This window comes from Symphalangus syndactylus, chromosome X (genome assembly GCF_028878055.3).
Source record: "Symphalangus syndactylus isolate Jambi chromosome X, NHGRI_mSymSyn1-v2.1_pri, whole genome shotgun sequence".
Lineage (NCBI taxonomy): Eukaryota > Metazoa > Chordata > Mammalia > Primates > Hylobatidae > Symphalangus > Symphalangus syndactylus.
Window position 1 is genome coordinate 152497588 of NC_072447.2, and position 71353 is coordinate 152568940.

At 43.1% G+C, this 71353-nt stretch overlaps 1 protein-coding gene and 1 long non-coding RNA gene across 11 annotated transcripts in view; both read left to right on the forward strand.

The window, feature by feature from the left end:
* Positions 1 to 2319: 2319 nt before the first annotated feature.
* On the forward strand, positions 2320 to 58897 carry LOC129475109 (uncharacterized). Of its 10 annotated transcripts, XR_010119582.1 has the most exons (9): positions 8467 to 9490; positions 9876 to 9936; positions 10223 to 10322; positions 10454 to 10542; positions 12899 to 12951; positions 15123 to 15885; positions 16245 to 16353; positions 23904 to 24087; positions 25719 to 27466. XR_010119582.1 is itself a non-coding variant. In XM_063634488.1 (8 exons), exons 2-6 carry the CDS (start codon positions 3204 to 3206, stop codon positions 8454 to 8456), a joined length of 828 nt encoding a protein of 275 aa, XP_063490558.1. In that variant the 5' UTR covers positions 2320 to 2965; positions 3140 to 3203; the 3' UTR covers positions 8457 to 10322; positions 10454 to 10542; positions 12899 to 12951. The 10 variants fall into 10 exon arrangements, 6 of the variants coding, with proteins under 6 accessions (XP_063490558.1, XP_063490557.1, XP_063490556.1 ...); XM_063634488.1 differs by lacking the exons at positions 15123 to 15885; positions 16245 to 16353; positions 23904 to 24087; positions 25719 to 27466 and adding exons at positions 2320 to 2965; positions 3140 to 3322; positions 3878 to 3935; positions 5715 to 5826; positions 6082 to 6163 and having other exon boundaries at positions 8000 to 10322; XM_063634487.1 differs by lacking the exons at positions 15123 to 15885; positions 16245 to 16353; positions 23904 to 24087; positions 25719 to 27466 and adding exons at positions 2321 to 3322; positions 3878 to 3935; positions 5715 to 5826; positions 6082 to 6163 and having other exon boundaries at positions 8000 to 9936.
* An 11730-nt stretch (positions 58898 to 70627) lies between these two features.
* Positions 70628 to 71353, forward strand: part of LOC134736073 (uncharacterized) — a 10931-nt gene continuing 10205 nt past the window's right edge. Inside the window, exon 1 of the long non-coding RNA XR_010119770.1 lies at positions 70628 to 71353. This exon is cut by the window's right edge and continues 262 nt beyond it. This is a non-coding gene — a long non-coding RNA (uncharacterized lncRNA).

Below are 71353 nucleotides of genomic sequence, written 5' to 3' on the forward strand. Positions count from 1 at the left end.
CATGCGCTTAGGAGGAGAAGGGCCGAGACCCTGGCGAGAGCAGCGGACACGAAAGGGCGCTTCGGGCGCGCCCCAAACCCAGGGGAAAGAAACCCCAGCCCTCAGGTACCGTCCGCAAGAGGGCCGAGCCGGCATCAGGGGCCCTGCTACCTTTCAGCCGCCGCTGGTCTCACGGCTTCCGGACCCTGAGAGTCGTGGCCGTTCAGGGCCGACTCTGGCTTTTGGCCTCAGGGAAGAACAGTCCTCCGCCTCCTCGCGACCCAGCGAGGCCACCGGAGCCAGCGAGGAGACGTGGGCCGCGGTGAGAAAAGAGAGCGCCCGGCTCGTGTCAGGGCTGAAAGGTAGCTTCCGCTAACTCCGGGAAACCGGTGGCCATTGACAGGTGCTAGCGGTCCATAACTCTTCCGCTTTCATGCAGCTCCCGTCGTCCCTTTCATGAAGAACGTACGTGGGCGCGTAGTCACGCACGTACGTACAACACGCACGTACGCAGGAGGCAGGTACGCAGCCGTGCCTATACACCGCCAAATCGCTAGGAAGCCACGTATTCCCGAAGCCACGCAGTAACGTCATCACGCACGTACGCACGCACTGGCCGCGAGGAGACGCTGTTCAGCTTACCGGATCTTGTCGCGCGCCAGCCAACCAGGACAAGGCCAGAGGAGTTCGAGACCGGCGGCCTGGACCAAGAACCGGAAGGAGGAAAAGGAACCGGAGGGAGGAAGAGGAAGAGGAGGGGCGGGACGAGGCCCCCAGGCAGGATTTTTAAGCCCAGAGCTGCGAGACCAGCAGGAAGGAGCTGGGAGAAACCACTGGGGAGGGGCTGGGGGCGGGGCTGAGAGGAGGAGGGCGGAGCAGGGGGGGAGGGGAAGGGCGGAAGTGAGAAAAACCCCTGGGGCGGGGTTGAGAGCGGGGCGGGGACTTGAGGAGGTGGGGCGGGGCTAAGATAACCCATTGGGGCGGGGCTATGGGCGATCTGGGCGAGGAGAGGCTGCAGGAGGAGCTCGCGGACCCCTGAGAACCAGCGCGGGGAGGGAGGGGGGCTGGTGTGAGGAGGAAGGTGGGGCTGAAAGAAACCAGTGGGGAGGGGTTGGGGGCGGGGCTTTGGAAGCTGGTGCTGGAGAAGCAGGGAGGGGCTCGGGGAGGGGTGGGGCGGAGCTGAGGGAACCGCTGGGGAGGGGCTGGGGGGGCGGGGCTTTGGAAACAGCCATTGGAGAAGCGGGGCTGGGGGCGGGGCAGGGCCTAGGGGAACCTCTAGGGTGGGGCTGGGGGTGGGGTTTGGACGCAGCCACAGGAGGAGCAGGGCGGGGCTCAGAATGGTGGGACGGAGCTGAGAGAAACCGCTGAAGGGGGGTGCTGGGGGCGGGGCTTTGGAAGTACCTGCAAGAGAAGCAGGGAGGAGATGGGGAGAGGCGGGGCTCGGCGCGGGGCGGGGTTGAGAGAAACCGCTGGGGTGGGGCTGGGGGCGGGGCTTCGGAGGCATCCGCGGGAGAAGCAGGGCGGGGTTCGGGGCAGGGCGGGTCTTAGCGAAACCACTGGGGAGGGGCTGGGGGCGGGGCCTTTTAACCGGCCGCTGGAGGAGCAGGGCGGGGCTGGGGAGGGGCGGTGCTGAGAAACGTCTGGGAGGGGCTGGGGGCGGGGCCTTGAAAGCAGCCACGGGATGAGCAGGGCGGGTTGGGGGAGCGGTTGTGGGCTGGGCTTTGGAAGCAGCCACAGGAGAAGCAGGGGGGGCCTGTGGCGGGGCGGAGCTGAGAGAAACCGCTGAGGAGGGGCTGGGGGCGGGGCCTTGGAAGCAGCCGCGGGAGGGGCGGGGTGGGGTGGAGCGGGGTGAGAGAAACCACAGGGGAGGGTCTGGGGTCGGGGCTTTGGAATAAGTGGCATGAGGAGCAGGGCGGGACAGTGAGAGAACTGAGCGAGGAGCAGCAGCGACAGGACTCCGCGGACTTCTGAGAACCAGCTTGGGGGAGCGGCGGCTTGGGGAGGTGTAGGGTGGAATCACGAGAAAGCTCTGGGAGGGCCTGGTGCACAGCTCAGCTGCAGGGTGGAGCTGAGGGAAAGCCGGGCGTTTATGGATGACGAGCAGGGCGGGGCTGTGGCAAAGCGCTGTGGGAGCAGATGGGGCGGGGCTGCGGGAAAGAGCTGGAGGAGGAGGAGTCAAGCTGCAGCAAGGCTGGCGGCTGAGAATGGTGGGGGAGGAGCTAGTGCAGAGCTGGAAGAAAAAGCTGAAAGGTTGTCGGGGTGGGCAGAGGGGTAGGAGAAGCGGGACGGGGCTAGAGGAGGCGGAGCTGGGAGCGGTGATGAAGGGGGAACAGGACGGGGCAGTGGGAAAGAGCTGTGGGAGGAAGAGCTGGGGGTAAGAAGCTGGGGCTGGGGCTGCAGCGGGGAGTGGGTCAGAGCTTTTGGAGGAGCCACGTGCAAGAGGAGGGCGTAGTTGTGGAAAAGAGCTGTGGGCAAGTGCTGGGTGGAGCGGGGGCTGGGGGCGGAACTGTGGGAGGAACAGCTGGGGCGGAGTTGCCGGAGGAGGAGCTGGGGGCGGAACTGTGGGAGGAACAGCTGGGGCGGAGTTGAGGGAGGAGGAGCAAGGGGGTAGAACAGCTGGGGTGGAGCTGTCGGCGGAGCAGTTTGGGCGAAGCTGCAAGAAGAGAAGTTGGTGAGGGACTTGCAGGAGGAAAAGCTAGGGGTGGAGATGCTGGTGGAGCTGAGCCGAACTGGGGGTGAAGCTGAGGCCCTTCTGTGATGCACCCTTAGGCAAGAGTCCAAACTTGCCCGCAGCGACCTAACTGCACCTCCAGTGTCTACCCCCAGAGAGCACGGAAGCGGCAAGAAGGGCCGGAACACTTGCCTGGGGTCCATGCAGCTCTAGGCTGAGTCTTGCAGGGCTGAGCCCCCCAGGCCTGCTCTCCTGTGTCCTAGCCGCTCTGTCAGTGCTTGCCAGTGGGGTCCAGAGGGACCGTCTCTTTTGCAGGTGATGAGAAACATCCCCACTCTTAATGTCTTGCCTCCTCCGACCTAAGTCACCCAGCACACAGCCTAACTTCCCTGGCAAACTTGCTTTTCAAACTGTCTTCTCCATCTCGGTCACGGGCTCAGGTTCTGTAGTGCTGCCATGCTTTACCTCTCTGTCCTTCCCCTTATCTAGTCTCCCGCAATGACTTCATAACCAAGTTCTGGGTCCCTGCCTCTGGAGTGCCTGATGAGACAAAATGGCTCCTCGTCCTGCATCCCCGCTGCTACTTCCAGAATTCAGGCCTCCTGGTCTGGAGCCTGCACTGTTCCATGAGCCTCCTGACCAACCTGGAGGCCTCTGTCTTTCCTCCCTCAGGTCTGTCTTCCACATTCCATGGGCTCAGTTTCTAAGTCACAAATGAGTCCCCAGCAATCCTCTAGTGAAAACGCCGCCCGGCCTTCTCAGGTTAAAGTCCTAACAGTTCAGGAAGTGGGCTCAGCTCTCCCCACCCTTAAGCCGAACACTCTTTGGGTTCATGCTGTGCTGTTTAGTCACTGGTCCCCACCAGCCTGCTGTTCCAGGTCTCCTTGCTTTGCACCGGCAGGTTCTCATGGCCTCGTCCTGGTGCACTCCTGGCCTCCTTCAAGGCAGAACTTTAACGTCACCTTCACAGCCCCACCGCAAGTATTAGGGACTTTCGTCTCCAGCTCTGATAGCATTTTGTACCTCCCCCGTCCCCACCCCACGTTAGGCTCTTGCAACCCAGGGTGGTAATTGCTCTGTAAGAGTCTGTGGCTGCGGCAGGGTCTCTTGAGTTCCTTGAAGGCAAGGCTGGTGTTTTACTCATTTCCGAAACTGGGTGCCCAGGGCACAGTATCTGCTTAGTAAGTGTTGAATCAGCAAAGAGCTGCTTTCTTGTTTTTTTTCTAGTGAGATGCGCCTACTTCTCCTTGGAGAAGCTCGAGGAAGCAGGAATGCTGGAGATGAGGTGAGGAGGAGAGGGTCCCTCTTTATGGGATGTAGGCCGTAGGGGACCTTCAGATCATCAGTTCCAATTCCTATGCATGCTAGCATCCCCTCTTGGGTTCCTTCCCCCCAAGAATGGTTGCCAGCTTCTGCCGAACACTCCAGAATCTGCTGGGAGTGGTTTCAAATCATGAGTGAGGATCCCCGGGATGGTGGGTTGCCGTTGCTCCTCCCGTGGCCTCTTGTATGAAGAGCTAGAACTCGCATAATGAGCTGGATAGTCACCATGTGGCTGCTAGCAGGGAAGCCAGTGGTGGCTACATAAGGGCTCCCTCTTCCAACTCTCCCAGCTGCTCCTCACTCTCACTCCTGGGTGTGCTGGGCAGTGGGGTGCAATGCGTACGTAGGTGCACACTCTCCCTGGGCGGCAGCGAGCAGCAGAGGTCTGATCTGTGGTCGGATGAGGAGAGGAAGTCCAAGTAAAGCAGCTGCAGTGGTGAGTGAGCCTAGGAAGAATGGCGTCACCAGGCCAGGTAGGGATGCGGGTGGTGTTCAGCTACCCCTGAGAAAGGGACCAGAATGCACCTGAGTCTTGATTTTCATTCCCAATAGCAGGTCAGCACCAGACCCGAAAACGCTCTGATTTCTGCCTTCCACGCCACACTCTCTTCACCTGCTGCCTCCTCACTCCTCCCATTAACAATGTCCTGGCAGGAACGAGACTTTCCCCTCCGTCTCTTCTCGTCTCTTAGCAGGTCAGGTCGGCCTTCACCTCCCAGACCCGTCCTGCTCTTCCCTTCCCCTGTGGGGCCCTCCGTGGATGCTCTGGAGCCCCGGGCAATAGTCAGCCAACTGCAGGCATGCGGGGCCTTCTCGGGTTCCTTGCTGTGCTCGCATGAAACCACTGTGCCTGGCTGCACCCCACTAGTACACACTCAACTGACCCCCACTCCTGGGGCCAGCGGTGTGTCTCCTCAAGTTCTGCTTGCTTCTTCAGGCCTTACTTGCATGCCTATCGTGCGACACATCGTATCTCTTTTAGGAAGTCCTTGCCTTTTCCAAAGATCCTGCTTTGCAGCTGACTGTACCCTCTGCCTGCCTCCCCCAGGATACTGCCTCCTTCCTGAAACCACAGACCCCCCTCAGGTCTTCCTTCCTCATCAGCAGGGAGCCCCCTGCAGAGCTCCTTGTCCATCCCGGTGGCCTTCTGAGCCTCACCTCCCCTTCCTTCCCCTCCCCTCCCGTCCTGTCCCTTCCCCTCTCCCCGCTTCCCTTCCCTACCCTACCCTGTTCCCCCCATCCCCCACCCCCGACCCTGCCTTCTCCTGCTCTGTCCTCTCCCTCCGTGGCAGGCTAGCCTCCCTGGCTAGAGCTGTCCCTTGCGAATTTGCCGTCACCTTCCCTCTCTGTGCTCAGCATCACTGGCTGCACAGTCCCTCTCTTCCGCCCACATGCTCCCCGTGGGAAGCATTCTTTTTGCTCAGCATGATTTCTGTGTGACTCCTCCTGTTTTCTGAGCCTGTCACCCCCTTCCTCTTCCCTTGCCTCCCCACTGACACTTTCCAGAGTGCAGCCACCTCCCCTCACTGTGCTTCTTTGTCTCTGAGGCCCAGGAGGAAGTTGCCCTCCTCTGGAGAGGGTTCACGTTTGATTCTGCCTAGTGTTCTGGGGCACGGCCAGTCTGGGACCGCTTTGACCCTGATTCATGGTTTCCCTTCAGATACTTTTTGGTCAGCCTGCTTTCCTCATTTAGGCAATGGCTTTTGCCCATTTTTCTTTTTCTTTCGTTATTTTTTTTTAGACGGAGTTTCGCTCTTGTTGCCCAGGCTGGCGCAATCTCGGCTCACCACAACCTCCGCTTTCTGGGCTCAAGCGATTCTCCTTCCTCAGCCTCCTGAGTGCTGGGATTACAGGTATGCGCCACCACGCCTGGCTAAGTTTGTATTTTTAGTAGAGATGGGATTTCTCCTTGTTGGTCGGACTGGTCTCGTACTTCGACCTCAGGTGATCCACACGCCTCGGCCTCCCAAAGTGCTGAGATTACAGGCGTAAGCCACCGTGCCTGGCTTGCCCATTTTTCTATTGAGTCACTTGCCTTGTTGGTATGGAGTTGTAGGAGCTCTTTCTGAATTCTGCCTCTAACCCCATGTTGGCTTTTTGTATTTCAGAGACCTCGTCTGCTCAGGGGCTTGTTCTTACGTCTTTTGCAGGGCTGTTTTGGACTCAGTATTCACCTAAGCGCTCCAAATTGTAAGTAACCCCAGAGGTCATAGAGTGTGCCACTGCCCCTCCATCTGGAGGCTGTGACCCCTCCCACAAGGAGAAGGTGCTCGCATGTGTCCAGTGCCCTGCCCATTAGATTAGAGAGGGCTCCCTTCTTTGCTCTCTTGCACTCATTTGTCCGCCTTTTAGCTTTCCTTTTCTGCCCTGGACTCACACAGGGTCGTGTGAACGTGTGGTGTAGCAGGAGGAGAGAGGTAAAGTGGAGGAATAGGAGCTGGAGGGGAGGAGGAGGGAAGAAAAAAGGAAGGGGAGGGGGAGGAGAGGGAGAGGGTTGGAGGAGGGAAGGAGGAGGAGAGGGAGAGGAGGAGGAGGTGAGACCAAGGAGAAGAGGTGAAGGAAGAGAGGAAGACACAGAAAAGAGAAGAAAGAGGAGGGGAGGAGACGGAGAAGAGGAGGAGGAGCAGCAAAGGAGGAAGAGGAGGAAGAGGACTAGAAGAGCAAGTAAGGAGGAGGAGGGGGGAGTAGGAGGAGTAGGAGGAGAGGAGAAGGACAGAAGGAGAAGGAGAGGCAGATGTGGAGGAGAGGAGGCGGAGGACAGGAGGGGATGAGAAAGAGGAGGAGAAAAGGAGAGGAGAGGGATGAGGGGGGAGGAGGAAGAGAAAAGAACAGGAGAAGGAGAAGAGGAGGAGTGAGAGAAAAGAGGAGAAGGAGAGGAGGGGGGAGGATGGGGAAGAAGGGAGAAGAAGAGAAAGAGCAGGAGGAGGGAGGAAAGGAGGAGAGATGCAGGAGGAAGAGGAGAGGACGAGAGGAGGAGCAGAGGAGAAGGAGAGGAAGAGGAGGAGATTTGGAGGAAGAGGAGAGGTGGAGGAAGAAAGGAGGAGGCGGAGAAGAGGAGAAAGCAGAGAGGAGGAGGCTGAAGAAAGGAGGACCAGGAGGAGAGGAGGAAGAGGAAAGGAGGAAGAGGAGGAGTAGAATAAGAGGAGCAGAGGAAAAGGAGGAGGGGGTGGGGGAGGAGTGGAGAGGAGAGGAGGAGGAACAGAGTTGGAGGAGGTGGAAGAGAGAAGAGGAGAAGGAAGAGAGGAAGAGAGAAGGAAATAAGGAGAAAAGTAGGAGGAAGAAGAGAGGAGAGAAAGAGGAGAGGATGAGGAGGAGGGGAGGAGAAGGAGAGCAGGAGGTGGGAGGAGGAGGAGAGTAAGAGGAGGAAATGAGGAGGAAGAAAGAAGGACAGGAGGTGGAGAGGAGGAAGAGAGAATTAGGAGGGGAGGAAGAGGGGAGGAGAGGAGGAGAAGGAAACGAGGAGGAGGAGGAGGCTGCAGCACCCTTATCAGGTTCCAGTTCTCGGTGCGCCCCGTTCTGCAGGACACTCTCCTGTGGTCAGCCCTGGCCTGCGGAGGATTCCCGCGCTGGATCTCTGAGGGATGCTGGTGCCTTCTCTCCAGCACATTCCTGATGCCCTTGCTGACGCATGTGTCCTCTGGGCCCTCTCCTGAAACCTGACCCTCCGGGGTGTCTTCTGGCCTCACCTCTTCTGTCCAGTTCCAGCAAGCTCACTTTGCTTAGCGTTTGAATCCCTTCCTTCACTGTCTGCCGTGACAATTCGGGCCTTTCACCGTCACTCAGGCCTGGACCATCACTGTTGCCCATCCCATGCCATCAACAGGTTTGCCCCATCCCTTCGGCTCCCTACCAGGGCATTCAGTTGTGTTGAGCAGCAGTGTCTCCAAGTCCCTTATCTAGCCTTCGTTTCCAGCCCCCACTGGTTGAGCTGCATCCGGGTCCCATCCCGCAGGGACTCCCCGGGGGATGCAGGTGCATGCTGATCCTGCAGCTCCTCAGGGGTGTCATCGCTTTCCCCTTTCCCAGACCCAGCACACCCTGCCTGCGGCGCTGTGCCTCACCTTCACTCTGGTCACGGGTCTGGCAGTCAGCTCACCAATTCCTCCTGCTTCCCTGGGACTCGCCGGCTTTTAGCACTGCAATTCACTCAGCAAACTGGGACTCTTGGTCACCCTACCTGGCAGCCAGTGATAAGGTGAGGGCCACTCCTGGGAGGGAGGACACCTGTGGGGAAAATTCTTGTGTTATTTATTTCTCCTTCGGGATAGGGTGCCTGCGGCGCTTCATGGTAGGGAGTGGGCTGATGCTGCGGGCTCAGAAGTTTCAAGGGCATCTGGGGAGACCAGATATTCCGAGACCTTCTCCTAGATGTGCCTGTTCCATGTATCGGGGACGCAGGTTTTCCCAACAGGACTTGTGTCATTGGCATGACAGACCTGCCTTGGCTGAGCGTTCAACTGTCTTTGGAGTTCAGCCACCTTAGCAAGTCCTGGGTTTGTTCTTCAGACTTTGCTGCTCGCCCATTGCCTGGATCGGGGGCTACTTTGTAAACCACCAGGAAGACTCCAGTGTTTCTGCTTAATTTTTAGATGTTTGTTAATTGCTCTTGGCCTCTCATTAATCCCCTGTGGGTCATCCAGGAAACATAGTCACCACTGTCTGTTCTCTGAGTTTTCATTTCCAGGCATCTGCCCTGCCTGGATCTCCTCACCTGCCAGGAACTTCCTCTCCACGAGCCGGCCATCCCAGCAAAAGTTCTAACACCAAAGGTCTGGCAACTAGCCTGCCATCTTGTGCCTGGAGCCGCCTGCGTGCCACCTACCCCCAAAGATGGGAACCTCGTTGCCAGTTGGGCAGATGCAGGGCAATCCTGTACCAAGCCCCCATTTTACCACCTGCTTTCTCAGACCACTCTGGAACCCACTGTCTCAGATTGGGTCCTCCAGGAAGCAGACCGTGAGAGGGAGCTGGCAGGGCCAAAGGTTTACTGGGGCTAACTAACACTCAGGAAAGGGACAGGAAGGAAGCAGGGCTGGAGAGCAGGTTGAGCCCGACCTGACAGTCTCGAGCAGCCCAACAGGGAGGTGTGGAGCAAGGGTTGCCCACTAGAGGGGCCTGCATTGGGTACGGGTGGTGGGGTCCACATGGTACCTGGCACATAGCAGGCTGTGCAATCCATATTAAGTGACTGGAAAAATTAATGCCCAGAAAAGGTGCCTTGGAGAATGGGTGCGTGCTGAACACAATAGGGAAGGGCCCAGCATCTGTCTTGGCATAGGCAGAACTGTGCTGTGCCCTGCAACATGCCACCTGAGAGCTGCTTTGATCTTGTGTGTGCATTAGACAACTGCCAGGGGCATGAAGAGGATGTGCTTCTAGGGCATTTGCTGGCAGGGCGTCTCCTGATCTCTTGGTATTGGTGTGAGCACAGCCTGGTAGGAGAGGGCAGATCTCAGTGCAAAGTATGTCAAAAAGCAGATCGAAGCCAGGCTCCCTCCTGAAAGAGGCTCCTTGAAGGTAGGTGCACACTCATGTCTTTGTTACTTGTAAGGGGGCATCTTACAGGCAAGAGGAGTTAGGTGAATGTGAAGAGGAAGGAACTGCTCACTCTGGGCAGGGGGCTGGGGGAGGCTTCGTAGAGGAGGGGGTGTTTGAGCTGGGCTTTGAAAGTCAAAAGGGTTTTGTTAGGTGGGAAATGGGGGAAGGGCAGCCCAAAAGGATTAGGTACATTCAGGGAGCCCAGAGAATGTTCGTGGCTGGAGCAGACCCATTCGTAGAGTGAAGTCATAGGAGAAGAGGCTGGGAAACTAGATTGGGTCCGACTCCTAAAGGACCACTGAAGGAGTGTGGGCTGCACGCTGGGTGCAGCAGGTGAGTTTCCTCACTTGGGTTTCACTGTCAGCATTTTTAAAAGGCAAACTGGTTTTCTTCCTGAGAAGAATTCATTGATTCACTCGTGGCCAGTAAGTCATCTGGGCCAGAGGTTGGTGGGGAGATGATAGGGGTGCAAGTGTCATCTTCAATCACAGCATAACTGCCCTTGCTTTCTTACCTCTCATTTAGATATTTCAATGCTTGCTCAGGTCCCCTGCGCCCTCCTTCCTTCTCCCTTCCCAGCCATACTACTTATGGGGTGACTTTCTCTTTGTAAAATGACCATTAGTCTTATCAAATTAATCCCAAAGTAATACCATCAATTTCCCCCTAAAATACCAACAAGACCCCTGCTTGAAACTGCTTGTACATTAGGGACAGAGAAGAGTCCATGAGAATCAACATTTTCTGAGGACTCCAACTGTGTGCCGAGAGAGAGTTCCCGTGCTGCTGCCTCCTCTGTAGTAAAGCAAAGGTAACAGTCCTACAAGGCTTTGAAGCTTACAGCGTGCTTGCCCTTAGATTCTTGTGTTGTGTTCTGGGTCAGCAGGAATGCTTCTCCAGGTCCTTTTTTCTCATCCTAATGTGACACTGAATTCTTCACAGGCTCCTAGGACCACATTATCATTCTCTTCACTCGAGAGATGAAGACACTGAAATTCAGAGAGGGGAAGTGATTTGCCTCAGCTTGTACTGTAAGTGATCAAGGCATGACTCAACCAGTCTTTTTGACCCTGACTATGGTGATTTGATCTCTACACCACAAGATGGTGGTGGAATGGTGGAATATGGTAACTAGAAGGCCCTTTCTAGCTCAGGACACATTTGATGCTGTGACTGTTTGGGAATTCAGTCCTGACCAATTTAAGAGGTTGTGTTTCTTAGCTGTCTCTGGCTCCTGGTTTGCCCAGTTTAATTCTGTGCCTGCCTAGCGAAACTTCTCTCTGTCTGTGGTCCAAGAAGCCTGACATTTCTGAACTAGTCCTCCTCCTGTCCACTCTATATCGACAGAATCTCATGGTACGTCCTTCTGGCTCAGCCATGGAATAAAGCCAGCTCTGTTGTTTTGGTCCTTGTGTTGTGCCCCAGCTTAGGAAGAATAACTCTTCAGGCTGCCTCTCCCATGCTAGGTCACATGCAGGTCACACATTCCCAGGTAAATTTTGCACTTTGTTTATCTGGAATTTGTCTAATTTCCTTGTCCTCGTTTCTGATTGTGTACTCTCTTCCCTTTTGTCTCATTATCTGGGCCTTATGTCTTTTCTCATGGTTTCTCTTCTGTAAGTCTCTAGAGCTGATGCAAGTACACAGTGAAGCGAATGAAGTTTAAGATAAAGCTTCAGTGTCTCTTGCTTGAACAGCCCTGGAAGGAGCCTTAGCATTATGGTCCTACAGTTGTATGGTTTGGAAAATCTACAAAAGATATTTAACCACAGTTGGTTCAGGGAATCTTTCTTTCCACTGTGCTGTCTCTATCCCTCTTGCCTGTGTGTTGGGTAGCAATGCAATGACCATGGTCATATTGAGAATTCAACTAAGGGGACATTAAGTTGGAATTCATTTAGTTTAGGATTTTTTTTTTTTTTTTTGAGACGGAGTCTCGCTCTGTCGCCCAGGCTGGAGTGCAGTGGCGCGATCTCTGCTGACTGCAAGCTCCGCCTCCCGGGTTCACGCCATTCTCCTGCCTCAGCCTCTCCGAGTAGCTGGGACTACAGGTGCCCGCCACCACGCCCGGCTAATTTTTTTGTATTTTTAGTAGAGACGGGGTTTCACCGTGGTCTCGATCTCCTGACTTCGTGATCTGCCCGCCTCGGCCTCCCAAAGTGCTGGGATTACAAGCGTGAGCCACCGCGCCTGGCCAGTTTAGGATATATTTTTGAGATATCTTTCAGGAGTCCACAAGCAATTCCATATATTTCCCAGTTATTGCCAGCTGTCCTTTATTGGAACAGCTTGCAGGAATACTTCTGCTTACTGTGCTGATGCATCCAGTGTTAGGACAAGAGGGATGAGGCTGGAGGGCACATTGTAGTGTCACTGTGACTTGCAGCACTTGGTATCAGGGGTATGTTGGCAGTGGAGGAGAACCAAGATTCACAATGTACAATGAAGCTAGTCTGTGGAAAAATCTTCCAGTCATCAATCAGATGTGTGAAATTGTAGGATTCCATTTTCATTGAAAAGCAAAAGTGCTCTCTTGTCAGGAATATACCCAGCGTGCAGTGCATGCAATTGTAAATACAAGATACATTTATTTGCACATTTGGAAGAGGGTTTTGTAAAATGGCATTTTTCAGAATTCCTGTGATTGTAGGACATGGACCTATAGAAGGACTAGAAGCATTGAGTAGTATGCAGAGGAGTTTTGCTGGGCAGGCACAGAATTAAACTGGGCAAACCAGGAGCCAGAGACAGCTAAGAAACACAACCTCTTAAATTGGTCAGGACTGAATTCCCAAACAGTCACAGCATCAAATGTGTCCTGAGCTAGAAAGGGCACAGTCACAGTTCCTGTGATGAATGAAGTGATGCTTGCTTTGTGATAGAGTCATATTTGAAGAAGTGCAAATGCACTTCTTAGAAAGACCTGCTTGGAAGTTACGCTCCCTGCTGGCATCTGGAAACTTGACTCTCAGAATTTCCGTAGTCAACAGTTAACTGATAAGATGGCTTACTGTGCCTGACTGTTGATACAAACAACGTAGTTTATGCTGAATACCTGCTTTCCTTCTGGGAGTGTGGAATTTTGGTGCATGCTAGGCAGAGGACGTCTCTTACCAAACCCCAGTGTAAAGTGTGGGCAATGAGTCTGGGCTTCTGTGGCCAGAAACATCACACGTGCCAGTGCATATTTGTTGCCGAGAGAAGCATGTGCTCTGTGTGGCCCCTCATGGAAGGGAGAAAGCATAAGGAAGTCTGTGCATGGGCTCCTCCAAACTGCCTGTGTCTTTTCTGCTTGTGATCTGGGTGTGTGCCCTAACTACATTGCTGTAATAAATCTTAGTTGTGATTATAACTCTATGCTGAATCCTGTGTTTCCAACTATAACAGGAAAAGCAGGAATAACATACTACAGAAGTACATGAGGCAGTTAAGTACCAAATGTAAGTAGCTATTTATGTTATTTTTTTCTAAATTTTCAGATGTTTGTAACATTTGTCAGCATTTTCAAATGTGTGTTCTTTTGTTTTTTTTTCTCATTGTAAATATTTGCTTTTGTTCCCAATTTTATATTGGTAATTTTGCATTCTTATACTTAAAGAAGGCCCCAAATGTTGCAAGCTTCAAGCCCCACAAAACCTGGATCTGTCTCTGTCTTGGATCCAAGACTTGCTCCCTCATGTCGGTTTTCCTATTGTCACTTCATATTACACAGGTGGGGAAATTAAAGCCAAGAGAGGGGAAGCTAACCTTACTTGGCAAAACTGGGACAGGATCCAGTTCTTCCAACTCCCAATTTAATGAATGCTCTTTCCCACTGTTCTGTAAGGTTTTTTGATAACTTGTCTGTAAATATCGGTCATGGTACATTGTCCACTGGGTGGCACTCAAGAGACTGAAATTCGAGTTCCTTCTCTTTGAGTAGATGGTAGTCTTGAACTAGTCCCTTTCCCTCCTGGGACAGATTTTCCCAGTTTGTAAAATAAAGGGGCTGGATTTAATGCTCTTTACAGACCTTGCTCTCAAATATTCCCTGACTTTTTCATTCTAGAAATGCTGGAATCATATATTTGTAATTGAAACTAGTAATCTTGTTCTTGAGTCTTCTTCATCTCTAAAATGGACATAAAATACATACCTCTCGTGCTTGTTGTGAAGCCCCTGGCACTGTTCATGGTAGAGCAGGTGATCAAAAGTTGCTTGCATCCTTCTGTCCAATTGGGAACAAAAGCTTTCGTGTATAATTCTCACTCCTCTCCCTTGGAATCAGACAATCTTATCAGAAAACCTAAAATCTTTTTTCAATCAATTTAGAAGTTTATTTTGCCAACGCTAAGGACACGCCTGTGACACTGCCTAAGGAGGTCCTGGTGACATGCCCAAGGTGGTCAGGCCACAGTTTGGTTTTTAGGGAGATATAAGACATCAACTGATATATGTGAGATGTACGTTGGTTTGGTGTGGAAAAGCAGGACAAATGGAAGTTGGAGGACTTCCAGGTCATAGGCAGGTTCAGAAATTTTCTGACTGGTATTAATAATTGGTTGAGTTATTGTCTAAAGACCTGGAATCATTAGAAGGGAATGTCTGGTTTACGATAAGGAGTTGTGGAGACCACAGTTTTACCATGCAGATGAAACCTCCAGGTAGCAGGCTTCAGAGAGAATAGATTGTAAATGTTTCTTATTAGACTTAAAGAGTCTATTCTATCAGTCTTAAGGTCTGTGTTCATGTTGATGGTAATGAGGCATGTCCGACTCCCCCTTCCTCATCATATCCTGAACTAGTTTTTCAGGTTAACTTTGGAATGCCCTTGGCCAAGAGGAGGGGTCCATTCAGATGGTTGGGGAGCTTAGAATTTTATTTTTGGTTTACATTGTTTCCTTCTGGCCAGGATTTGCCAGAGGCAACATCAATGGCCACACTTTTATTTTGTCCCATAGCATTGTGGAGGTGGTTTGGCTGCCTGCCCCAGGTCCATCCTGTCCCTTGGTAGGACCTCTATGGCCAAGAGAGTTACAGCCAAAAGACTTATAGACAGTTTAAATGTTCTAGGCCAGACAGGAATGGACGTGGACAGGCATTTATTACTCCTTAACAATTTTTTTTTTTTTTTTGAGACGGTGTCTCACTCTTTCACTCAGGCTGGAGTGCAGTGGTGCTATCTCGGCTCACTGCAAGCTCCGCCTCCCGGGTTCACACCATTCTCCTGCCTCAGCCTCTCCGAGTAGCTGGGACTACAGGTTCCCGCCACCACGCCGGGCTAATTTTTTGTATTTTTAGTAGAGACGGGGTTTCACCGTGGTCTCGATCTCCTGACTTTGTGATCCGCCCGCCTCGGCCTCCCAAAGCGCTGGGATTACAAGCATGAGCCACCGTGCCCAGCCTACTCCTTAACAATTTTTAAGTAATGTAAAAGCCAACAAACAGAAAGTAAAAGGCGAGGTTACAAAATTGGCTTATCTATCTTTAAATTCTATGCATTGAGCTACTGTAATCTTGGTTTTAGTTACAGACTTATAGCAATTGGCTATATAAGCAAACCTAAATTTTAAAAAGAAAAGAAAATGAAGCATACATTTAAAAGTTTTTAAACTTTTTTTTTTTGAAACAGGGTTTCACTTTGTCACTCAGGCTGGAGTGCAGTGATGTGATCATAGCTTTCTGCAGCCTTGACCTCCTGGGCTCAAGTGATCCTCCCACCTCCACCTCCTTAGTAGCTAGGACCACAGGCATGCACCAGCACACCCAGCAAATTAAAAAAAAATTTTTTTTTTTTTTTTTTTTTTGAGACGGAGTCTGGCTCTGTCGCCCAGGCTGGAGTGCAGTGGCACGATCTCGGCTCACTGCAAGCTCCACCTCCCGGATTCATGCCATTCTCCTGCCTCAGACTCCCGAGTAGCTGGGACTACAGGCGCCCGCCACCTCGCCCGGCTAATTTTTTTTTGTATTTTTAGTAGAGACGGGGTTTCACCATGTTAGCCAGGATGGTCTCGATCTCCTGACCTCGTGATCCGCCCGCCTCGGCCTCCCAAAGTGCTGGGATTACAGGCGTGAGCCACAGCGCCCGGCCTAAAAAAATTTTTTTAAAGATGAGGTCTCACTATGTTGCCCAGGCTGGTCTGAAATTCCTGGCCTCAAGCAATCCTCTTGCCTCAACCTCCCAAAGTGCTGAGATTACAGGCATGAGCTACCATGCCTGGCCTAAAACATTTTTAATGGAAGTGTAATTTGCAAACAGAAAACATGCCCAAATATTAAGTGAATGCACTGATGAACATTCACAACTTAACAAGATAGCCAGCACTTAAATCACAAAATAGAACACCGCTAGGACCTCGTTGTAATACCCTCCAAGTCACTACTTCTGCCCAAAGGTAATCGGTATTTTGCAACATTTTTTATTACTTTCTATTAATGGGATCATACACTATGTAATCTTATTACTGTCTGGATTTTTATATTAAATATTGCTTGTGAGATTCATCCATGTTGTCACGTGAGCAATACTTTATTCTCATTGCCATATACTATTCCATTTTTATCAGTATACCATGATTTATTTACCCATTCTGCTATTTGTACATACTGGAATTGTTCCCAGGTTTTTGTAATACAAACAAAGCTGCTATGAACATGCTTGGATTTACTTTCTTTGGTGAATATGTATTACTGTTATGTATATGTCTAGAGGTAAAATTGATGATTTATGGGATATGCATATGTTTAATTTTAGCAGATATTGAAAAACAGATTTCTAAAGCGGCTGTAGCGATTTACATTACCACCAGCAATGTGTGAGTTCCATTTGCTCTCCATCCTTGACAGCACATGTTGTCACTTAGGTGGGTATGCAGGGGGATCCTTTTTTGGCATGTTTACTTATTTTTTTACACAGTGCAAACTGGTGCGGTGTACCGTTTTATGGCTTTTGCCTAACGCCATCACTACAGTTAAGTTACCAAACGATTCCATCACCTCAGAAATTGCTTTGTACCGCCTCTTGGCATTCAACCCCTTCTCTGTTCTCAACCCTGGCAGCCACTGATCTAATTTCCATTCCCATAGTTTTCCAGATTATCAAAGAAACAGAATGATATGGTTGTAACCTTTTGGATGTAGCTTCTTTCAGGTAGCAAAATGTTTTTGAGATTTAACTATGTTGTTGTGTTTTCAGTAGTTCATTCCTTTCTGTGTGTGTGATAGTCTCACTCTCTTGCCCAGGCTGGAGTGCAGTGGTGCGATCTCAGCCCACTGCAACCCCTGCCTCCCACGTTCAAGGGATTTTCATGCCTCAACCTCCCAAGTAGCTGGAACTACAGGTGTGCACCACTGCGCCTGGCTAATTTTTATATTTTTAGTAGAGAGATTTCACCATGTTGACCAGGCTGGTCTCGAACTCCTGGCCTCAAGTGATCCACTTGCCTCTGCCTCCCAAAGTGCTGGGATGACAGGCGTGAGCCGCTGCACCCAGTCCAGGAGTTCATTGCTTTTTATTGCTGGGTCATATTCCATTGTATAGATGTATCACATTTTGTTAATGAGTCCTATAGTTGAGGGATATTTGGTTTGTTTCCATTTTTTCTCTATTATGGATACATTGTTACAAACATTTGTGTACAGGGTTTGTGTGAACATAGTTTTTATTTCTTTTGAGTAAATAGGAGTGGGATTGCTGGGTTACTTGGTAAATTGCTGGGTTATAGTTCTTTTTGAGAACTTCTCAAACTTTTTGCAGAGTGGCTGTACCATTTTGCATTCCCACTAGCAGGGCTTGAGAGTTCCAGTTGTTCCACATTCTTGCCAGCACCTGGTACTGCTAGTTTTTCTGTGTATGTTTTTGTTTTGTTTTGCCACTCTTAAGGTGTATAGTGGTATCTCTTTCTGGTTATAATTTGCATTTCTCTAATGATTATTAATGTTGAACATCTTTTAACATGCTTATTTGCCATCCATCTAACTTCTGTGGTAAATTTTCCGTTTATATTCTCGTCCATTCAAAATATTGGGTTGCTTGTTTTCTTATGGTTAATTTTAAAAGCTTTATTTGGAAATAATTATAGATTTAAAGGAAGTTGCAAAGAATTGTATTCCCTTCACTCACCCTTCCCCAATGTTAACATCTTGCCTAACTATGGTACAATATTAATATCAGAAAATTGACATTGGTACAATCCACAGAGGTTATTCAGATTTTACCAGTTATACATATACTTGTGTGTGTTTCTATGCAATTTTATCACATGTATAGTTTTGTGTAGCTTCCACGACAATCAACATACAGAACTGTGCCATCACCACAACGTTCCTCTCATATTACCTCTCCACAGCCTCACCCACTTCCTACTCTACATCCCTTACCCTTATCAACCACTATTTGGTTTACCATCTGTATAATATTGTTATTCCAAGGATATTATATACATGGAAGCATACTATATAGTATGTTTCCTTTTCATATTTGCTTTTTTTCCCACTCAGCATAATTCCTGGGGGTTCCTTCAAGTTGTGACATGTATCAATAGTTCATTGCTTTTTATTGCTGGATGGTATTTCATAGTATGGATGTACTATAATTTAAGCATTGTCAATTTTGGTAGTTTCCACTTTGAGCTATTCCAAATAAAGTTTCTGTGAACATTCATATACAAGTTTCTACATTAACATAAGTTTTCATTTCTCTGGGGTGAATGCCCAAGAGTGCCATTGCTGGATCATTTGGTAAATCTATTTTTTTTTTTTTTTGAGATGGAGTCTTGTTCTGTCACCAGGCTGGAGTGCTGTGGTGTGTTCTCGGCTCACTGCAACCTCCAACTCCCTGGTTCAAGCGATTCTCTTGCCTCAGCCTCCTGAGTAGCTGGGATTACACGCATGTGCCACCATGCCCAGCTAATTTTTGTATTTTTAGTAGTGACAGGCTTTCACCATGTTGGCCAGGATGGTCTTGAATTCCTGACCTAATAATCTGCCTGCCTCGGCCTCCTAAAGTGTTGGGATTACAGGCGTGAGCCACCGTGCCTGGCCAATCCATTTTTAGTGTTTAAAGAAACTGCAAACCACCATGGCACATGTATACCTATGTAACTAACCTGCACATTCTGCACATGTACCCCAGAACTTAAAGTATAATAAATAATAATACTAATAATTTTTTTAAAAAAAGAAACTGCCAAACTATTTTCCAGAGTGATTGTGCAATTTTACATTTTGACCAGCGATGTCAGTGATCCATTTGCTCCACATCTTCATTAGCATTTGGTGTTGTCACAGTGTTTTATTTTAGCCACTTTGATAGGTTTCTAGCAATATCTCATTGTGGTTTTAATTTGCATTTTCTTGAGGGCTAATGGTATTGAACATCTTTTCATGTGCTTATTTGGCATCTGTGTATCCTTTTCAGTTAAATGTCTTGCCTCTTTTCTAATTGGATTTTTTTTTTAATGTTGAGTTTTGAGAGTTCTTTATATATTCCAGATATAAGTCCTTTGTGGGATATATAATTTGCAAATTTTTCTCTCGGTCTGTAATTTGTCTTTTTTCGTGTCCTTGAAAGAGTTTTTCACAGAGCAAAGTTTTTAAATTTGATGAGGTATAATTTTCAATTTTTACTTTTATGGGTCATGCTTTTGATGCCAAGTGTAAGAACTCTTCACCTAATCTTGTGTCTGAAGATTTTCTCTTGTGTTTTTTTAAAAAGTTTTACATTTTTACATTTCACACTATGTTCCATTTTGAGTTAGTTTGAGGTTTAAGTCAAGGTTCATTTTTCTTTTTTTTTCTTTTTCCCTCTCATGTATGTCCAGTTGCTTCAACACCACTTGTTGAGAAAGCTCTGCCTCTTCCTTTGAATTGGTTTTGCACCTTTGTCAAAAATCAATTGGGCATCTTTATGTGGATCTATTTCTGTCTCTGATACTCTTTTGCTTTTCTTTTTAAGAGTCAGGGTCTCACTCCATGCCCAGGCTGGAGTGCAGTGATGCAATCATGGCTCACTCCTGGGCTTAAACAATTCTCCTGCCTCAGCCTTCTGAGTAGCTGGGACTACAGGTGTGTGCCACCATATGCAGCTTTTTTATTATTATTATTTTTTGTAGAGACAGAGTCTCACTCTGTTGCCCAGGCTAGTCTCAAACTCCTGGCCTCAAGTGATCCTTCCACCTTGGCCTCCCAAAGTATATGTTTGCTATTCTGTTCTATTGTTCTATATGTCTATACCTCTTTCAGTACCATACTGTGTGGATCATTATTACTGTTGAATTTTGAGGGTTTTTTTTTTATTCTGGATACAAGTCCTTCTTCAGATTTATGATTTCCAAATATTCTTTTCCAGTCTGTGGTTAGTCTTTTTATTCTCTTAAGAGTGCTCTTTACAAATATCTTTCTTTTATTAATTTCCAATATCTCCTGATAACATACTTTTTTTTTTTTTTTTTTTTTTTTTTTTAGACACAGTCTCACTCTGTCACCCAGGCTGGAGTGCAGTGATGCGATCTTGGCTCACTGCAACCTCTGTCTCCCAGGTTCAAGCGATTCTCATGCCTCAGCCTCCCAAGTAGCTGGAATCACAGGCATGCACCAGCATGCCCAGCTAATTTTTGTATTTTTAGTGGAGACAGGGTTTCTCCGTGTTGACCAGGCTGGTCTCGAACTCCTGGCCTCAAGCAGTCTGCCTGCCTTGGCCTTCCAAAGTGCTGGGATTACAGACGTGAGCCACCATGCCCAGCTCCTGAGAATATACTTTTAATGATTTCAATTCTTTTAAATTTGTTGAGTTTTTTTTTATGGCCCACAGTATGGTTGATCTCTATGAACATTCCATGTGCTGCTGAAAAACATGCATTGGATGTAGTTTTAAAAATACGTATCAGTTAAGTCAAGGTGAATAGTAGTGCTGTTTAAGTAATTTATGTCATCACTAATTTTCTGCCTACATTTTCTTTCAGTTACTAAGAGAGAAGTGTTAAAGTTTCCCATTATAATTGTGTATTTGTCATTTTATTTTTTCAGTAGTGTCACAGTTTGTCTAATATATTTTTAAGCTCTGTTAAGTGCATGCACATTTATAATTTTTATATCTAATTGGAGAATTGACCTGTTTATTATTGTGTAATATCTCAATTTCTGACAATATTCTTTGTTCTGAAGTTTACTTTGTCTGATATTACTATAGCTACTTCTGCACAATATTTTACTTCTAGTAATATTTTAGATCAGATAATTTATTTCTTTTTAGCACTCTTGGTTTTTTTGTGAAGATTTATGTTTCCATTTAATATATTCCTTTGGTATAAAAAAACCTCTTCAAGATTTCTTGTAGTGTAGGAATACTGGCCAGGATTTCCATCATTATTTTTGTTTTCCTGAGAAAGTCCTTATTTCTCCCTCATTTTAAAAATCAGCCTTATGGTGATAAAATTTACATACCATAAATGCACCCTTTTAAGTGTACAATTCAGTAACTTTTAGTGAATTTACAGTTATGTAACCACTAACATGATCTACTCTTAAAACATTGCCGTCACCTCTGAAGATCCTTCATGCCAATTTGTAGTTAGTCACCTTCCTATCCCCAACCCTGGCAACCACTAATTTACTTTTTGTTATTGTAGATTTCCTGTCTTTGGAATTTCCTATAAATAGAATCATACAATATCTAGTCTTTTATATCTGGCGTCTTTCACTTAGCATAATGTTTTTGAGGCTCATCAATGTTGTAGCATATGTCAGTATTTTGTTCTTTTGTTTTGCTGGCTAGTATTTCATTGTATGGATGTATCATATTTTATCTGTTTAATAGTTGATAAACATTTGGATTGTTTTCACTTTTTGGCTATTGTGAATAATTCAGTCATGAGCATACTTACAAGTCTTTGTGTGGACGTAGGTTTTCATTTTATTTATTGCCTAGGTGTTGAATTGCAGGTTCACATGATAAACTTATATTTAGCATTTGAAAGAATTAATGGCTAAACTATTTTCCAGAGTGGCTCCATCAGTTAATATTCACACCAGCAATGTCATCTTTATTTTTTATTTTATTATTATTATTATTTCAATTGTTTTTTGGGGAACAGGTGGTATTTGGTTACATGGAAAAGTTCTTTCATGGTGATTTCTGAGATTTTGGTGCACCCATCATAGGAGCAGTGTACATTGTACCCAATGTGTAGTCTTTTATCCCTCACCCCCCTCCCACCCTTACCCATGAGTCCTGAGTCCATTATATCATTCTTATGCCTTTGTGTCCTCATAGCTTAGCTCCCACTTATAAGTGAGAACATAAAATGTTTGGTTTTTCATTCCTGAGTTACTCACTTAGAATAATGGTCTCCAACTCCATGCAGGTTGCTGCAAATGCCATTATTTCATTCCTTTTTATGGCCAAATCGTATTCTATTGTATATGCGGGATATATATATATACACATATACATATATATGTATATATACGTATATATATGTGTATATATATGTATATGTATATATATGTATGTGTATATGTATATATCTCACATTTTCTTTATTCACTCGTTAGTTGATGGGCATTTAGGCTGGTTCCATATTTTTGCAATTGCAAATTGTGCTGCTATGAACATGCATGTGCAAGTGTCTTTTTCATATAATGACTTCTTTACCTCTGGGTAGATAGTCAGTAGTGGGATTGCTGGATCAAATGGTAGATCTACTTTTAGTGCTTTAAGGAGTCTCCATACTGTTTTCTGTAGTAGTTATAGTAGTTTAAATTCCCACCAGCAGTGTAAAAGTGTTCCCTTTTCACCACATCCACACCAACATCTATTATTTTTTAATTTTTAAATTATGGCCATTCTTGCAGGAATTGTGTGTGGTTTTGCCTGGCTTATGATCTGGGAAACTTGCAGCTCCTGTTAGTATGTCTAGTTAGTGGCTTGGTTTAATCTAGATCTCCTTCTCTAAACACGTAGAAATTCCTAGGGAAAATGAAGTGTTGTTCTATCACTCCAAGGTTTCTTTGGGGTCTTTTAAGGGATAGTTCCTCTTCTGAAAGCTCAAAGTCACCTGTGATTCTGGGTAAAAGCAGGAGTAGGTTAACCTAAGCAGTTGCTCAATAGGTTCATGCCTGTAATCCCAGCACTTTGGGAGGCCAAGGCTGGCTGATCACTTGAGGTCAGGAGTTCAAGACCAGCCTGGCCAACATGATGAAACCCCCATCTCTACTAAAAATATAAAAATTAGCCAGGTGTGGTGGCAGGTGCCTGTAATCCCAGCTACTCGGGAGGCTGAGGCAGGAGAATCGCTTGAACTCGGGAGGTGGAGGTTACAGTGAGCCAAGATCGAGCCACTGCACTCCAGCCTGGGCAACAGAGTGAGACTCTGTCTCAAAAAAAAAAAAAAAAAAGCACAGAGGACTGTTCAATACTTTTACATTAGCTAAGAACTAATTTATGCCAACTTCTTTTTTATATGCAAAAGATAGTCATAGGATCTTAATAAGTTGTGTAATCATGTTATTTGAGATTGTATACTATATGTAGCTTATGTCACATTAGTTATTTTCACGTAAGGATACCTTAACATTAGGCCTACAGAAAATTAATATAATACCTTTGTTCTCTGCAAAAGGCTACAACAAGTGATCTCTGGAGGTGTTTTCTGACTCTCAAATCTCTAACTCTTGGATTCTGCCTCATGCAGAAAGGTTTGGGTTACCAAAGCAAAGTACCATAAACTGGATGACTTGAAAACAACAGAAATTTATTTCTCATAGTTCTGGAGGCTGGAAGTCTTAGATCTGGGTGCTAATATGAGTTCTGGTGAGGACCTTCTTTGGGGTTGCAGATGGCCATCTTCTTACTGTGTTCTCACACAGAAGAAAGAGAGTGAGCTAGCTCTCTGGCCTCTTCTTATAAGGGTACTTATCTCATTTATGATGGTCCCACCCTCATGATCTAATCACCTTCCAAAGGACCCATTTCCTACTACCATCACCTTAGGGGTCAGGATTTAAACATATAAATTTTGCAGGGACACATTCAATCCATAACAGATTCTTTCCTGTTATTATTTTAGAATGACATGGACTCTTTCCCAGTCCATTTGGGTTAGGGTTCTTATCCAGCCTGGAGGCAGAGCAGTACCCTGTATGGCCTATCACATTCCCTTTGGCCTGGGTCTCTGGTTACTTGTAGAACTCTTATTTATAATTATTGTCTAATGCTGGGATTCTCCAGAGTGCTGCTTGGAGAAATTTAGCCTCTTAGAGACAGTTGCAATAAAAGAATTCTATCAAAAAGAATTCACTGAATTGTGATCACAAACAAAATAACTTTGTGGGGATAAAATGTACTCCAACAAGGGAGGCTTATGTTTGTTTTTCAGCCTCTCCTCCCAGTGCTGCACTTCTAATCTCTCTGCAGAAAGAAACATTTCAACAGAGAACCCAGTGGAAATTATGACATGTTATCTTCTCAGAGTCCTGAACTCCCATCCCTACCTCAGAAGAGATTCCTCTGTTCACAGAAGCTAAAGGCAGTTCCTTCCCAATGGCAACTATGTTTGGATGTTGGATCTACGCTTTCTCAAGCACTATGATCTTCAAATGTAAGTTTAGTAACATAAATAGCTTTTTGCAGCCTGAAAGAATTTTATGTCTCTGTGTTATCAGGTAATGTTACAGTATCTCATACTTTGCTGGTAACATTTAGAATGTTAATCTCATAAGGAGATTTTAGAGTTGTAGTTAAATTTCTTTATCTGGGTTAGATGGAAATCCTTTATCCTGGGGAAAGCAAAGTTCTTTCTATAAGCCTGGATTCTCATAATATACAGACTGGGAAACTTGGGAAAGAGTAGGAGCATCATTAGTTTCATTTTATAGGTGGGAATAACAAAGCATGGAGAGACAAACATATTTGCCAAAATAGTTATTCTCAACTCCTTGTTTTGGGAATTCTAGAGTGTTTCATAGGATTTCAAAGTACCTCACAAAATTGTTCTGAATTTCTCAAAGCCAAATTCATTTTAATTAACTTTAATTTTTTTTGAAAAGTTACAGCATTCTTGGGGGTAGGATAGGTACATTTTATAAAAACAATACAAACAATTGTTTTGCTTAGAAACAGTGAAATGTCAAAACTCCAAAAATGTTTGGGAAGCACTGGATTAGTCAGTAGCATAACAAGCAATAAAACAACTCAGGTCAGGTGCAGAGAGGTATAAACTCTTGTCTCATCCTCCATGGATCTGTATTTTCAAAGGCAGAGTCCTGTGTGACCGCATGTCTCAGGATATGTCTCTTCTGGACAGGGTTTTTACAGTACTTGAGAATGATCCTAACAACCTTTTGGGGTGACTCAATTTTTTTCACTGCTAGAGAGGTAAAACAAATATTGATACAGTTGAACAGTGAGAAATTGAGTTTGGCTGGAGCACAGGCTCATAATGGTAGAATTATGAGCCTGTGCTAGGCTGTGTGGGTTTGGCCAAATTGGGTCAAGTGAAAACAGAAAGATCAGTTAGAAACTCGCAACAGTTTCGATAAAAGATGTTATGGCGGTTGTCCAACTTTATTCTGAACTCTCTTATTGTATTAGTGTTTAAAAGCAGATAAGCTGTTACCTCTTGAATTCCACAGGCTGTCTAGTTATACTGGTCAGGATCTCTTCCAGCTCAATTTTTTAAAAAATCCTTTGTCTTGACTTCCAAAGGCACCTGTTAAGAGTGGACTTCTCAAGCTGTGTAAAGTGCTTTTGGCATAATCAAGTCTATGTTGTTCCATGAAGCTCTAAGTCCAGAGTAACTGTCTTTAGTTGATCATATTGAAAGCAAGAACATCATTTCAAACAAACTAAGTCTGAGATATTTAACCCATATGTGCTTTCAGACCTGGTATGTATGAGCTTTAGCAATGAAGCCTTATTCCATTTTGATGTTATAAAAAATGGAGGGATTTCCCTGCACTCAGTTTCACAGCCACTATTTGACTTATATTTGAAGGGGGAAAGATAAGGGCTGTGTTCTTTTGATCTGAATTTTTCTGTTCTTAAATTTTTTTTTTCTAAGAACACTAGTCAGTACCTGGAGACATTCCGACATATTTAAAGAATTAATTTGCTTTAATGAAAAAAGTTGTTTCTTTAAACATTTAAATAATTACTTTTTCTTCAGTGAAAAATTAGTTTGCTTTAATGAAAAAAAGGTTTTTTCATAACTTTCATTACATGAACCTTTAGCAAAGGAGATTTCTCCCATTATATACTTCTTATGATCAACAAATTCCATCATCTCCCCACTAAGAGAAAGTACTCCAAGATGATAGAATGATTTTAAAGTTATGGGACTACAACAGCATCCACAGGAACCTTGAGTAAGTACCATGAACCCTGACCCTCAGTGTTAATTTGTAAGCCTTTGGCAGTGAGATGGAATGTCTTCCTTCAGTTTGAAACAAAGGAAACCTATTGCATCACAGGTAAAATTTGTATATTGATGCTATATTGACTTTGTAGCTGCCATGCCTTCATATAGACACCTCATCCAGCCCCCACTGTTCCACTTATTGTGATGGTTTGTGTATCTTTATTTCAAAGAAGATCTGTTTGAACAATGTTTAATTTGTTCTTTGACCTGCTTTCATCACTGCCCATGCCTACTGTGGTGGCATTCTCATCCACTAGAGTACCACATCCATGCCACTAGGTGGCATTCTCATCCATGAGACTACTGCACCCGTGCACGTGTCAAGAAGTAGCCAAGCCATGGGCTGGGTTGTGCTTTTCCTGAGAGGATGAAAGGCTTCATGGATACATGCTAGTATCCATGTTCCTCTATTCCCAAGTCAGGCACCAAGATGATGTTTCATACCTGCCTGCCTTTCAAAGTCTCATAAATGTTCATTGAATATCCACTCTACGCAAGGCACTAGGGTAGTCACAGAGGCAAGCTTTGAGCTAAACTACAGGCCCTGCCCTCCAGGAGCTCCCGGTCTCATGGCAGGGTACAGAAGCCAGAATAGAGGGCCATGGCATGGGAGAGAACTCTGCCGACTGGGAGCTCTGAAGGGTTAGGGGTCCATGAGCCTGATTTATGGGGCTGTTGCCATAGGATTAGGGGCTCCCTGGCATACAGTGAATGGAGAGACTAGCATCGCTGTGTTATTTCACTGAGAAGGCACCAGTGTTCAGCCTCTTGAGACCAGGGGAGGAAAGCAGTGGCTGTGAATGTTCCCTCCCATCCCGGGGACTGACTGGGCTCCTCCCACAGTCTCAGACGCAGAGGAGGAAGTGTACTGACACTGCCCCAACACCAGTGATTGGAAATATTTATAGGTCTCTCATTTGGTTTTAATTTTTATTTTTTTATTTTTCAAAAATTAAAAAAAAAAGAAAATCACACTCACAAAATTAACCATTACCCACATTCCTAGCAACAAGAAGTAACCATTCTTAACCTTGTAATATGTTGGTTTCCGGATGTATGTTTATGCTTTAAAAAATTATGCAGACAACATATTAGTACATTGCCCCTTTTCACATTTGTTTTAATCCATGTTCTTCCCATTTATACAGGAGCAATTCTTGCATTCAGTTATGGGATACTATAAATGCCTAGTATAATGGCAGCAGAGAGGATTACTATGGTTGTATACCTTTTCTCGCTCCTTGCTCCTCAAATGCCTAGAGTTTAAAATCTATTGTGGAAAGTTTGTAAAATGCAGGACGGTGAAAATAAACACATTACCAGTGGTTCTTTGGCTTCGGGAGAACTGTAATTGATGTTCATTTTGGTATATTTCCCTCCAGTATTTTTTCCATATTGTTTTATTTTTAAAAATTATACCCTTTATATATATACATATATATACATACTAACTACTCACAAAATTAAAAATTAAAAAAATTAAAAATGTATAAAATAAAAAAATAATTAGCCTCATTTTGTATTTACTATTTTATAATCTGCCTTTTTGCTTAATTTTCTTTGTCATTATATGTTCTTCTACCTCATGACTTTTAATAGCTGCCTAGTATTCCATTGTATAGCCATAGTTATTTCATACTTCATAATTGCTATTGCTAGACATTTAGTTGGTTTCCTTTTTTTGCTTTTATAATAATGTGTGTTCCTATACATAAATCTTGTAAAAGTCTGATTTTAAAGATAAATTTCTAGCAGCGAAACTTCTTAGTTAAGAATATATACATTAAAATACACTCTTATATTTTTCTTTACCAAAGTAATATATGTTTATTATAGAACATGTACAAAATCACAGATATACAAAAAAGACAGCATATAAGTTACTTGTATTCTTCCCACTCAGAGACAGCTACTATTAACATTTTATTGTAACCATCCAGCCTTCTTTTCTCTGTATTCTACATGCTCTTTCATAAGCTTTTTTTACTGAATGTATTCAGAATACCTAAGTTCATTGTTCTTTTTTACCTTCACTGGTTACATGGCATTTCATTGAATGAACAAACCAGAATTTATTTGATGAATCTTCTAATGCTGGACATTTCAGTTACTTTCTGTTTTTCTGTACTATAAACAATGCAGAGGTAAGTAGTGTGTGACTATGCCTTTCCAAGTCCTTGATTGTTCCCTGTGAAGAAATTCCTAGACGTGCAACTGTGTTTCGCCTGTATGTTAATTTTTAAGCCTTTTCATGGTTATTGCTAAATGTTCCTATAACAGTTTTTATCTTAGAGGCAGAATATTGGTATATCCTTTTTTTTCCAAATTCTTGATATTACTATTTTGCCAATTTGACTACAAAGAATTGATTATCATATTTTAAAATTAACATTTATTTAATTACAAGTAAAACTGAACTATTTTTTTCTTTTTTGCCCAATTTTATGTTTTGGTATAGGTTTTTCCTTGTTTATTAATAGATTTAAAAAATAAATTTAAAATATTAATTTCTTGTCATTTGTTCAGGTTTTCTCCTTCAACTGATTGTTGTGATGAGTTATATGTCTAGACTTCCTAACAGTAAATTGCACTCCTGAAATAATCCCTCCTTGCTCATAATGTCTTGCCAGATTTGGCTTGCTGGCATTTCATTTAGGATTTTTGCATCTATATTCCTAAGTGACATTAGTCTTCAGTTTTTTTTCTCTGTGTATTTGTGTGGGTGTTCGTCAGGTTTTGTGATCAGGATAACTTTAATTTTATAAAATGAATGGGCTTATTCCTTCTTTTACTTTATAATGAGAACCACTTTTAGAGCATGGAAATTACCTGTTCTTTGTAAATTAAAAAGAACTTGCTCATAAAGCTGTCTGGGCACTGTAACAATCATCGGAGGAAAATTTCTAACACCCTATTTTTCCCCATGTTTTCTACTTCTTTGTGATTTCAGTTAGCTAATTTTCCTAGAAAATTGTCCTTTTTATTGAGATTTTAAAACTCGTTACCATTTTTACAGTTTTATTGAGATATGAATACAAGTCACCCACTTAAAGTGATTTTTAGTGTATTCATAGAGCTCTAGACCATCACCACAACCACCACAATAAATTTTATAACATTTTCAAAACCCTGGAAAGAAACCCCATACCTGTTAGCAGTCACCCTCTATTTCCCCTTAATTCCCCCCACTAGTCCTAGATAACCACTAATCTACTTTCTGTCTCCATAGAATTCCCCTATTCTGGACCTTTCATATAAATGGAATCACACACTGTATGGTCTTTTATGGCTGCCTTCTTTCACTTAGTGTAACGTTTTCAGGGTTCATCCATATTGTAGCATGTAGCAGCACTTTATTCTCTTTAAGTTTTCGTTTTTAATTAACAGACTACTTTTTAGAGCAGTTTTAAGTTTACAGAAAATTGAGCAGATACTACAGAGAATTCCCTTATACTGCCCTCCTCTCCACTCCTGACCATAGTTTTGCCCACAAACGTCTTGCATTGGTGTGGTACATTTGTCATAATCGATGAATTGATATTGACACATTATGATTAACTAAAGTCCGTACATTTGGGTTCATTCTTTGTGTTGTACAGTTTTATGGGTTTTGACAAATGTCTAATGTCATATATCTACCATTACAGTATCACACAGAGTAGTTTTGATGAAAAGGTAAAACACAGGGGACTTAGGGCAGTCTTTCCCTCCTCCCTGTGAACACCTACCCACCACTGATCTTTTGATTTGCCTTTCCCAGAATGTTATATAATTGGAATCATACAGCATGTAATCTTTTCAGAGAGGCTTCTATCACTAAGTAATAGGCATGTAAGCTTCTTCCCTGTCTTTCTTTGGTTTAATGGCTCATTTCTTTTTATGGCTAAATAATATTCTATTGTATGGATTTACCACAGTTTATCCATTCACCTTTTAAAGAACGTCTTGGTTACTTCCAATTTGGGGCAATTATGGATAAAGCTGCTTCAGTCATTTGTGTGCAGGTTTTTGTGGGCACATAAGTTTTCACCTGATTTAGGTAAATACCGGTGAGCATAGACTATGTTTATCTTCGTAAGAAACTGCCAAATTGGCTTCCAAAGTGGCTTTGTCATTTTGCATTCTGACCAGCAATGTATGAGTTCCTGTTGCTTTACATCCTCGCCATCATTTGGTGTTGTAAGTTGTTTGGATTTTTGTCATTCTAATAGGTTTGTACTGGTAGTTCATGGTTTTAATTTGCAATTCTCTGATAACATATGATGTTGAATATCTTTTTACATGCTTATTTGCCATCCATACATTTTCTTTGATGCGATGTCTGTTTAGATATTTTTCCCATGTTTAAATTGATTGTTTTCTTTTTGTATATGGTGGATACAAATCCTTTATCAGGTATGTGTTTTGAAAATATTTCTCACACTCTATGGATTCTGTTTTCATTGTCTTAACAGTACCTTTCACAGAGCATAAGGTTTTTGGTTTAATTTTACTAAAGTCCAATTTCTTTTTATGGCTAATATTCCATCATATGGATATACCACATTTTGTTTATTCATTTATCACTTGATGGACACTTGAGTTACTTCCTTTTGGCTATTGTAAATAATGTTGTTATGAACATTTGGTAGAAGTTTTTTTTTTTTTTGAAACGGAGTTTCACCCTTGTTGCCCAGGCTGGAGTGCAATGGTGCCATCTCATATCACCACAACCTCCGTGATTCTCCTGCCTTAGCCTCCCAAGTAGCTGGGATTACAGGCATGTGCCACCACGCCCAGCTAATTTTGTATTTTTAGTAGAGATGGGGTTTCTCCATGTTGATCAGGCTGGTCTCAAACTCCCGACCAAGGTGATCCACCTGCCTCAGCCTCCCAAAGTGCAGGGATTACAGGCGTGAGCCACCATGCCCGGCCTGGTAGAAGTTTTTGTGTGAATATATGTTGTCATTTCTCTTGAGTAGATACCCAGCAGTAGAATTGCTGAGTCATATGATAACTCAATGTTTAATTCTAAGAAACTGAACAACTTTTCCAAAGCGGCTGCACCATTTTATATTGCCATGCCTCCTACATTGCTAGTGGCTTTTACGTTGTCACTAGCAGTGTAGACAGGTTCCATTTTCTCCATATCCTCACCAATGCTTGTTGTCATCAGTATTTTTTGTTATAGCCATTGTAGTGGGTGTGAACTGGTGTCTCATTATGATTGACTTGTATTTTCGTAATGACTCATGACATTGAACATATTTTCATGTGCTTATTGACCATTTGTATATCTTCTTTTTCTCTTCACTTTTGATATTCTTTTCCATGGGAATTTCATGGATTTCACTAAAATCTTTGTGCAGATGATTTCCAATATTTACTTCCAACTTTGACCTTTCTCCTGAGATTGTCACAGTTTCCCATCTGTTTCTTAGCCATTAATGCCCTAATTGCAGAATCAGTGTGTCACAACTGAAATTCATCATCTTTCCTCCCAATTTATTCTTCCTCTGTGTTCCTTATTTCTGTTAATTGTACGACTATTCTTCTAATCATCCAGACTTTCAATTTGGCATCATATTTACATGTAAGAGAAATGAGATAGGAAAGAATGAGTTTGTTGCGAAGTTCCACATTACTTTCATAATATTTTGTAAATGTTTTCTCTTTACTTTGTATTCTCTCCTTCCTGATCTCTATCCTCTTCTGACTTTTTTGATCCCTTACTCTTCTGGTTCTCCTGTCTTTGATCGCTTTATTTCAGATTATTCTTATCTGCCCCTTAAATTACCTATCTGCATGATCTCAGCTCACTGCAACCTCCACCTCCTGCGCTAAAGTGATCCTCCCACCTCAGCCTCCTGAGTAGCCAGTACCATAGGTGCACACCACCATGCCTGGCTAAAGGGTTTCACCATGTCGCCTAGGCTTGTCTTGAGCTTCTGAACTCCTGAGCTCAAACGATCCACCTGCCTTGGCCTTCCTGAGTGCTAGGATTATAGGCATGAGCCACTGTGTCCAGCGGCCCACAATCTTTTACAAATCAATGTATACCTTCCTTCTTGGCTATTTGTATGTAATCTTAAGATATGAACTATCACTTACACACATAACTCCCAAATAAATATTTCTAGCCTTGGAATATTCTGAAAACTTCAGACACATATATCAAACTATCTGTAGGACAGATGTCCAACTGGATAGATGGACATTTGTAGAATAGATGTGCAATTGGATACATGTCCAGACTTAACTCGCCCCACCTTAGCTGCCCCCAAACTTGTTCCTCCTCTCATATTTCCAGTCAGTGGCAAGATCATCCATCTGGGTTCTCAGGACATACATCTGACCATCATTCCCCTCCTTTCTCCCTCTCCCCTAAAGCCAAATATTCACCAAGTCAGTACTATTCTAAAACTCTCTTTAATATTCTGTCTTTATCCCCATGCTGCTTCTTTGTCCAGGCTTTTATCATCTCTCATTTAGACTATTTCAATGATTTTCAATCTTGCCTTTCTGTCTAGTCTCTTACCATGCCCCCCAACCTGCTTCGTGCAGTCTACTGACACAAAGTGAATTTCTAAATTGAAAATTTAGTCATGCCATTTCACTGCAAAGAACAAATCAAAATAAGAACAAGTACAACAATATTTACAGTCTCCCTGGTGGCTACTTACTTTTCTAAAGGATATAGTTTAAGCTCTTTAGCCTGTCATATTGTACTGCTCCCTACTTACTTCTTCAGCTTTGTCTCTTGTCACTCCAGAAATATTCTTCTGTCTTTTAATGTGTTCCCTCTGCTCAGACGCTTCTTCCTGCCTTCTTTACTTAGTGAACCACCATTTGAGATTCCTTGGAGGTAGACACGATCACATGGCTGGAATCCAAAAGGGATGGTTGATAAGAACCGGCTTCAGTGAATGTGGATTTACATACTTTCTGCGAGCTCTGTATGTAAAGGAAATGCTTCCAGCCCTTCCTCGTTTGGCTCTTGGTATATAACTTCTGATAGCTCTCCTGCTTTAGTAGTCACTTTTGGAGCAATGAGAGATCAGATTCCTTTAGTGGCCTGGGAATGATGTCACATGGTGTTATTGATAGAAGCCTGCAGAGCTTGGGATTCTGAGAAGCAATCTTCAGACTAGAACTTACCCCAAGAGAATGAGCAACTCTATGGTAGAGGGTGAGAGCCTCGAACAGGCCCAATAACCTCTAGTCCAAGGACTTTGGGAAGTTTTATGGTCCCTTTTAGGCCTACAGAATACAAGCACTCAGGGATAGCAGTGTTTTTGGGTAAAGAACAGTGCAGGGCTCTGGGCTCAAATTCTTGAGGGCAAACAAATCAATTTGGCTCCCCTCAGCTCTGTGGGACTAAACTTTAAAACTGCCCCTGGGAGTGACCTCCCCAGGATAATTTCAGGGGACTCAGTACTCACCTGAGTAGACAGGCCCCAGGAAGACCTGGATGAGTCTCTGGAAGTCGGCTTTTTAGCTCAGTTTTGCTTGCTCCACCAGGATCCACACCCTTTACTATGGAAATCTAAGTACAAGTTAGGGCAGATGTCAGTGAGGAGAAGGATTGGAGCTCAGTGACCTTTCCTCAGTAGTGCTTACTTGTGAAGCCTGTGTCCTTAGGAGATTAGCGCTGCCTCTGCCAAAGTGGCTTTTTACTGTGTTATGCTTTCCCAGAGTGCACTTCCAGTCTCGTTTAGGCCAGTGTAGTTCCTGTTGAGTTAAGTGGCTGTGAAAAAAATGTTTTCTGAAAGGAATTCGGAGGAAAGATACCTTATTCCAGTGAACAATTTGCAAACTCAGGAGACACGGCCTTTTGTATAAAAGGAAGTTATGTTTCAGAGAACAAAGAGAGTGTTTGGGTTTTATAGCAAAAGTTTCTGCCTGAGTTCCCAATCAGGTTTATTTATGCAAATGAAGGATTGAAATGGGCTTAGTTCTAGTTGGTTGATGCAGCTGAGTTCTGATTGGTAAATACAGCTAAGCCCTAATTGGCTGGTATAGGTGAGCTCTGAAAGTCCCAAAGTTAAAGAGAGGTGGGATTTTTTGGGAAACTCAGAGTATGTGTGTGACCTCTAGTCAGCAAATGGCTGCCTGGCTGTATTTTAAATTTAGGCCCAGTTAGCCACTTAGGATCCATCTTGAAGGATTGACTCTTTGAGGTTCATATTTGTTCACATGGCTTTCTTCCTCTGATACCTTGGTGAGCCTAATGGAGACTAAAGCTTACTTAACTTTGGCTTTAGGGAATGAAATTATTTCTGGCTGAGACACTAAGCAGAAGCTAAAATTGCAGAAATACCTTTATAATACTATGTGAGAGTTTATAAAAACTCTCACATACATTATTCAATTTATTAAATCTTCACAGAAGCTAGTGCCTGTCCCTTAGTAATCACATGTTTAGCGTATGAATGAAGATGGAGGTTTTTGTTTTGTTTTATTTTGCTTTGTAGAGAGACAGGGTCTCACTCTTGCCCAGGCAGGAGTGCAGTGGTGCGATCACAGCTCACTGCAGCCTTGAACTTCTGGGCTCAAGTGATCCTAATGCTTCAGCCTCCCAAGTAGTTAGGACTAAAGGCATGCACCATCACTAATGCCTGGCTTTTTTTTTTTTTTTTTTTTTGTAGAGACAGGGTTGCCTGGGCATGTTTTGAACTCCTGGCCTCAAGTGGTCATCCTGCCTCAGCCTCTCAAAGTGCTGGGATTATAGGCATGAGCCACAACACCTGGCCAAACATGGGGATGTATTGTGCCTATTTTACAGTTTGGCGAACTGAGGTCTAAGCAGCTGAATTAAGTTTCCTAAAATTCAACTCTACAGTTAGCCAAATATGGAGCCTACACTTGAAATTAGATCCATTTCAGGTGAACATTTACTAAGCACCTACTAAGTGACAGGTACTTATCAGTGATGAATAAACATGTTCCTTGGTTTTGAGAGCTTATAGGCTTGTCAGACATATGATCAAATAATTTCAACACAATATTCTAAGTGTCATGACAGAGAACTTGGTGTGATGCTATGGAGTCATACAGGAGGGGCACCTAATCCAGCCTGATAATGTTGTGAAAGGCTACCTGAAGAAGTGACACCTCAGTTAAGTTTTGAAGGTTCGCTGGAGATTGGCCAAGGGTAAAGATAACATTCTAGGCTGAGAGATCAGCCCCAGTCAGGGCACAGAAGTGCAAACCAGTATGGTATGTTTTTAGGATTGCTGGAGTATTCCTTGCCAAGGGGAAAATGGCAGAAATGATGACTTAGAGAGGTAGGCAAGATTCAGATCATTGAGTACGTAGACTTTGCTTTGTACACCATTAGTTCCTACACATTGCTGAATTATTAAAATCATCTGGGGAACTTCGGCATTTTCTTAATTAGCTAGATTTGAGAGTCACATGTGGAGGCAACGAGTGACATAGACTGCCATGTTGGATCACTCTGGTGACAGTCTACATGGAGGCAGGTAGATTTGAAAGGGAAGCTACTAGATGCCTAGAGACCATTTTGAAGGTCACTGAATTCATCTAAGAGATATGGTGGACTGTGTAAGGCAGTAGCAGTGAGGACAGAGAGGAAGAGGCAGATGCAAAATGGTGAAACTCTTACAATGTTGTGGGGAGGGTTGGTGAGGGAGAGAAAAGTATCTAAGGTAATTCTCCAGGTTTCTGGCATGGCTGTCTGAGTAGATGGTGGTATTTTTGACCAAGTTCAGGAATGAACAGTGGAGATAGAATGTACAAAAAATTGGATAAATTCAGCTTGGAGCCTGCTGAATTTGAGGTACTGTGGGACTTCCAGAGGGGAGAGTAGCTATTTTGTTCTGGAACTCAGGATGTGTCTAGGCTAGAAATACAGGTCCAGGCCTCTATGTCTGGGCAGTTTAAACCCAAGTGAATAGTAAGACATCTCTCAGAGAGAATGTGTGGAGAGTGCATCTTCAATAATTCTACCCCCTTTCGACTTCAAGGGCTGTTCCCCTGGGGAAGCAGAAGCAGCGTATTTCTCTCTCTGTCTTTTTAATGTTTGAGGCAACAAGGGATACTGAAAATGCCATGAAAGGTGGAGATAGAAAACCTGAGTTCAAGCCCTGCTTCTGGCACTTCACCACTCTGCAACCCTCAGTAGTTCCTGAACCTCTCTTAGCCTCCAGGTCTTCATCTGTGAAACAAGGGTAGTAGGAATAATTGCTTCACAGGATTATTAAGATAGTCCAATGAGAACGTGTATGTGGAAAGTGCTGTGTAAAGAACCATAGAAACATCATTTTTTTTGGTTGTTGTTGTTTGTTTTGTTTTTTTCCCCTAGAAACTTGGACCAATATGTAGGAATTACGGGGAGACAGATTTGGTCCAATATAAGGAAAGACTAATACTTTGACTGTTGGATGATGGGAAGAGCTTTGGGAGATGGGAAGCTCTGAGGCTCTGGATATCCTTAAGCAAAAGCCAGGTTTCTGGGCATATGCTGAGAGTTTTGTTGCCAGGGGTTGGGTCGTCCTGCATGACCTCTGACTTACCTTTCAGGCTCAGATAGAGTTTGAGTTACTAGAACACTTACCTATTTTCTGAAATTTTCTACACTAAGTAGATTTTTTAAGTTGTAAAAGCAATACAAGCGCATGGTCTTTCCCTTTGACTCTCTTAAAGTACTGGGCATTTTGGATCCTAAGTGGAGACTTGGTTTATATACCCTGAATAATGGGGCAAACTGCCTCATGTCTTACTGCATGAGGCATTTATGGACAGACATTTTCTTAATGTTCTTTAATGAGATCTTTTTAAAATAATTTTTTCTTATTTTCAACCAGAAATGATATTATAAAAAGCTAACAAAATATTGCCAAGTAGAGGTCTTGATCGAGTATGCTCCAATGAGTAGGTAAAGGTCATTTGAAATCAGCACACTAATTATTTATATGCAAATGAATGTTAGAGAGCTTGGAAAGAGTTGTTCTCTGAACTGGGTTAAACATCCCCTAAGAGCTCATGTTTATACTCTTAATTTACTCAGAAACCTGTTGTTGCTCTTTCTTTAATTGATAGAGGAAAGGTGAAATATGCCAGCCATGATTGAGTTATCACAAATTTAGAAATGGCATGAATTGAGTTATACTTTTCTGTGTTTATTTTATTGCCAATCACTGATGTGACACACATTTGCTAAACAAGTTCTAATTTTCTGGGTAACTTTCCGTACAGAAAGCTTGTTTCGCTAAATGAAAGATCTCTACTCATGCCATTTAATGAGGAATTATCTTTATGATTGTTGAGGTGACTTCCTGGCTCTTTGAAAAACATCACAAAAACAATAGCCCCAAATAATAGTAATTTTATACCTAGAAAATATTCTACTAGGAATAAGTTGCTGTAAACCATATACAGGTGAACAATTTTGAAAAGTCAAGAATTTAGGAAAGTACATTCAGTCTTAATTATGGTAGAATAAAGTTTCATCTTCCTGATGCTTCCATAGGCCCTTCAAGATCTTTGGAAAGCCCTTGGTCAGCTTTTGATTATTTTTTCATTGTACTATATCTATGAAAAAGGTTGCCATTGGGGAAAGGATAAGTAGGTTGTGTTTTGCAGTTCCTTCCTGTGGAAGGAAATTGATAGAACCTTCTAGTTGATTTTTTGAAAAAGTAAAGATGTTTAAATACTCTTGCCTTCCCTACCTTACTCCACACTTCTGGTTCTCATCTACAAGAACTAGTGCACCAAGGGAGAGAGTACTCCAGCTGTGGTGTCCTGGACTTTGAATCCTGGGATGAGGGGGCAGGGTAGGGTAGAAGATTCAAGAACAGAGGAATTATGGAGGGGTGGAAGCTGGGAGGGAGGAAGAAAGAGTGAGAATCTAAAAATGAACCAAGGGAGGAGCCAAAGAGTGTTGGTCTTGAGCCAGATCACAGGCTGTTGGGTCAGGGTTAGAGGTAACAGTTGTAAGGAGCAAGTCTAAGCCAGCCAAACCCTGGTTGAGCCATGGTGTCCAACCTTGTGGGGGGCCCCTCAGTATTTTTCTTAATGCAACACATTGTTAAACTTTGGTCTGACCCCAGGGGGAGGCTGAGCAGCTCAGTAAGCAGGCCATTCTTTAAAAGCCTGAGTGTCTATTCACTGACAACCCTGTAGATCTTTCTTTGTACCAGTAAATTACCCTATACAACTTATGTCCAGACATTTTATAGCAGTCTCACTTTTGGTGGGGGTGATATAGTGTGCTGGGAAGAGCTCTCCATGGAGGTTGGTGGGAGAGGGGGCAAGAGGTTGGGTTTTAGCCAGTGCTCTGCCACTAACTGGACATGAAACATTAGGCAAGTCATCTAAATGTTTGGTGCCTCAGTTTCCCCATATATACAATGAGGATCAAGGAGGCACAGATGTATAGTTCATCTATCAGTTGTGAGTTCTAAAGCATAGAAAAGAATTCTGTGGCTTTGGCATTTGGCTTTTTTGACTTGAGAAAAATAAATATACCCTAAGCACTACATTTGAGTTGAACCTATGAAAATCCTGAGAGTCAAAACTAAACTATAAATAGTAAAGTCCTTTCCCCAGCTTCTTCGTTAGAGCCAGGAGTGTTGAAGACAGTCAACTTTTTAGCGTTTGTGGAAATGGCAGGAAGCAAATTGAATAGGGTTGAACAGTTGTGCTCCTTGACCTCTGAGATGCAATATCTTACATACCAGTACTAAACCAGAGGTTCACTGTGTTCCAGGGACTCTGATGGAGTTGATAGACCCCCTAGTGACGCACATACCACCAGCAAGCTGGATGACCTTCCTCCTTTGCCAAAATCACACATGGCTCATTTGCTGAGGGCTACAGTAAAATTAAGTGCTGCTTCTTGCTTCTTCTGAACTGGCCACCCTGTTGGTCCTGCCAGTGTGAGACAAAAGATGTAAGGGCTACCAGTGGACTTTAAAATGTTAATTTTAAAAATAGCCCTTAATTATTAAAAGTAGCCCTAATTATAACTTACTACAGGCAGGCCACACATTTCTGAATAGTTTAACAAATGAGGAAATAAGTGAAGAGTTGATAAGTGCTGGTAGATTCATTTGCATGCTTTCCCACACCCAAATGGTAATACTGCAACACCACAGTCTTCAGCCAAATTATGAGTACAACAAACTAACACAATTTGTTAATTTCCTTTTTAATTATACTACGAACAGGAGTATTTCTGTATTTTGGCTTTTTTTGACACAGAGACTTCATCTTAAAAGCAGAAAGACTTTAATATAGCTAAATCTGTATCTGTAACAAATAAAGCTTGTTTCATTTTCCTTACCTAGCTGGCTAAGATTTATACATTAATTATTCAACCAATGCATCTTAAACATCCTAGTTAAAATACACACTGTTGGCCAGAAATTGTTAAACCTCCAGCATAATTTTGTTTGCCTGTAAGGGATAAATACTTAGAACTGTAAATGGGTGAACTTAATCTTTCCATGTGGTGAGGTCAACAGAACTCATGGTGAACATACAAAGAATAGGGGACTAATTATTATTGAGATTCAGGTAAGTGATTTCTTAGGCATTTTAGCTGTCATGCTGTGGAATAATTGTAAACTCACCAGGAAGGAATTGCAAAACACAACCTACTTATCCTTTCCCCAGTGGCTATATAGAATTTTTTTCTGTCCTGCAGCTTGTGCCAACTCTAATCATTAAAAGGAATGTTATTTTAAGTATTGCTTCCTCAATAACAGTGTTTGACAGAAACTCTACAGAATAGTGGCTTTGCCCAGAGTGTGGCTTCAGTATGCTAGTGTGATTTAGGCAATCAGAGCTATTGGTAATGGAATGCAGATCTCTGTAGCAATTTTATTTAAAGTTTTGCCTAGTTAATATTACATCCAAGTAATGTAACCATCTGTATCCGGCCCCATCAGTGACAACATAAAACTGTTAAACACCATTTCACAGGCATTAAGTGCTTTGGCTTTAGTATAATTTTATGATCATGCCTTGTAGTACTTCATTACTTTTTTTTTTTTTTTGAGATGGAGTCTCATTCTATAGCCCAGGTTGGAGTGCAGTGGTGCGATCTCAGCTCACTGCAACCTCTGCCTCCCAGGTCCTGGTTCGAGCAATTCTCCTGCCTCAGCCTCCCGAGTAGCTGGGATTACAGACACGTGCCACCATGCCCAGCTAATTTTTGTATTTTTAGTAGAGACGGGGTTTCACCATGTTGACCAGACTGGTCTTGAACTCCTGACCTTGTGATCCACCCGCCTCAGCCTCCCAAAGTGCTGGGATTACAGGTGTGAGCCACCGCGCCCAGCCACTATCATTTAAATATCAGTAACAGCAGCAGCAAGTATTCTAGGCATAGCACAGAGACCAAGGTAATGGGTCTCCCAGCCTTGTGACTAAATTCTTCCTGCCTCTGGGTCTTCACGTAGTCTGTTCCCTTGTCCAGGAATGCCCTTCAAACCTTGGTTTAAAGGCCTTTTCAGATAAGTCTCTCTTTTTCCCCCTAGTATTCTTGATCACTGTACCCATTTGTCTTCTCCATAGTATTTATCACAATTTAAAATCATACTTGTATTTTTTTAAAAAACTTGTCTCCCCCACTAGAATGTAAGCTATACAAGGACAGAGACCATACCTATATTTTATTTTTTATTTTTTAAAATTTTTATTTTTTAATTATAAATTAACAAATTGTAGTTACATATATTTATGGGGTACAAAGTGATGTTATGATTTATGAAGACAATGTGGAATGATTAAATCAAGCTAATTAACATATCCACCACCTCAAATATTAACCCATATATCCTTTTGCCTAGCAAAGTAAGTAGGGACTGTAAATATTTTTTGGGAGGGACTTTAAGTACTTTAATGAATAAATGAGGCAATGTGGTATAATTATAAGGAGGCAGGGGCTCTATATGCTGAGGACTTCCAAGTTAATCTTGTGGTTACATTTGACCTGCCTAGGCCTGTGTGACTTTATACCAGTATAACCAAAGGCTTGCTGGACACTTCTACCCGATGACCCCAGACATCTCACAGTCAACATTCCAACCTATAATCTGTCTTCTTGCCTCTCAAATCTTTTTTCTCCTCAGTCATAACTTGGATAGTGGCACCATCATGTATGCCATCTCCCCCTCCCTCCTCTGGAACATCAATCAGCGCACAGTCCTGTCAGTTTGTTCTCCTGAATGTCTCTCGCATCTGTCTTTTTCTTTCTACCTCCATTGACGTGGCCTTGGTTCAGGTCCTCATTATCTTATCTCTATCTAGATTACTGCAAATGCTTCTTCCTCCTCCCTGCCTCCCTGATCTTATTCCCTAAAGACCACCTCCCTCCTTCCAAACAGGCAAATGCTGTTCTCTCTCTTTTTCTGGATCCAGAAGTCAGTAAGGGCTGCCAATGTGCAGAAGTAGCTGGAACCTTACTAAGATATATTCAAAGATAGCAGAGACATATGATTTCTTCAAGATTAATTTCCTTTTTGTTTTTCTGCGATGAATCCAATGGAATAAGTTATTAAAATGCTTCAAGCTTCTGAAGGAAAGCACGGAACCATGCCAGCAGGAACAACATAAAGGTTTCCTTTATTTTCCTCTAGCATCTATCTGTGATGGACGATGTGACCATGAATCTTCACTTAAATATGGAATTCTGGAATATCATAAAATCCCAGAGCGTCAGGGCTGGGCAAAGCCAGTCTGGATCCTATGTCTGAAGCTGAGAGAAGGGAAGGGCTTTATTTAACATAACAGGGCGAGTTAGCTGCGGAAGTAGGACTCAGACCCAGTTCTCTGTATTACTCAAGTGATCATGAGGCTTCATTTAGATGCATTGTTAAAACATTTGGCAGCTCTGTGACCCATCCCCCAGATGACCGTGGCATGACTTCTTCATCTGATCATTTTTTGCTTCTCTTAAGCCTGAGTGCTAATCAGTGTGATTAGAAAGAAAGAAACCCATTAGCTGGTTTGCTCCCCAAGTTGAATATTCCAATTAAACCATATTTTTGTGGTTTTGTGTTTATTTTTATTTTTACCCCTCTCTTTACAATAATAAAAGACAGGAAAAATCCAGGACATAATAAAGTGACATATGCTTCAGTGGTGATTTTCAAATGGGGCACCTTAGAGCACCAGGGCTTTCTTGGAGTTGCCTTGGGGCCTCTTATATGTATCACTCATTGTGGTGCCAAGTGAACAGGGCCCTGGGCTGGCAACCCCCGTTTCAGCCAGACAGCTGTGTTTGTATCTGTTTTATATGGACTTACACTCCCATTGGATTTAAATAGGTGATTCTATGTTGTAAAAGTTTTAAAAATGACTGTGCCTCAGGAATACATTAGCTAGTTTGCTCTCCAAGTTGAATATTCCAATGAATATTTTTGTGGTTTTGTGTTTATTTTTATTTTAACCTTTCTCTTTACAATAATAAAAGACAGGAAAAAATCCAGGCTTGCTCATGTGGGTTTGGTAATTTGAATATAGATTTTCTGTGACTAGTTAGTGTACCAGTGCCTAAGACCGGGGTTTTATGGATTCTTGGCTATGTGTTAGTATGGGTGTGTCAGGTCCACATAAAGGGTCCCAACCCTCCTTCTCAGGCCAGGGCGTATGAATGATTGCTTGGTAGGAGGTGTTATTGTTCAGTGTCTGATGCTGACTACCGACACGCAAGGTGGAATGTATTCTTTCTGAGAACCAGACATTGTAGCGGAATGGTAAAACACCATGTAAATGTCCGTGGAAGGGCGCAGTTGTATTGAACATTGATGACATGTCATTGTGAAGGGTCTCAGGAGGTAGTGTTCCAGTTTCTGGCATGGGAGGTGATCGTGGGAGGGATATATAGGCTTTGAAGCAGGGACAAATTGGGCAAATGGTGTCTCCCACTTGACTGTCTTTCTTTGTTGCCCAGGGACAGCATACTTTTGATACTTCTCCTTGGCATGATGAAAGGTAAGGCCACTCCTAAATTTGGTGGCCTGGGGCAAGGGTGCAAAATACAGACTCATTGCAAACTCCCATTTCTCTTCAACCTTCTCGCTCTGTTCCTTCCCCTAAGAGGACTTCCACACATTATATTTGAGGAGCCTTGCTTCCCAAAGTGTGGACCCCAGTCCGCAGCATCAGCATTACCTGAGACCTTGTTAGAACTGTGGACTCTCAGGCCCCACTCTAGGCCTGCTGAAGCAGAATCTGGATTTTAATAAGATACTAGGTAATTCACATGTACATTAAAGTTTGAGAGGCACTGCCATAGCCCACGTGTTCAAACTCCATCAACACTGAGTGGAGGGGCAACAGCTGCCCTGTGGTCACCCCTCAGTCACTCTTCAGGCCTAGGGTTTAGTCCATCCTTAGGAAGACAGAACTAGGAAAGAGGATCACACAGGCTCCAAAGGCAGGCTTGAGGCACATGGGCAGAGGATTTCAAGGTCCTGGGAATCCTGAGGATAGCCTCTAAGAGGGAAGCATAGACTTGGGGTTGGCAAGGCCCCTTGGCCCTCTATACCCCTTGCCCTGTGAGGAGTGTGGCTGCAGCAGGGCCAGAGTAAGGCCCTGCCAACCATGAGGCCTAGGGCAGGATCTGGTTGTCCCAATCTAAGAGTGATACTGTTGAAAGGTGTCCCAAATATTCAAGGGGATAGAGATTGAGTGGGAGTGATTCATAGCTCCCTGAGGTACTGGCCAGCAGCCAGGGTCTTGGTGGCTCTTTGGAGTGTGGGGAAGTTATGGTGGTGGGACCATTACTGCTTTAAGAGGGAATCAGTGTGAACTGTTATAAGCAAAGTCTTTGGTAGCTAGAGACATATACATTGACTTATCTGTAGAAGGTATACAGCAAAGGTGCCTCCTGTAGTGCCTAATAACAATTTGATTAGATTAGCTACTAGCCTCCATGGAAGACAGGTGGATGTGGCTGTGGAGGGCTTTGAACAACTTCCTTCAAACCTAAGAAACAGGCCACTTTTCTCGAAGAATTGAGAGCAGTGTCTGGTGTGGTTGGGATGGCGTGGCTGTTGGAGGGGCAAAATATGCCATTTTGTGTCCACCACCACCTGTATGATGCCATGGTTGTGGGACAGAGGCAAGTCTGAAATGAAGATCAACAGATTGCTGTCCCAGCTCCCACACCCCACCTCTTCCTCTGTAAAATGGGTCTAACAGTCCTTGTCCTGCCTACCTTGCAGAGGTGTTGGATGGCTCTAGTGAGACAATGGATGGAAAAGTGCTCTGCAACCTGTCAAGTCCGTGCATGAAGAAATGATGATCATTCTGCCATTTGTTGTCTTTCCTTTGTGAGTGTGTCTTCACCTGCACTTGAGTTTTAGATTTAGGTTGTCCTCTCCTTAGCACTGCAGCTTTCAGGTCACAGCAACATACAAGGTTCTGTGCAAAGCCATATCTGCCCCTCTTCCTGACACCTTCCAGCCTCTTCCATGCAGATACACTGCTGTGATTCTCATTTTTGAGTTCCACAGATTAGGGACGGAGATTTTATATTGGCAAATATTTCTGAAGAGACAAATAATTGCCTCTGGAAAGAGGCTTCTTTTCTCTTCCAAAAATTCATATTTGCTGGTTTAAATTGATGTGACTATTTTTTGGCTAGAATGCTGCAGTATTTCACTGAGCAGTAATTATTCCTTTGGTGTTGCAGGAGTTTTCTGAGAGAAGGGAACTAAATCTAAGAGAGTGAATCCATCTGGTACATATGTTGAAGCTCTCTAGGAGGCCACTGACACTGAAATGTTAATGCTAGATTTCTATAAACTGGTATCATTTAGATATTGATAGAATATGAGCTAGTACCCTGGGTCACTGAACCAAAGGCTGAATTCCATTTCCTTATATGGCACTGGATTCCTGCACCAGTGGATTGATGACTCTTGTCAGAGTACCATGGTAAGATAGACCCTGCATTCCAGTCCTGTCACCCGATTGTCAGACTCTGGCTGTCCCAGCCCCAATCAGGAGTAGACACTAAAGGCCAGCAGCTGGCAAACTTAGCGTCTCTCAGTACCTGAAGCATTGGTAGGTAACTAAGCTTGATGGGATAGTAGAAGTACCTACACATAGTAGGTAATTAATTCTAGATTAGTCTGATACCTTAAGTGTTAAGTGCCCCTGAGAAGAACACCTGGGGCCCATGGAGACTCACTAATCTGCAGCTTTTCTTTTTACATTATGGTGTGGGTGAAACCAGGATGTGTTCCAGGACTGAACTGGTGTCTGTCCTGCTTGGGTGGGGATCTGGCATCCAGCCTAGCCATTGCTAGGTTTTTCCCTGGGGTGTTGGACTCTGTTTCTCCACCAAACTGCCAACTAACGTTCAATTCAAATAAAACGTCTTAGAAATATGGTGCTGCCACTGTATGTAAGGTGCAAGGTGGCAGCACCATGTTTCCAAGATTAGTATTGCCACTGTGCAAGGTCTTCCCTAGCCAGATTGTTCAGCTTGCATTTATCATGATTTTTTCATCTTTGTAACTTGGATAGCCAGTCAGCCCTCTTAGGGACAACTCTGGGGCTCTCCAAGTTCTGACTCTTCTTGATCTGTGCTCATTCTTCTTTTTCTGCTCTTCTTACATTGAAGTCTTGGAAATCCCAACCATTGCTATAAAAGTTCTGTTGCAAAGAATGGAAAATAGCCTATTTTATCCCGTAGCCCAGTGACACATACATAGGGAGCTATGGACATCTCACTGTTCACTTTGAGTTGAACTTGAAATTCTTGCCTCTCCTCTTCAGGAAGTATTAACCAAAGAAGCCACAAGGGGATTCACTAGTCTCCTATGAAATAAAATGCTATCAGATACCAAACAGCTAACTGTCCAGATTTTTCAGCAAAAATTGGCTGCCTTAGTTTTTTGAAATTTTTTTCTCTCTCCTCTGTAGTTCAGTATGAGAGACTCTTCAGGGCAAATTGTCATTGGGAGGAATTCGGAGATGCCATATGTCATCAGTACATGGCTGAGGAGAAGCCAAAAAAGTATTACCGCCGTTTTCCCAAAAAGCTATTAGGGAAGGTTATTGATTGTTTTCCACACACCTTCCACCTTCATGACAGGATATTGTGATAACTAAAAAGGTACTTTCATGTATCTCTTAAAAAACAGTTTTCTCCTTTTTTGTTTTCTTAATATCCACTGTGCCCAGATCACTTTACAGAGCTCCAAAGTGATGCTCCTTTCTTTCTCCATAGGATTTGTCCTTGCCCTTCTGGCAAATGGACTTGAATTGCTACTGCTTCTGTCAGCTGGTGGCTATGTTTACTTCAAGGTCTTTGAGTAGGCCAGACAAGTCCAATTACATAAATCATTATTGAGTGCTGTCAACCCCCTGTCCCTCCCTCTTATACTTGTTTTTCTACCCCTACCTCCCTCTGCTTTCTATATAGGATTGGAGATGCCATTTTTTTCCTTCGTACTTTCAGGCTTTTTAATAAAAATGGTGCTTAAAGGTACATGTCAGCAGACTTTTGGGTGACCTTTAAAGTAGAGTGGTATTTGGTCTGTACAATAACCCATTCTCTATCATTTATAGATTGTCCACATTATACCTAATTTTAAAATTCATGATGACATCTATTAGGCTTAAGCCCTTAAACTATAGGGTTCATGAGGGTACAGGGGTATTGTAGCATTAATGCCCTGTAGGTGAAGTGAATGTTGGTATTTGATCTTTTAGTTGGTACCTGGACCATCCTTCAGTGGGGCTTTCCCGCTTTTCCCCTTTCCCCTTTTGTGTTGATGGATTAAGGTATATTTCATTTATTCTTATTCTGTGTTCATTTCAACATAAGCATCACAGACCCATTAATTAAGAACAGCTGGCTATGTTCTCCTGCCACATTTCTAATTTCTCAATGCCCAGTTGACAAACAGAATCCTATCTAGAGCAAAGTCATTTGTTCCAGGCTCAGAACACATGGAGGGCCCAGAACCATACGTTGCACTTTTGTTTCAGAGTTAGAAGTCTTCCATGGGCTTTTCTTCCAGTCACGCTAAAGTAGTATTTGCAGAAATGAAGTTTCTTTGGGTCTTGTTTTGTTTTTGTTTTTGAAGATGGAATCTGAGATCATCTCAGTTTAGTTCTTTACCTTTTTGTTGTTGTTCTTCTTGAGCTCATATATGGGGTATGTAGGCCTTTTGGCCATTTGAAGCATTGCAGGGAGTGGTATGTTTTAGTTGGTGCATTTGTTACTGTAAGAAATCAGCAAATGGTTTGTGGTGCCTTTTAAGATTTATTTAGCACATATTTTTCCTATGGGCTAGGTGCTGAGCTGGATGCTGGGGATGCACAGATGAGAAAGGCACAGCCCCTGTTCTCAGATTGTCTCACAGTCTAGTAGGAGAGAGAGAGAGACACACATCAACAGCTAACTCTAATACCTAACGATCTGGATAGAAAATTTCAGGTCAGGGCACTGGCATGAACCGAGATTGAGAACAGATAAATACATGGTTTGTTCAGGGAATCACTTGTGTAGTAATATGGATATTGGCAGAAAATGACTAGAGACAAGATGGAAAGGTAGATTCAGGTCAGATTTTGAAGAGTTGAGATTTTTAGCTTTTAGAAGATTATGTTGGTATCCTTTGAACTCAAGATGTTGGGTCCAAGGTAATGATTCTGTCTACATTCTTAGAACTTTTTTGTAGAGTAGCAGGAGGTAGAAGAAAAAGTTACTGAAGCTGAAATAGTGATCCTTAGCCTTAGGGACAGTGTGTGTCAGAGGTTAGAGCATCCAGCATGGCTGGTGGCCAGAGCTTTGCATCAGTCTGAGATATATGTGATGTATCTTTAGCTTAGAGAAGAGAGAGAAGACCTGATTTTTGAGGAAGGCTTGGGAAGGAGGGATAGAAGAGCTGGATAGTTTTTCTGCTCCCCAGCCAGAAATTTATAGTTGGATTTCATTATTGCCTTGAAATATTGTGATGTCCCAGAACACACAGCCATTCATATTTAAAAGTAAGCATGGCAACCTCACATCTGATTTGGATATAAAGGACTGATTTGGCTTATTTATATGATTTCAATTCACAAGCAGCCATAATCAAGTGCTTAGTAGGCTTGTAAGAGCAGCCAGAGGTTGGACCGTTTAGGAACACACTGGGGATGATAGGACCTATTGGTTACAGTGCACCCTCATCCAGGCACATGTATCATTACCCTCTGGCCCATAGCCACAAGTATATCCTTGTCCCCAACCCACCATCTTCCAAATGCACACTCTGATTATAACAGGGAGCATGGTTGGATTGATGTGGCAGTCCACATGAAAACACAGATTTTGCCAGAGGTCCTCTTTCCTGATGTTGTTTCACCTTCACCGTGGGCTGTCATTCATGTTGCTTCATATCTATGTTGCTTTGCTGTAGGATGCATGGGTCTTTCATGGACTGCTCTTCCTCTTTTGCTATTGGGGTGTGAAAGGTATTGCTCCTTTAAAAAAGTACAGCAGGGCTGGGCGCTGTGGCTCACACCTGTAATCCCAGCACTTTGGGAGGCCAAGGTGGGCGGATTACCTGAGGTCAGGAGTTCAAGACCAGCCTGGCCAACATGGTGAAACCCCGTCTCTACTAAAAATACAAAAAATTAGCTGGGCATGGTGGCGGGCACCTGTAATCTCAGCTACTCGGGAGGCTGAGGCAGGAGAATCGCTTGAACTCGGGAGGCGGAGGTTGCAGTGAGCCGAGATCACGCCATTGCACTCCAGCCTGGGCAACAAGAGCGAAACTCTGTCTTAAAAAAAAAAAAATAGTACAGCATAAATCCTTCCAAACATGAGTAGAGAAACTAAGGAAGAAAAATCTCTGGATGGAGGTGCCAGGGTCTACTTGGGCAGGTGTTCTATTGTGACATAGCTGTCTTTTTTCTGCTTAGTTCTTGGAGAAATGTGTGTTTTCTTGGATTCAGTGTAATTTTTAAAAATAATACAATCTCCAAGTCCTTCTCACAAACTGGTTCTAAAGTATCCCTAATTACTTAGTATAAAAACTGTCTTGATTTATCCATTTCTACTGTTTTTAGCATTGCTGTTTAGGGAATGATGATCCCGGAGGATAAAGTTCTACAAAATATCTAGAGTTAATGTTTAATTGAAAGGAACCTGTCTTAAGGGTCAAGAGATAGTTGAGTTCCTCTATTAAAAACAATGAAGGCTAGACCCTGTCTTCTCCATTAGGAATCCTGAGCATTGGTGAGGAAATTCATACTAAAACCTTGCTGCTACCAATATCTTATTCCTTATACTGAATCTCCAGTAAAATGTGCATATATATATATATATATATGTATATATATATATATATGGGTTTAAAATTATTTTTATCAATGCGATAATATGAATAATTTTTGTAAACAGGCTTATAATAACATCAACAAAACAATCAGGCCAGTACTGCTTCCTCCCAATCCTGCTCCTCTTACTTTTGGTACTTACCTTCATATTTTATGTAATATGCTTATGCTGCCATTACTTGATTCATTGTTTTAGATATTGTGTGTTTACTTCTTGTGATGATAGATGAGAGGCTGGCTGTCTCATAGTCCCTATCAGTCAGGCATGGCTGGTCTGTGCTGCATAACAAGACATTCCTAGTTACCAGGGGCTTTACAGAACAGAAGTTTATTTCTTGCTCATGCTTACACATTCAACTTAAGTGGGCTGGGGGCCTCTGGCTCATGTTGGTCACTGAAGAATGGACGTGGGATGATGGAGGCTCCATCTCAACACCTGATCACATGATCTATGAAATGGGCAAATAAAGAGGTAGTTGCCTGCTGCCTCTCAAAACTTCTTCCCAGGTATGATATAAATTAATTTTACTCACATTTTATTGGTCAAAGCAAGCCACATGACTATACTTCATCTGAAAAGAGGCCTGGAAGTACAACCTTACCATATACCTGGGAAGAGATGCTCTGGAATATTTGTGAACGGCCCTAATGACGACCATACAGCCTCTCCGTTTTCCTTCCCCCGTTACTCCAATATAAGTAAATCATGTATTTTTTCAAAATTGGTATTCAGTGTTTGTTATTATAGCTTTGCATTTATGTCCAGTGCCAAGCCAAGCAATGCATTATGCTTTCACTTCCTTTTTTGAATAATATTTTATTTTCCCCAGAGTCAATAATTGCCTAATTTCTTATTTGCTTAGTTTTCTTTTTATTCAGTTCTTGTTTTCTGCACAACATTCCTCAGATTTATCAAGTAGTCCTCAGTGTTATTTTTTGAACACTGAAATATATCAGATAACCTACCAATTTTATTTTTTCCTGGAGTCTTCCAGCCTCCCGCTTCAGCCTTGGCTCTCTGGGCCTGCTGTACAGGAATCATCCTCCCTTTGCCAGTTTCCTGTATTAGGATCCTAGTTTTTGGGTCTTTTGTCTCCTTTTTAAAAATTATTTGCTTACTTGTTTTGCTGGAACACGTGCTTTAATAGCTTCCTAAATAAAGGTGTATGACGAATTGTATTAGTCTTTTTAGTAGGTTATGCTGTGGTGCGAATGATTCCAAAATCCCAATGGCTTATACAGGATTTCTTTCTTACTGGTATCCTATGTCTTTCATGGGTTAGCAGTAGTTCTAGCCAGGTCTTTTTCACTCTGGCACCTAGGTTAAGGGAGCAGCCCCTCTCTAGGAGAAGCAATTCTCATGGCAGAGGAAAAATAGCACTGATTGAATCAGTGTTGGCTGTCAAAGCTGCTGCTCTGAAGTGGTACACATCACTTCTGTTCACATGTCATTGGAAAATAAAGTCTTATGGCCAAGCTTGATGTCAATAAGCCTGGAAAATAAAAATAATCCTTCCACAGGTAAAATTATGTTTTTGCCAAAGGAAATAAATAGCTGTGTTGCATATAAAATTATGAATTGTTTTTTCGCAGAATTGTGAAGGCATTGCTCCATTGTCTCCTCGTTTTCAGTGTTGTTATTTAAAAGGCTGATGCCAGTCTAGTTCTGCTATAAGAGTCTTCTGTATAAGCATTGTTTTTTTCCTTTGCTCTGAAACCTTTTAGGTTCTTTTTTTTTTGGCGCTTATAATTCAGACATATTTTGACAGTGTGACTTGCTATAGACCTTTATGCATTCATTTTACTGATGCTTCCTTAGGAGCTTTAAATGTGGAAATTTATGTCCTTATTTTTCTTACATTATGACTTCGATAATTTTCTCCCCTTCGTTTTTTCTTTCTGAAATTTCAATTATTTGGATATTAGACCTCCCATATTGTTCCTCTGCTTTTCTTATCTTTTCCTCTCTTGGTCTTTATGTTCTTTTTGGGAGATTTTCTTATTTTAATCCTTTTACTTTTTTGCAGTTTGATTATCATATTTTCAGTGTCCTTAAATTCCTTTGTTTTCTGTATCTTCCTTTTTGTAGTATCCTGCTTATGCTTATGGATATAAATTTTCTCTTATCTCTGAGGATATTAATTATAGTTTTAAGTTTTCTTCTGTTATTGTATCATCTCTGTTTTCTCTGTTTGTTTTGACTTCTCTCATATTGGAAGAGTTCCTCAAATGTTTTGTGGTCCTTGGCTGTCTATTCATGTTGAAGAGTGGAACTCTCTTGTTTCCTGGGGGCAAAGGTAGAGGATAAAATAGTTACCTGGGTAGCTGCATGCTGAAAAGTATATATGGGAGCCTGCTGCTCCATATACAGAGTTTTAATTCCTGTTTTCCTGTGTCTTATCCCAATTTCTGTGGTACTTGGTATTTCTAAACCCTTAAGCCTTCCCAGGATTCAATGGGGACTAATTGTTTCACTTTTCATTGGCATGTCTTTCTGCAAGCACTTATGTTCTAACTTGCTTTTCCTTTACTCTCTGAAATAAATATTCATTCTTCCAATCATTTCCTGTCTTCGAAACATTTATGGATAATTCTTGTCCACTAATGTCTGCTTCCCTGTTTTCTTAGTCTGTGTGGACTTAACACCTCTTTCTCTCTTTCTCCTCTCTCTCTCTCTCTCTCTCTCTCTCTCTCTCTCACACACACACACACACACACACACACACATACACGCACTCACACACACACACACACACACACACACACACACTGTTTTTGTCTGCATTGTTTTAATTCCATTAATGAGACTTCGGGAGGGAGAGAGATAATCATGTATTATCAGTCTGCCATGTTTAACCAGCAGTCAAGCTGTGGTAGAATTTTTTAAATGTAGTTTTCTTTACCTCATGCTAAATTGAGCATGGCCTTAAAATCTACCCCTGGTCTTTGAAATAAAACTAGCATTATACTTGGATAGATGACATGCTTTCACCACCAAATTTTAAAGACAAAACTTGAATGTTGATGGAAATTAAAATGTGTTTAGTACTTTCTGACACTACGCATGGTAAATAAATAAATGAATGAATCAGTGAAAAGAAAGTCACCATAATGGATACTCTTGAATTTCCCACTCCAGCTGCACTCTCTACCCTTCCTTACCCTGCTCTGGGCCCCTGGAGACTGACTTCTATGGGCTGCGTCAACCAGGCTCCCTTGTCCTCTGGCTTCCAGTTAGGTTTGACAATGGGAGGTATCAGTGGGGGAGGGAGAAAGGATCAGAGGGTTGAGAGGAAAGCCAGATCTTGGTATTTACTTCTCCAGCTTCATCTCTGCCAGGTCACATTTGGCAGTGGCTGTGTTCCACTATTTCATGCCATACCTTGTGTTGGGTTGTCCCTCTCTGACAGCCTCAGCTTTTACCAGGTTCTGGTAACCATTACTCTCCTTCTCACTTCAGGTCTGGAGATGGTAGTGGTTTCTTCCTGCTACTGATCCAGGACCAATGCACCATACCTTATAGGTTCCCTTAACCCTGGCCCTACCTTCAGTTACACCTTTTGAATGTGCTCTGTTTCCTGCCAAGACCCTGCTTGATACAAATGTTATGGTAGCACTGTGTCATTATCGTCCATGTATTCTTGAACAACACACTCCACATCATGGGCCTCAGTTTCCATATCTGAAAAGTACTAAGGTGGCAATAGGTGGTCTGATCCGTCATGTAAGAACCCCTTCCTGTTCTGACATCTCTGGTTTTATATGATGCAGTAGTGGTCGATAGCCAGCTCTAGCTCTAGTTCTCTTGTATAGACTTCGTGGACCATTGTGGATAATTCTGAGTGGTGGATAATCACAAAACAATTTCTTCCTGTCTTTGGGAGGCAGTTTGCTGGAGCAAAAGGATTATAGGCTTTGGAGTCAGACCAGGGTTCAAATTTGAGTGTACTACTTTCTTACTATATGACCTTTAATCCATTACTAAACCTCTCTAAGTCTCACATTCTTTATCTTAAGATTAGGGTATATGATGGACACTGTTACTTACCTATCCTAGCCGTTTTCTTTTCCCTTGCTAAAAGAATACTATTTTCCATTACATATGTAGCTGAACATTTAGTTGGATGTTTTGATATATGCAGTTTGCATAGACATAACTAGTATTTACCACCATCTGATTCTGTCCCTCTGAAAGCATGAAAGACTAATTTCCAAGCTTCCTGTAGTTAGGTGGGACCATATGATTAGGTCTGGCCAATGAGCTGTGAGGGAAAATTATCTGTGACACTTTGGGGCTGAAGTAGAAAAAAGCAAGTGTGCAATCTCCATGTGCTCTCTTATCCCTGCTGAGGCAATGGGGAACAATCTCCATGGTGGAACCTCCATCAATCAAGGATCCCTAAGTAACTATATGGAACACAGACACTCATAAACTTGCAATCAAAATGTAGCATGAGTGAGATGTAAACCATTGTTGTGTTAGGCCATTGGGGTTTTGTGGTTGATTCGTCAGCTAATCCACAGCTGAAAAGCATCCCTACAGGTATAGGACATTATCTTTCTTGTAGGGTTGTATGGATCAGACTTTCTAGATTTGATTCCTAGCTCTGTTATCTATTAACTTGTACGTCCTTGGTCAAGTTACTTAACCTTTCTGTGCCTTGGTTTCCTCATCTGTAGAATGAGGTTAATAATACCTTTTTCCTCATGAGGTCAGTGTGAGTACTAAGGAAATTAATATACAGGAAGCACTAAAAACAAGGCCTGGCAGGTAGCAAGTGCTATGCAGCATTTTCTGTCAGAGATCATGTATTTCAGAGTGTCAAATACAGTGTCTGTCTCTCACCAACAACTTAATGCTTTATTACCTTTATTGCTGTCATAAGGGTTAGGATGATCCATGTAAAGTCTTCACATATGGTGGCCACTTAACACAATGTCACTATTATCTGATGACTGATTTTTGTACTTAATTCTGGATATATGCCCCTCATTTTTTAGTTCTCTTAATCATTGCCCTCTAAGATTTCCTTCACAACATGGGAGGTAGTTAAGTGTATGGATTTCCAAGAATAGTTCTGAATACAAAGTTAAGAAGATGTTGAAATGGCAGCAAAGCCTTAATTTAACAGGGAAGGCATTCATCAAAAGTGTTGTTATCCATAAGTTTGAAACCAAGGCGACCCACAGAGAGGCTACACTTGTAAAAATGAGCCTTGGATAATGAGTATTTCATTATATTTGCCATTTAGAGCCCTTACACACTGTCTGTCCATGCTCTTCATTTTGCAGATGAGAAAACTTGAGCCTAGAGAAGGGAAAGGAATAGTCTAGGATAACACAGTCGGTTAACAGCATAAGCAGAACTAGAGCCCAAGTACACTGATTCTTGATCTGTATCTACATTTTGCATCTGTAAAGCTGTACAATATTGCCTTCTAGTACTTGAATAAGAAAGTCATTGGCTTTTCATCTCAAAACTCTCAAAAGCTTAGCAGAAACTCAGAGATGTGGTTTCGGAGGAACCAGAGGAATTCAGGTGAGCAGTGTAAGGTGGAAAAAGCCAGGTTTGGTCTTGTAACATTTGTGCCATTTGAAAACTGTTGTCAGACAACTGCAACCCTAGACTCAATATGAAAATTAAAGTAACTTTGCTTTTATGTGCTGTCCTTTGCAGAGCTCATCATCCATTTTGTTGGTGCCATTTTGCTCATGTCTTTGACTACATCAAAAGTGGCTTGATTTTCTCTTTCCTTTGCTGTCTATTCACTGGCTGCAAGAGTGTCCTGTCCATTCCAGATTTTGGATGGGCAGCCCAGAATCACCACAGACTTCGCTTCTTAGCCAGCTAGAGGAAGGCAGAAATAAAAAAGCCCTGCCAGTGTGTTTCCTTTCCGTAAGTTTCCTTGGACACAAACACAGGAGCAGAGTTTCTGTGGAGCAGCTGGTCTCCCCATTTTGGATTTTGCTGAGGCAGGTAGTTGAACTCTTTGAGGAAGTCTGGGTTTTCTCTGTCTTGGGAAATTACTGATAACATCAGAGCCAGAAGGAGGTGAGTAAAATGGAAAAGAAAATTCATAAGAGTCGTGCCAAGATTCAGATTTCCAACCCCACCCAATTCTTCCCCACCTCTCCTTTCAGCTGCTACTTGCTTCCCAGGAAGCAACAAACAATAGGCTACTGATTGAATTTAGGTCTGAACTTAATACAATTAAAGGTGAGGCAAGTAAAACATAGTTACATTTAGAATCAAAGTCTCCGTGTTTCCATCAGGAGGCACAGTCTGTATGTATACTTTAGAAAGTGAGTCTGGTTCTGAAGCCAAACTTGAAGGCCCATTCATTTTGGTAATTATTTTCTTTTTTAAAGTAAGAATAATCTTTATTCCTTGGAAACTAATTTATAAAATTGTTATCAATAAGATGAAAAGATTCATGGTAATTATTTTCTTGTTCATAGTTTCTTGCTGGCTTTTTTTGGAATTAATCACTTCCAGGAAAGTGCAGAGGTCTTACAGTGAAGAGAGAAGGAAAAGCATATTAATTGTAGCTGGACTGGGTATAGATCATGAGAGCTGGAATATCCTGAGATCTGGGACAAAGGGACAGCCATTGGGCAGCTGTACTTTATGGTAGGCAACATAGCACAAAGATTCAGTTGTTTCATTTTTACCCCCTCCAGGACAATTTAAATGTCTACTCTGGTTAGTTTCTGAGAGTAGGTACCACGTTATTTAAAAAACTCTGCTGGTTGTGTATGAAGTTGTATCAACACATGACAACTGCCACTTGGAAGTCATCTTTATCTTTCCCTAATATCCCTTTTTCGTATCCTTATCTCTAGTACTCATTCCTTCAGTCAGTGAGTTTATGCTGCAAGTTGACTACATGCCAGGCACAATACCAGCACCATTGATATAATGTTGACTAAGACAGTGTTCCACTTGCTTATTGCTGTGTGATAAACCACCCTCAAAACTTAGTTGCTTAATATAAAAACCATTTTACTATAGCTCACAATTCAGAAATTCAGGCAGGACTCATCTTGGTGATTCTTTTGATCAACATGGATTACTCAGTGACATTCAGCTGGTAAATGCACTGGTATGGTAACCTCCTTTCTGTATCCCCCTCTCCAGTTTCGCTCACATGTCTGTCTGGTGCTTTGGCAAGGATGGCAGGAAGGCTAGGCTCAGCTGGCCCTGTCAACCAGAGAACGTACACATGACCTCACCAGCATGGTGACCTCAGGGTGGTTGGATTTCTTATGTGTCAGCTCAGGGCCCCAAGGGCTAGTGTTCCAGCGATCGAAGTGGAAAATGCACAGCCTTTTATGACTCAGCCTGTGGAGTCCCAAAATGTCACTTCCACTGCATTCTCTTGGTCAAGCAAGTCACTGAGGACCAACCCAGATTCAAGGGGAAGGTAATCAGATTCTGCCTCTCAATGAAAGAAATAGCAGAGACTTGATGGACAACTTTAACGTGTCACAGACAGCCAGAGCTGCTTGATGAGATTATCTGCCAATGGAACAAGAAGCAGACTGGTCAGCAAATAGTCCAGGGGCAGAGGCTACCTTGAAGAAGTGACTAGAAAGCCTATTGAGTAGTATAGTGAATACCGTTTGAGGACTAAGTTGCTGAGAGTCTGAGGTTGCTACCTTGTGCTCTCTTGGAGGATTCCTGTGATGCCCCCCACCTCCTGCTCAGCATTACATATCATACTAGAACAGCAACCAACTCTGCTGGCAAACACACATGCACAGGGCACAGTGCATAGTCTTGTCTCTACACACAGATGCTGCTTTCATTCGGATTGGTTAAAATCTAATTGTTTGAATGAATTCAGGGGTTGCTAAGTGATTAGTACTTATTTAGGCTAGTTCAGTCAGAACTGGCAATTGGCATTGTTGTTCCATCTGCTGAGACTGTTCCCCCTCTTCTTCCTCTTGCTAACACTACTCATTCTTTTGAATTCAGTATGAGGAGCCCCTTCCTGGAAAAAAACTTTTTGACCACCCTCATCCCAATTTAATTTAGATGCCATCCTCTGGACTCCCTAGCACCACCGAAGAAATGTACTGTTAATGTAGCAGACATATCTGCAATGGGAATGTCAGCTATTGACCAGGTTCTTGCTGAGAGAGCTACAGATACTGGGGTGATTCAGACTGATAGAGTTGCTCCCTACACAAGTAAATCCCCCAGTCTGGTGGTGAAGGCAGATATCAAACGAATCGTTACAAATGTATTGAATGTTCCTAATAATGCCTGACTCAGAGTCACATGGATAGTGATAGGGATTGTGCCATCTTTTCTGTTGTTGTCATGGTGCCTGACATATAATACCATATCAGTAAATGTTTTTTATGTGCATGAATGAATTTTGGTGGTATATTTATTGAACATGTGGATAAAGTTATGTCAGTAGAATGTCATTTATCTTTTTATTAGAGCCCTTCTAAGATTTTGCCAGGCTGGGCCGTGATGCCTTCCATTAAGAAACAGTGGATTGGGGTGGAGGGAGGGAGAGCATTAGGAAAAATAGCTGATGCATGCGGGGCTTAATACCTAGGTGATGTGTTGATAAATGCAGCAGACCACCATAGCACACTTTTACATGTGTAACAAACCTGTACATCTTGCACATGTACCGTGGAACTTAAAAATTAAAATAAAAAATAAACAGTGGAGACAGGGCCTACCTCTGGATCCAGTCGATCCTTTTTGCTGCCAGCCAGGTTATGCCAGCCTCCTCTCATCCCTTGGTCAGTCTGATATCTGGGGGGCTGCAAGGTGGTACCTTGCATATCAAGTTTTGACCTTCTTCTCTGTTAACCTTTGACTTTAGCTATCATGACCCTATCGATAGATGAACGTGTTTCCTGCTGCCCATCATATCCTATCCTTTGGATTAATTTGTGGCAGTACTTGACTAGGGCTCTTCTGACCTAGACCTGTCCTGAGCAGATACATGTTGCCCTCTACCATGTTCTGGGGAACCTAGGTGGCAGCTATCTTGATCCTTCCTGGTTCACTTGCCTTCCAATATTGGCTTTTCCCTAATATGATTTCCAGATCCCAAGGTTGTTGCTTAGTTTTTTGTTTTGTTTTTGTTTTTGTTTTTTTTTTAGATAAGGTCTCTGTTACCCAGGCTGGAGTACAGTGGTGCCGTCACAGCTCACTGCAGCCTCATCTCCTGGGTTCAAGCAATCCTCTCACCTCAGCCACCCAAGTAATTGGAACTAGAGTCATGTACTACCATGCCTGGATAACTTTCTTATTTTTTGTTAACACAGAATCTCTATGTTGCTCAGGCTGTTCTCGAACTTCTGGGCTCAAGCAATCCTCCTGCCTCGGCCACTCGGGCTCAAGCAATCCTCCTGCCTCGGCCACTCAAAGTGCTGGGATTACAGATATGAGCCACCATGCCCAGTAATCCCAAGTTTTTAGAACAACAACAAAAAAGTATAGTCCTTGGAACTAGACATAATTGATTTTGAAAGGACTTCTGTATTTGCTAGCTTTATCATTCTGAGCCTAATCTTCTCATCTGCAAAAATGGGGATAAAAATCATGACATCACAGGGTTATTTTAAGTGTAGTACCTACCATGTAATTGCTGAGAAAGTGGTAGTTCCCTCCCATATCCCATCTCAATGTATTGACTTTTGTATTCAAAGAAGACATTATTGATTACTTTGTCTCCAGTACATTATTTACTTTAGGGTACTTTTCCTAGATGGGGATAGTGGCTTGCTTCCAGGGCTGGCCTTGACCACACCGTTTTCAGAGCTTCTGGACTCCAATGACATGACTACCTGGCTCCCTCACTTGAAGAATCTGAGTCCCATGGCTTCTGGCACAGTGACTTCACTATAGCTGCAGTTCTACCTTTTCTCTCCAACTGTGGCTCAGTGCCAGGATAGAAGGAAAATGCAAAAGAGTTTGGCAATATTTCAGAGAGGAGACTTTTAGCAGAAGTCATAGCTTTGCTGTCCTGGGCAGTGTCATGAAGGCACTTTCCCACACACTCCTGTGGATCCTACCTTCATCTGCCACCTTTACTCCTGGTTCGTTCTTCTAAGAGGATACAGTAGTATATTTGGGTGGCTTGTGACATGACAATATCTCTTATTTTGACCTCCCATAGCATTTAAGCATTTATTGTCTGTAACTTTTTAATTATGTTTTTCTCTCTGTGAATTTCATGTATGATTAAAGTATGCTAGTCATAAATCATTCAAGATAACACTAAGCTCTTCAATGGCAAGGGTTATGAATGAATAGCCCAGGGCCTGAACACAACCTGAGAACTGCTATTTTTTTTTTCTTTTTGAGACAGAGTCTCGCTCTGTCACCCAGGCTGGAGTGCAGTGGCGCGATCTCGGCTCACTGCAAGCTCCACCTCCCGGGTTCATGCTGTTCTGCTGCCTCAGCCTCCTGAGTAGCTGGGACTACAGGCACCCACCACCACACCTGGCTAATTTTTTGTATTTTTTTTTAGTAGAGACGGGGTTTCACCGTGTTGGCCAGGATAGTCTCAATCTCCTGACCTTGTGATCCGCCTGCCTCGGCCTCCCAAAGTGCTGGGATTACAGGCATGAGCTACCGCGCCCGGCCCGAGAACTGCTGTTTTAGGGCATAGGATGAAAAGAGAAGTCAATGAAGAAAACTGAGGAGAAGTGAGAGAAGCAGGAGGAAAAACAGCAAAATGGAATGTTAAAGAACCCTGATGAGGAGAGTTTAGGAGAGACGGACAACAAGATGTAAGCTTCAGGATATTTTGGAAGGTTTTGGGCACATTTCATTTACAGGGTCATAAGGGTAGTGAAGTTGGAATCCAGCACTGTTCTCATCAGTGTCAAGGAGGGCAGGACCAGCCTTCTCTTTATGTAAACTCTCAAACTTTAATGGGCACTAGAATCCACAATCCTGGGCCTTACCTACGGAGATCCTGTTTCAATATGTAGGACCAGGAACTCTATTTTAACAAACATCACAGGTGATGATGATGCTGGTGGTTCCAAAAGAAACACGGGTCTCCGGTTAACAAAGTAGTCCAAGGTTGTATTGGTAGTTTGACAGCCCTATCATGTCTTGTGATCAGCTAAAGTCCCTAAGTCACAAAGTCAGAATGATAGAAGGGCCCTTAGAGGGATGATCTACCAACGCAACTCAGTGGGGGCACTGTATTAGTTCGTTCTCACACTGCTATAAAGACATACCTGAGATTGTGTGATTTATAAAGAAATGTTTAATTAGCTCACGGTTCTGCGGGCTGTACAGGCTTCTGCTTCTAGGGAGGCCTCATGAAACTTACAATCATGGCAGAAGGTGAAGGGGAAGCAAGCACATCTTCACATGGCCAGCAGGAGTTGGGTGAGGTGCTACACATGTTTAAACAAACTGTGCTAGGAGGATGGTGCTAACCCATTACAAACTACCCCCATGATCCAATCACCTCCCACCAGGCCCTTCCTGTAACACTGGGGATTACAATTCAACATGAGATTTGGGTGGGGGCACAGAGCCAAACCATATCAGGCACTATTGGAATTTTAGGTGGGACCATGCTTCCTTGCAGGGGACTGTTTGTCCTGTGCAATGCAAGACATGTAGTACACTTTGTTCCCACCAACTAGATTCCAGTAGCACCCCTCAGTCATTCTGATGACCAAAAAACCCCCACCCCATATATTTCCTCATTCCTCCTAAGGGGGCAGTACCATCCCCACTGAGAACCACTGCCAGTATAATCCCTTCATTTTATGTGGGAGGGAAATGGGTCTCAGAGCAGGGGGAGTGAATTCTTCAAAGTCTCTCAGTGAGCTCTTTTTGAAGTAATATACTCTCAAGTCTGTTATTCTTCATACTGTATTTCTGTAACTAAGTTTGGGAACCTAAATGCAGGCTTGCCTCCCCAGTTGGATGGTCAGCTTTATTAGAAAAGATAGAGACAGCCATCTTACTAGGTCCCTGTTGTCTCTGACAGCATCAAGCATCATGCTGGCTACACACAGGCACCTCCCAGGTACTCACTGAACTGAATTGAACCACAAAACTCTGTGGAGCTCCTTGAAGATGAACAAGATTCAGAACCCTCCTAGGCAGTAAGTCTTCTTTCAGGAGGGACCGAATTGTTTGTTTAGACTGCACTTAGAAGAGAAACATTAACTCATTAGCATATTCTTGGTATATCAAGAACATTCATCTGGACCCTGAGGCCTGCTACAGTGTACATGCCAGGAGGGCAGGGAATGTTGCTTTTCTTCATTGTTTATCTTCAGCTCCTAGACTGGTGCCTGGTACATAGGGAGACACTCAGTAAATATTTATGTATGAAGAAATGGCTCCACCTTACACTAAAAGATTGTTTACTTTCTTCAGACAAGTATAAAATAAGCAAATGTTTGCAAGGATTATTATGTCCTTGGAGAAAAGTAAAAAATATGAGTTAAAAGAATATGAGTACCTTGTATTTGCAAAGAAGATTTCTAAAATTCAAAGGCTTTTCTCATCTATTAAGGAAAAGGTAGAGAAATGTGCCCTTTTTGAACCTACAGTGACAGATGCTGATGGCTAGACTAATGTCCTCAGAGAGAGGCTGCTGGTGCTGTTGCTCAGCGCACCATCCCTTCCTCTGACCTGTTCAGCACTGTCAAGAGTGACATGGAGAGACCACTGATGGCCTGTGAGGAGATTCACAGATGGGGGAGCTGGGCAGCCAAGTGAAGGCATCGGCTCACACAGTCATTGGCTGTCAGAAAGTAACAGTAAACCAAAACCAAGAGGATAAAATGTAACAGGGAAATGTGGGTTTCAAACCCCAATGAACCACACAAGAGTGATCTGCTGTAATAGCACCAGGTAGGAAGAAGCCTTCAGGGTTTCAATTGATAGAAAGACCACCAGTACCTAACAGGTTGATGTTGCTGCTCCAAAAGACTGATGTGACTTCAAACCACCTTATTGAAGGCTAGTGCCTAGAGTACAAGAAGCAGTGGTCCACACCTGCACACACCTGCTCTGTTTACTTTTTACTTGTGTTCCTGTCATACAAGGCACCTAGACAAATGAGAGTCCATTCAGAAAGTTACCAGGATGTGGATGACTTTGTAACCTGGTTGTATAGAGAACAGTGGAAATAACTGTAGACAATTTACTTTAATATTATGAGAGGAGTCTGGGGACCATTATAGCAACTCGCAAAGATTTGAAGGGTTGACACGTAGGGCAAAGAACAGTCTGGTTCTGTAATCTCCTGAGAACAGAATCAGCACTAACGGATTGAAATGCCTGCAAGTCAGATTATTGGCTCAACACAAGGGAAAACTTTCTAATGACTATGCTATCCAAGACTTTGGTGGGCTAGTTCATTTGGTAGTGAGTTCCTTGTCACTGGAAGAGTTCAAGTAGTGAACTGACCACTTACCTGGCAGGGAAGCCATAGAGGGGGTTTAAACATCCGATGAGATTGAACTTTATGACTTTTAACATTTCGTTCAAGCCTGAATACAAGCCTGTTCAAGTTTGGGTTTTGCATTTTCAAGGTGATAAGTGAATCTGATTCAATATATATGAATATTATGTCTGTCACCAAAGTAAGGTAGAGTTATCATTTGGGATATAAGTGACCATCACTCTTTAAACGCCTATCATTTTATAGGTTTTAGAAAATTTCATCAAATCTCTTATAAGAACACATGCTTAATGTGCACTAAGAAACCTGATTATCAAAGCAGTCCCTCTACCAAGAAAACCCCCTCCCCTCCCTACCTCACCTTCTACCCAGCCAGGTATTATCATTTATATCTGTGGGTGTCTAGATCAGGTTTGCTCAGGACTAATTCACAGCAAGGCGAGAAGCAAACTAATACAGGTACCTGTGATTTGGACAGCACTGCTCTCAGGGTCAGGGTCAAGATCAAGGGCCTTACTTTGTTCTCTGGCCTGTCTTGTTTGCTTAGGTCAGGACAGTCTTGCTTATTTTCTGGCTGTTGAGCATCTTGTGCTGTTCCTTCAACATTTTCACTCTTCACAGTTACTAACTTGTCTTCTTTTGATAGGTTCTTTTTTTTTGTTAAGGTAAGACCTACATGATAAAAATGCAAATAAAACAGAAGTATATTCAGTGGAATGTAAGGCCTGCCTGTCCTAACTAATCCTATGTTCCTTAGTTCCCTCCTCCAGAGGCACCTGCTATGATTACCTTCTATCAGATCCTTCCATAGTGAGTCTGTGCAAACGTAAGCACTGTATAGATATCTGTATGGTCTTAAAGCCTCCCATCTGGCTCTGCCCACCAGTTTGTGTGATCTTTTGCTCATCTTCAGCTCCTACAATAGCTCATTTATTTGGAGCCAACCCTCTCTGCTAACCTGTCTTGGCTTCACTATTTTCTACTGCTCACCTGCTCTCATACTGCCACTCTGACTTGGTAAGACCTTAATCTGGGACAGGGAGAAGTAGAAATCATCATTTAGGAAGAGTAAAGCATTTCTAGTTTCTATTTCCATTCCATATTTTCTAGCCCTGTAAAATTAAATTATGCCTGTTCATCTGCTACTGACTCACTATATTCCACAAGCAAGTGATTTGCATTTTTCTTCACAGCAGCATCTTTTTCCTCAGGATGCTGTGGCAACTAATGTTTTAAGATTCTAAGAAAAAGTCATAATAATAAAACCTTTCCATCCTAGGCATCTAAAAATTGAATTGTGACCAAAGCATAAAGAAATATTATTAAAGAAGCTAAACAGTTTACAAACCCAGCAATGCCATGTTGACGATTAAACCTTGTAGGTTGGGAATTCATTTAGGGCACATTTGCATTCTGTGTTTTTAGATGTGGCTACATGCACAAGTCACCTAACACATCACCACAGAATACAATGTGTCAAAGTATTTAGAATATGAGAGCATCACACAGATAAGGGAGCAGTTTTATCTGGGAAGGTGAGAAAAGGGAGTGAGGGAGTAAATTGGCCCATAAAGTTTTAGAGTTTGAAGGGGCCTCAAATATGAGCTAGCAGAGTAGGCTAAGTACCTTTGGCTGCATCACTACCAAGTGGTTGTCTAGCCTATGGTTTGAGTACCTCCACTGACAGAGTGCTCGTTATATCTCAAGGCAGCTTATTTCATCAGGCTGCCCTATTAGAAAGCTTTTCTTTAGGCCATACCAAAATCTATTAACTAGTATTTTCTACTGCTTGTTCCTAGATTAAACTTCTTGGGGCTACACAGCCACACCAAATTCTTTGCAAGTATGAAAGCTCTTTATATATGTAAAAGCAGTTTTCAAGTACTCCTGTCTAGAGTAAGCATTTAAAATTCCTTCAGTGGTCATCAGATGACATTGTTTCCCACCCATCCATCATCTGTGTGGGCACAAAACCCTCACCTATGGAGTAAAATGTGTCAGTTGCTTCTCTTATGTCTTGCTTTTGGCCTAAGTAAGTTCAATGAGATAACCACAAATTAAAAGAATCTTGGAAAGGAATCAAATATGGAAGTATTTGAGAATGAGATAGTAAAGGCAAGTCTGGTCATACAATTTCAGAAGCTTATGCCTTTAATCAGTTCGGCTAATAGTGAGGCCATGAGCATGGACATCAGAAAACTAGGGATAACCCTCACCATGATCTGCAGAATGAAGATGTTAGGAAACCATAGACTCTGCAATAGGAAAGTACTTTAGCAATCAGCTAATGAAACTCCATCATTTTTTAGGTGGGGAGACTGAGATTTGAAGAGGCCAAGAGACATGCACAATGTCTCACAGCTACATTGGCAGAGCAAATACTAATTAATCCATGTCTTTTGATTTCCAATTCAGTGCTTTTCTGTATGTGTTTTCTTAACTTGGGACACAAGCAACAGCCAGATAGTAAAGGATATCCTTTTATCACCTTCTCTCCAGTCACTGTTAACCAATTGTATTTCACTCCAAAATATATTTCAAAAGTTACAGAGTTACATAAGAATGCTCCTAAGATTCTTGGACTGATCTCCAAAGCATCCTTGCCTTATTCACCAAAAACTTAGCAGTTTGTGTCTTTTTGAGTTTTGAATTAACGTGAGCATCAGTGAGGGTAAGTCCCCATTACTGTGAGGAATTCGTACAATGAGTGTCTAATAACATGGATACCACAGGGAGTATTTTTTTTTTTTTTTTGAGACAGAGTTTCGCTGTCGCCAAGGCTGGAGTGCAGTGGCGCGATCTCGGCTCACTGCAGGCTCCGCCCCCCGGGGTTCACGCCATTCTCCTGCCTCAGCCTCCCGAGTAGCTGGGACTACAGGCGCCCGCCACCTCACCTGGCTAATTTTTTGTATTTTTAGTAGAGACGGGGTTTCACTGTGTTAGCCAGGATGGTCTCGATCTCCTGACCTCATGATCCGCCCGCCTCGGCCTCCCAAAGTGCTGGGATTACAGGCGTGAGCCACCGTGCCCGGCCACAAGGGAGTATTGATAAGACATTTGGGAATAGGAAAGGAAATACTGGCCAATAATGCATGTTATTGTGTGATAAAACCCTGATGTCATATAATCATGTTATGGCAACATCATTCTAAACAGAAACTCAAAATCCCTGAATTCCTCCGGACGTGTATGCAATGTACATGGGTCTTCACGTGTACATTGGAAATGCACTTTAAAGTGGAAATGGGGAGCTGTTGCTAGGATTCCAGGATATTGGAGACAGACAAGGTATTCACCCTGCAGGCACTTCGTAGATATTTTTAATTTGAAAAACAAGGACAATCCCAATGTCTAGATTTCCCATTTATGTAGCCCCCCAAAAGATTTCAGTAGCAGACCTCCTATGAGTCTAGGTCCTTCTCAAGCTGAGGGTTCTCAGGTAGAAATTAAACTGATTGAGATGAGCCGTTGGCCTTATTTGAGAATGACCCAAGTCTGGTTTTGTCAGACTTGGGTCATTCTATTTAAATTCAGGTATAGACCCTATTTTCTAGACCCCATTTTCTAGAAAATCTGTGCCAACAAAACTTTGAAAATTTGAAGACAAAATTAACATTTGAGAGAAAGGATTATAGAAAACCTGCTAAATGCCTTTTTAAAAATGGGCTCAGCCCTACTTTCCAGTCCTATAAGATAGCATGCCATCACATATCTATGCCATAATTTATACTGTATTGATTTTATTGTCACAACTTTGGAAATACTCTGTCATGTGTATTTATGATGGCCCATAAATGTTTGGAATAACATTTAGAGACCAGGTCACTCTTTAGAGTTAAGGAAATAGAGGGCTGTGTAGACAGGTTAGAGCCCACTAATGGACCCAGTGTGTAGACCTAAGAAACCTGCCTAAGATAACTTCTCTTGAAAATTGAGTAAAAGAAGCCCTTAAATAATAGTAGCTCAAAATGGAAAGCTGTGAGCTATGTAGCCCAAAGTGATGACTCTATTTGAAAGCCCTTATTTTTTTCCTGTCCAGGAATCCTCAAATGGTATGTTTGTAAAAGGAATTGACAAAAGCATGCAGCTATACGAGGCAGCAAGATTCTCTGGATGAGCAGATCACAGCTTTCACATATTAGCACATCCTGAACATGTAACTCCCAGTTATAGATCTGGAGTTACTTGCATCATCAATTCAACACTTTGGGACTTAGGGCTCCAGTTGTATTGGTGCCAGATGGAGAATTAATATGTTGTCTAGCCGGGCACGGTGGCTCACGCTTGTAATCCCAGCACTTTGGGAGGCCGAGGCGGGCGGATCACGAGGTCAGGAGATCGAGACCACGGTGAAACCCCGTCTCTACTAAAAATACAAAAAAATTAGCCGGGCGTGGTGGCGGGCGCCTGTAGTCCCAGCTACTCGGAGAGGCTGAGGCAGGAGAATGGCGTGAACCCGGGAGGCGGAGCTTGCAGTGAGCCGAGATTGCGCCACTGTACTCCAGCCTGGGCGACAGAGCGAGACTCCGTCTCAAAAAAAAAAAAAAAAAAAAAAAAAATATGTTGTCTAACTCAGACTAGTTAAAGGGTTTTGCTCCTTGGAGGGAGTGGGAGAGAATGTGACTGTTTTGCTCTCATTTTCCTCATCCTGCATTAGAAACAAAGCAAAAAGTTGGCTGGAATCGGTATTAGCATTGCCCACAGCTGCTGAACTCTGATTTAACCAGATGCCATAGCTATAGCAACGGGGAAATATTGGAATTTTGAAATTAACATGCTACTGAAAGTTGCTAAATATATCACGCTTTGTGGAGGGGTTCATATTGTAGGTATTTCCATTATTTCTCAAATGACAAAGTAAGTCAGGCTTTAGACAGAAAGTTAATTTATTATATATGGTGGTTGCTGAAGTCTCCCCTACTTGATCTATATCTATAAATGTGTTTTTTGAAACCAAATGAGATAAATCAGCTTGATTGTCCAAGGCATAGATGGAAATTGGGGCTGTCATAAAGCCATCTTCAGATGCATGTGGGTGTCAGAATATTCATCTTTGGGGTTTAGTGGAAAGAACCTCAGGCTAGGAGTCAGGAAACCTAAGTCTCAGCCTCTATGATTAAATTATTAGGTGATCTTGGGCAGACCTCAGGTTCCCCATTTTTTAAATGCCAGGTGTTGAACTCTTCTGCCTTCCAATTCTAGGATTCTGGAATAGTTAGGGTTCTATTTCCTGCGGCTGTGGCTCTGGGCGGTACTTACTGACATCCTGTGAAATAAGAAAGAGAGACCCACATCCCAGGATCCCTGGATCAGAGTGGTGGGTGACATGTAAAGAGAACTGTGGTTTCCCCCACAGGCTTTTCTCTGGATGGGAAAGTGTTTTCTCCACTCAACAAACCCTATAATGGGCCTGTTGGCTTCATGCTCCTTCAGTCCTCGTTTCTCCACAACTGGGCCTATGTGACTCCCAGAATGAGGCCCTGCACCTTACTCCACTCTACATAGCAAGGCTCTGAGGCCCTACCTTGTAGTCAAGAGAGATCTGAAGGATCCAGAGTCATAAAAGCAGGTCATGGATGCAGTATGGCTGCAAGTTGTTCTTGGATTCTTCCCCTCAGTCCTAATAAATAGATTATTGCCACCTTCCTGTGACTGGCACACCTTGCCTTCTCTTCCATATCCAGGAGCTCATTATCTGTCTACTACCTACTTTCTTTAATTATTAGAGAGCCTGGTCCCTACCTTGGCTTTGTACTTGGTGTCTTTTTCCACTGAGGACTGAAATTCTGTTGCCCTTTTCAGTCTTCCTGGGGTCTGGGCTTGTCCACTGCCAGAATTCTCTGGATCACTCATCTGCCTGTCCATGGAGATACTTGTCTAAGGCTTGTTTTCAAGACTCCACAATGCCTCATAGCCTACTAGCCAGCATAGCCTTTTGTTGCTTAGTGAGGCTGCTGGCCTGCCTTGCCTGGACCTCTGCCTGCTGCTTATTACCAGACCCTCTTAAGGTGTGCTTTATCTGCTCTGTGGGGACATTGCCCTCTAACTCATGTCTGGGCCTACACAACACAGATCATTAGTCTCTACTTCTCATCTCTTATTGGAGACCCTAACCTCAAAGCCATCACGGGCCTGCCTAGTCTCTATGTTTTAGATTTCCCCAGGCTGGTCTATTTCTAATCCCAGCCAAGTTTCAGTTATAACTTACAAAGACTATATGGGCAGTCCTTGGGCCAGGTCGCCCTGCCTGGGCCAGGTTTGTGGGCCCATCCCTTGAGATGAAAGCTACTGTGTCTAGTTTCTCAGTCACTATGCACCAGTTAATGAACAACCTTGTAAAACTTTGCTTTTGATGACCTTGTAGGCTAAATTCAGGTTAATATTTTGAAATGGATGATGAAGGAGAATTTTTGTGTCTTTGTAGCCTACAGTAGGTAGAGGGATGCTGTTGGGAATTTTTGAGCCACCCTGAGAAAATTAGGTGAAAGGTGAGAAATCCTTTGTGATCATTTTGGAAGCTAAGTTGCATATGAATCTAAGGTAGCATTGTTAGTAGTAGTAGTACTTAGTCTAGCAGTATTCAGCTCCTTGCCAAGGTGCTTCTGGTTTAATGAAATGACCCAGAGCTTCAGCTCCATAGCAGGGTCACGTGTATTGGCTAGCTACATGTCCTTGCATTGAGGACTTACACTTTTTGAACCTCAATTTTCTTATATGTCAAGTGAGGCTTTGTGGATGATATCTTTATAAGCTTTCAGGCAATCTCAAGGAATACCGGTTAGTGGGTAGTGGATGTGAAAGTGTTTTAAGAACTGTAATGAATCACACAGGTTATCTAGTCTTCCTTCCCAGATGGATGGAGTTTACAGACATGGGACTTCTGTTCCAGTATTGGTGGACAGGGAAGATTTGGATCAACATCCTGAGGTCAGAGTGAAGGCAAACAGCTTGACATGGAGCTAGATGAGACCAGCGAGACAGTACACAAAGCCAAGTACTTTGGGGCCAGCAGAGCTAATGCATGAGGAAGTTTGAAGGAGAGGAATTTCCTGAGTGGAGAGGAATTTCCTGAGCTAGAGTACAGGGGCTACTACTTGCTTCTTTTTGTTTGGTGCCTGCTGTTGCTTGTCTAGTAGCTTAGACTCAAGTTATTCTGGAAGCAGTTAAAGGGTAGAAGAAGAGCAGACCGAATGTGTGGGACTATTCTTATAAGGTATGACAGGATTTAGGGACCAGGCAAAGGGTACAAAGCCAGTATCAGCTAGTCCAAGGTAAACCCAGTTCAAAGGAGAAGAGTAAATGGCCTAGATGAGCAGCAAAGGCAGACCATATTTGGACACTAATAATGGTGAATTTTATATGTCAACTTGACTAGCTTATGGTGCCCAGTTGTTTGGTCAAATACTAGTCTAGATATTGCTGTTTAGGGATTTTTTTAGATGAGATTAACATTTAAATCAGTAAACTTTGAGTAAAGCATTACCCTCCATAATGTGGGTGGGCTTCATCCAATTCATTGAAAGCTTTGAGATTAAAAAAAAAAAAAATTGTGGTTTCCCAAAGAAGAAAACATTTGGCCTCAAGACCATAACATAGAAACCCTGCCTGAGTTTCTAGGCTGCTTGACCAGCCATGCAAATTTTGGATTCCAGACTGTAACATCACTTCTTACCCGGGTTACTAGCCTGTCTGCATGTGTAGACTTACCATCTCCCACAATCATGTGAACTAGTTCCTTAAAATCTCTCTCTCCCTCTCTCTCTCTCTCTGCATACACAGACACACACACACACCCACGCACGCATGCACGCGTGCACTATGGTTTGAATGTTGTTTGTCCCCTTCAAAACTTTTCATGTTGAAATTTGATTGCCATTGTGACAATATTTAGAAAGTATAACCTTTGAGAGGTGATTCGATCCACAGGGCTCTGCCCACATGAGTGGATTAATGCTGTTGAATAGGAGTGAGTATGTTATAAAAGGGCAAGTTTGGCCCCCTTGTGCTCTCTCCCTCTCAGCTCTTTTGCTCTTCTGCCATCTGAGGAATAGTGTTTCTCCCTCTGGAGGATGTAGCATTCAAGAAGCCACCTTGGAAGTGGAGACAGCTTTGACTCGATGCCAGATCAGCTGGTACCATGATCATGGACTTCCAGCTTCCAGAACTGTGGAAAACATATTTCTCTTGTTTATAAATTACCCAGTCTGTGGTATTCTGTTAGAACAACACAAAATGAACTAAGACAATGTGTGTGTGTGTTTATGTGTGTGCATGCACATGTATGAGCATGTCCATGTGTGTCAGTGTGTGTGTGTATCTCCTGTTTGTTCTATCTGGTTAACCATGATTGAAACAGATATCATGAAGATAGCAATGCGGCTTTGAGCAGAGACAGTTGCAGGATTATGGAGAGCCTTGAGTGAGCTGTCATTATGAGTTATGTCACCCCAATAGTCATAAAATACTGAGTAATATTTGAGTAATAATTAATTATTACTATGTCTACTAAGTGAGCATATATTGTGCCATAGAGGTCGGTTGGCACGATTTCTATTGACTCAGATTTCCGAGATGCTAATCCAGAGCCTGAGTGGAAGTCTCTCATCTTCCTGTCAGAGAAGCTTTACTCTGCTGAAGAGAGCACCAAAAGCTGGGTATCCTCCATCAGGGAATGGGGATCTGACTAGAAAAGGCCTCCAGCTCTGTCAGGTTAATACTGGGATGAAGAAGGA

Coding starts and splice junctions, on each gene's coding strand:
- LOC129475109 (XM_063634488.1), top strand. CDS start 3,204: ATGGCTCCTCGTCCTGCATCCCCGCTGCTACTTCCAGAATTCAGGCCT. Junction 3,323..3,877: donor CTCTGTCTTTCCTCCCTCAG/GTCTGTCTTCCA, acceptor TTTTTTTTCTAG/TGAGATGCGCCTACTTCTCC. Junction 3,936..5,714: donor GCAGGAATGCTGGAGATGAG/GTGAGGAGGAGA, acceptor ATTTTTTTTTAG/ACGGAGTTTCGCTCTTGTTG.